General features: G+C 44.1%; 1 protein-coding gene across 1 annotated transcript; it reads left to right on the top strand.

Moving 5' to 3' along the window:
- The first annotated feature begins 58,441 nt into the window (after positions 1 to 58,441).
- On the top strand, positions 58,442 to 61,568 carry NPBWR2 (neuropeptides B and W receptor 2). The gene is made up of 2 exons (XM_073308915.2): positions 58,442 to 58,585; positions 59,102 to 61,568. The coding sequence occupies exon 2, from the start codon at positions 59,746 to 59,748 to the stop codon at positions 60,781 to 60,783; it is 1,038 nt and encodes a 345-aa protein (XP_073165016.1). The 5' UTR covers positions 58,442 to 58,585; positions 59,102 to 59,745; the 3' UTR covers positions 60,784 to 61,568.
- Positions 61,569 to 72,089: the final 10,521 nt, after the last annotated feature.

The raw sequence follows: 72,089 nt of genomic DNA, 5'->3' as shown, positions 1-72,089 counted from the left end.
GCAGAAGGATACAATCTGCAAATTGCACCTTCTTGCACCAATGGGTCTTAAGACTGGTGGCTCTTATTTACTGGGGCTATTTGCACAGGCAAGAGAGGCTGGTAGAGTTCTGTTTAAGTCAAGAAGCTCTTTAATTGACATTGGTCAATGTGTTAAATGTGATTTTATTATTTTACATTGGTATTTAAATTGTGCTCTCAGTAAAAGACTTCGCCTAAGTCCCACCTGCTTTTCCATTCCTTTCAATATTAGCCTGTTAGTTGAGTCTCAAACCTGCCAAGGCGGAAAAGGGTGAGAAGCATGTTCTTTGTGCCAGACATTCCTTGACATGCTACTACGTTCCAGCCTCACCATAAACTCACACAGATGGTCCCCTGGAGACTTTCAGAGCAGTTGCTTGGAATTCACTGCATAATCCAACAGAACATGATTGCTTGTACATTAATCATAGCAAGGATCTCAACTCGTGCTTGGCTGTGCACTTACAAGACAAATTTCTTAATTATTACTCTTCCCTTTTTTGTTTTTATCTTGTCCATGAGGAAGGGAGACAAATCTTCCATTAAGGTGAATACATTTTTCTACTCACTGTGTTGGATAATGGTGTATAATAGACTTGTCACTTATCAGCCTGTTCCCTGCCTGCCTCACACTCAAAAATTCTACAGTCACTTACAAACTGAACTAACTGATTCCCAGGCCTTCCTGAGAGAACTCCTCCTCTTGTCAGACTTATGAATTCATCCCAAAACTCCATTTCGCATCTCATCCATGAAATGCAAAGAATACGCCGGCTTGTTTATCTTCCCTACGCAGGAGCCAATGGAGTGTGCGGAAGATCCTTGAAGGTAATGGAGTCAGTCCGCAAGCCAAGGGGGTAAGTGATTCCATCAGCGCAGTCTATACCTCATTTACAGAGAAGAGAATATCTGGAAACTATGGGATTTACAGGTCACTAGTATATTTTACAGGAGACTCTAGAAAGGGTTAGAGATGGATGCATGGCCACAAAGCTCCGATCCAGCAGCCCTGAGCTCTCACAAACCTCAGAGCTATTCAAATGGAATGTTCTGGTTGGAACCCACCTCTATAAAGCACCTGTTCTTTTGGTTCCTGTTTGAAGAGGACTACATTAATGTGAACTAGGAACCTTTTAGTAGGTGCTCACAGCATCCACATGGGGGAGTTACACCGCAGCACTTTGATGCGCACTGCTATTCACACCTCCATAGTGTGAACTGCGGGGCAGTGTAGACAAGCCCTTCATCGAGCACTGTATTAAGGGTCACATGAGTTGGGGAGCACTATCTAACATGCTGGAATTATTGGAAAGGGTGCTCCAATCAAGACACTCAACTATTGTTTCAAAATATTATCTGATTTAATCAGAATAAAAATGACCAGAAATCCATACTGGCCCACTTCACCGGTCCATTCACTAATGGTCCCAGTTCAGTAATGAAGAGGAGTGCTGTGTAAATTCTGGTGTACATGAAGGAATAAATTATTAAAAGGGTTTTGACCAGGACTTCTATTTTGTGTGCAAAATTTGCACCTGCACTAGGGTTTCTGGGGTCATGAAAGATCTCTGAGTTTTTAAAAAAAAATTAACAATTTTTTCCCCACATTTCATTTACTGACAGAGAAAGATTGCACATACACATATTCTAAGTAGAATTAATCCTGCTCTAGGTATACTTACTCCTGTCTCAGTGCAGGGGGATAGACTAGATGACCCCATAAGGTCCCTTCCAACCATACATTTTGATGATTCTATGATTATCTCATGTTCAAGACATTCAAAATTTCTTTCTAAACTACATGACGCTACATTAGCTAAAGATAGTCAAAACCTTCATTGTAATTCATTTTGAAGAGACATTTGTATTTCCTTTTCCTAATAAGAAGCACTAGAACAATTAAACTCAGCCCATCAGACCTTTTATGTTCATTTCCAGTGGTGCATATGGTGAGAGTTTCCCCATCCCTGTCCTATGCCATCTACATTCTGCTTTCGCGGCTTTTCTGAATCATTCATGAAAACTAGAATGTGACCCTTGCTCTCCCTTGTCTTCATCTGCAGGTGTCTGGAGCTGAGTCAAGGTCAGCCAGATGAAACCAAAGCACAAAAGGACAATTAGTTGTTTATTAGAAAGGCGGGAGGAGGGAAGTCTTTGCTGTGCCTACCTCGTTAAATCATCAGCAATATTGCAGAGATAATGGAAGGACAAGGTGATGACTCTTCTCCAAACTGGCTTTGCAATGTCATCATTACTGTCATTAAGACAAAGAATATCACAGTTGAGTCACAATGGCCTCTCCTCTCTGTCTGTTGCCCAGCATCTGCCATGATGAAAATGGTACCTCAGCCTGTCAGAAAGAGGTGTGTTTGTTTGTTTTTTGCTGGAGCATTGAGTCTGGTTTTCCAGCTTTCTCCTGAACAAGGAGTATTTTGTAGGTGGTGAAAATGAGGGTGATATTTGACCCAAAATGAGTTTTTTTATCTGAGGCTTGGTTTTTCAAGTTTTGTAGACTTTCTACTTTTCTTGGGCTTCTTTGCTAGCCACATCTCCATGGATTTCCTAGGATTCACCTTATAGTTTTATGCCTGGGGGATCACCTCTCCCCCCATGAGATACTGCCACACCAGCAGTCAACAGAGGTGCATGAGCTGGATTCTCTTCACTATAAAAGAGAGGAAAGGAGCTGGCAGGGAATACTTTGTGAGGAGCCCTAGAACTTGCTCTTCCACCTTGGTCTGAAACAGCCTGAATTTGCTGACTTTCTGTGTGTCCTGCAAAGACATTGTTCTCTCTGCATCATAAGCACCATGGAAGAAAGAGGTGGAATGGACAAACAGCCAACGTACACATCACCATCACCACTTGCTGTTGATATCAGTCATTCCATGTCAACTGCACTGTCCCTAGGACAGTGATGATTATGAGAGTAGAAAATGGGCACAGTTGAATCCTAGGATCTTCTTTTATTTGTTACCCTTTTTCTGCCTGAGGTTATCACAAAATAGCCTTTTTCTACTCGCCTAGACAATAGCTATTGTTATCTTCAAAGGCTCTGGTCACTGGCTCTCAATGGGTGAGATTTGCCCCTGTGCAGAGATCACACACAAGGCCTTTGCATTTTATTGATAGAATCTTAAAAGATGCTCATGGCTTGTTCACAGGGCAAATTTCACACTACTTGAAATAGTTGCCAGGAAAGGACTGGAGATACCTGTGTTGGCAGTGGAATAACTGATATGGTCCTTACAATACATTCCCTCAATTCAACCTCCCTGAAATGAAGTGGCTAATGTAACTTTGAAGAGTTGGCTAGACAATGACAGAAGCGTTACTGCTATAAGAAAAAGCCCTCATTTCATGACCATGTCCTCAACACCAAAACTTCATCCCTACAGAGCTGTGCAATGAAGCAGACATGTCCAGGGAATGGGGTTCTGAAGTTAGGTTAGATGGACCTAGTCCATTCTGAAGCTTCATTGAGAATAACTGCTGACAACTATGTACGTGGTCCAGCAGCAGTGAGGGAGTTAGTATGAATATATCTAAGAAGTGACAGTCAGGTAACAAATAGAAAATTGCCTTGGAGAATTAAGGGAGAAAAGAAAGAGAATACATTAAGTAATAAAACACAATAAAAATGCATTGTTCCAAATGGCTGGGAAGAATGCAGATAAAAAAACCAAGAGAAACAAATTCACATCATAGCAAAACTAGCCGATAGAGACTGTGGCAATCAATGCAGAGACAAGCCTTTCAGAAGAAAGGCATCAGAAAGTGTGCGCTCCATACAATGTGTCAAATTGAAGAGAGCTCATGCTAAATAGAAACAAAGTGAGCTCCTGACAAATCAGTCCACCTTTCCATTATAGAAGAGACATTGATACTTGGGATGATTTTTGATATCTCCAGGGGTATGGATGGGGTATAGATAGGAATCTCTCCTTCTTCGAAGTGCCTGAACCAGAATGCCTGTGTTTGCTCTTTATGTTTTTTGTAACTTGCGGTTTCCTATATTATAACTAAGAGAATTGTACCTCGGTGATTCATTGAGGTTCAGTACAAACACAGTGGATAAAAAAAAACATATTCTTCAAATGTGTGATATGTACTAACAGTATTGCCCAATATTCATGTTCCTCCTTTCATCCTAATGCATCCTAAAATATTTCACAAAATGTATTAACAACTCAGTCAACTGTTAACATGCAGCCACCTCTGGAGTGGAGCGTAACCACTAGGCGCACAACTAGATCACAGCACAACCAAGAAGGAAGTGAAATTTCTGCCAAAGACACTGCTACACATATGAAGAGTGCTCTGTGGTACCTTTAGCCTTAACATCAGTCCCCCAACCAGGGCACCTCCTTCCCTCTGGCCTCTGGTTGATTCTCACATGTGCTACAAACGCACAGTAGCCACAGAACCAGGCTGATCCCTGGGCCTGGCCCCCACCCTGAGAACAAACCCTCAACTTGCCCAGCTGTGCGCCCACAGCTGGGGCAACAGCAGCGCCGCATGCCCCGTCCAGTCCCTTCTCAGATGGCAGTCCCATGCTCCAGTCAGATGAGAGCTGGCCTGGGAAGTAGTGGGGGGGATTTTCTGCTAGCTCTGTAGTCAAATAGGGTTCTGGCCAATCCCCTAACCACTCAGGGCTCTGAGACAGGGTCAGCCTTAAACAGTTGCCAAGTTTCTACTCGCACAGAGCCAAACACACTTGCCCCACCCCCTGCCCTGCCCCTCCTCATAGGCCCACCCATGCCCCGCCCCTTCTTTGAGGCCCCGCCCCTGCTCACTCCATCCCCCCTCCCTCTGTCACTCACTCTCCCCACCCTCACTCACTCGCTCATTTTCGCCAGGCTGGCTCGGGGACTGGAGTGCAGGAGGGGGTGAGGGCTCCGGCTGGGGGGTGGGGGCTTCAGGGCGGGGCCAGAAATGAGGAGTTCAGAGTGCAGGAGGGAGCTCCAGGCTGAGGCAGGGAGTTGGGATGCAAGAGGGGATGAGGGCTTCCACTGGGGGTGCAGGCTCTGGGGTGGGGCCAAGGAAGAGGGGTTTAAGGTGCAGGAGGGGGCTCTAGGCTGGGGAGTTCAGAGTATGGGAGGGGGCTCTGGGATGAGGCAGGGGGTTGGGGTGTGGGAGGAGGTATAGGCTCTGGGCTGGGGGTGTGGGTTCTGGGGTGGGGTCAGAAATGAGGGGTTCAGAGTGCGGAAGGGGACTCTGGGCTTGGGCAGGGAGTTGGGGTGAGGGCTCTGGCTGGGGGTGAGGGCTCTGGGGTGGGGCTGAGGATGAAAGGTTTGGGATGCACGAGGATGCTTCAGGCTGGGATCGAGGGGTTCAGAGGCTGGGAGGGGGGATCAGGGCTGGGGCAGGGGGTTGGGGCCTGGGAGGGGGTCAGTTGTGCAGGCTTTGGGCAGTGCTTACCTCAAGCAGCTCCTGGAAGCAACGGCATGTCCCCGCTCGCGCTCCTATGCGGAGGCGCGGCCAGGCGTCTCTGCGCCCTGCCCCGTCCGCAGGTACTGCCCCCGCAGCTCCCATTGGCCATGGTTCCCAGCCAGTGGGAGCTGCAGGGGGTGGCACGTGGAACGGGAGCAGTGTGCAGAGCCCCCTGGCTTCCCCTACACATCGGAGCCGGAGCAGGGACATGCTGGCTGCTTCCCAGGAGCTGCGTGGCGCGGAGGCTAGCAGGGTGTCTGCCAGACCCATTGCACGGTGCCACCAACCAGATAATCAATAGCCTAGTCAGCAGTACTGACCGGAGCCGCCTGGTCACCTTAAGCCTTCACAGCACTGCTGCAGATATGGAGACACCACATCGGTAGCAGTCTTGCCGTAGAATGTGGTGCTCTCTCGGTTTTATTGGCACATAAGCTTGAGATGACAGCATTATTCATGAGTGGCGAAGGCAGGACCGAATTATGCAGATGATTCCAAATGGCCGTGCTGTTCTGGTTAGACAATTGTTGGAATTGGTATTTTTTTCATCCATTCTGCACGGGAAGCCAGGTTGCCTGTGTTACTCCAGGCCACATTTTAAAAGGACAGTCTCTATTTTGCAGCCTCTTCCTGTATATTATAATGTGCATTGCACAGGTGTCGAAGAAGGGGACTAGGTTTCATTTATCACTAACTATCCTAATTAGTTTCCACAGTGATGAAGTCCAAGAGCTTTCTAGTGGACCAGCGAGCATACAGGAAAAGTCCTGCTGAATCAAACCCAGAGACAGAGAGGTGGATGGAGACATTTCGCATCTTCTTAACACATAAACGGACACATGGCACTTTCCTTGGTTCATCTGAATATCCTATAATGTACAGCTAATCCAATTCACCTAAGATCTCAGGCTGGAAAGGATTCTATTTATGTCTGTATCTAACAGCAAAATTGCATCTATAGTCAAGAACTCTGTCTTGAGGAGGTATACGCCTGGGGATTAAACCATCTCTTTTTCTCACTTTCAGTAGTGCTAAAATCATATCATATCAACTCAGCAGCAGGCCTATAATATGTTTATAGATATATCTACATTTTTCAAGGAAGGAAGATACAGAACCCTCTTGTTGATAACCATCTAATCAAAATTTTCACATGCTTTTCAGAAAGAGTTGCCATCAAGTTTTCTTATTTATCCCCTTGTGGTAGATTATTTCCTTTTTGTTTTTATTATCTATACCAGTTTAATTCGAGAGCCTACTGGGGCCATTTAAAATTGCTTGGCTATATATATTAGGGTGGCGAGAATTTTAAAATCTGTGCTTGCCGGGGTAGATCCAAGTGTTTCTGTCACTAAAGGCCTGGAGTGCCCGTCCTCTACTGAAATGTCATAGATGTTCCTAAACCCTGATGATTCTTAAGATATCAGACATTCAGACTGATAGTTGTCTAGGATGGAATAGAACAAATGTAGTTTCATAGCTCTGGTTTATCTGTTCAACAACTGGAAGGAGAAAGAAAGAAGGAAAATTCCAATATTTATTACAAAATAGCTTTTCTATATATCAGGGTATCACAGATGTAAGCCGCATACCTACAAATGCACACATGCATAACTTTACTCACTTGAGTGGTCCCATCAACTTAAATGGGACTACTCATATGGGTAACATTAGCCACATTTGTCTCTCACCATTGGTTCATCAATAAACAACAATAGCAGCTGCATTCCCTTCCCCCTCATGAAATGCAGAAACAGGGTTCAGTTTGGTTTACATTTTTCTTACTGTTCTAAAAGGATAAATTTCAATCCAAAAAGTTAAGTCAGTTGAAAATCATACTTCAGCTAGTCCACTTAAATAATTACCATTCCATTCTTCATACTTGGTCCGTTGCTCATTGGGGTTCCTAATTCTGTCCTCTATTATTCATCCCAGTCTGAATTACTGAGAAAACATGCCTACCATGTGTTGTTTCTTTTGGCGCTACACATTCTGTGTTTGTCTTTTTAATGAAAGACTTTAACTGGCAGCCAGATACACAGTGGATATAAAACTAGAAATCATTCAAGACTGGAGGATAATTCTTTAATTCCTGTTCTTGTTTGCTTTCATTTTAAATGTGTGTTATAAGGGGGAAAAATAATGAAACAATGAGACTGCATTAGATTTGCCAGCGCAATTAGAGAGATTCTTTATGGGCCCAGTTCTGATCAAATTGAAGTCTACAGCAAAACTCCCACTGACCAGAGTGGCTTTATAAGCAGGAAAAGAATCAAATTAGTTCTAATTAGGCAAAAAGTCAATTGCCCGTGTGCAATTAGCAGACTTCATGACAGCAGATGTTTATGGAGGAAACTTAAGCGAGTCTGCTTGTGATCTATGGATGTACAATACAGGGCACAGTTTTTTGTAAAGCAGAGTCTAGTCCTGCTGTATTGACATTGTGCCGTGAAAATAATTGCCTGACCATATGGGAGAATGACGTTAGAGGAGAGAGAACTGTGTTGTGTCCGACAGCTTCACATTCTGCTGCTGCCAGTAATGGCCAGCTGCATTGGAATGCTATGTTATATAGGCAGGTATTTTAGTGAATGACAACTGGGAGACAGTTTTCCCAATGTGCAGCTCTGCATAAGTTCCTGTTGACCTCTACAACCATCTGGAGTGGGATTCATCCCTGGTATCACAGAAGGAGAGAGCAAGTGTTAACTAAACAACCAGCATTTGCAAGCCAGAAGAGAAGATGAAGCAAGATAGATAGTCTGGGCATGCAGCCACAAATCTGAACTCAGGTGCATGGTCCTAAAGAGGACTTAAGTCCCAGCAAGGGTCATGAGAGTGCCTGATAACAGTGATCTACCAGATTGCATTCCACAGATAATGAGCAACAGATACCCATCACAGTGAAATTTCCATGATGGGAGACTGAACCAGTTCAGGATGATTTGCCTCTGTGCAGACTTTATGTATCATCAGAATGGTAAGTTGTCTGCTTAAGAAGAAAATCCTTGTCATAAATATAAAGGGAAGGGTAACCACCTTTCTGTATACAGTGCTATAAAATCCCTCCTGGCCAGAGGCAAAACCCTTTCACCTGTAAAGGGTTAAGAAGCTAAGGTAACCTCGCTGACACCTGACCCAAAGTGACCAATGACGGGACAAGATATTTTCAAATCTGGAGGGGGAGTGGACAAAGGGTTTTGTCTGTCTGTGTGATGCTTTTGGAAGGAACAGATCAGGAATGCAAGCCTTACAACTCCTGTAAAGTTAGTAAGTAATCTAGCTAGAAAATGCGTTAGATTTTCTTTTGTTTAATGGCTTGTAAAATAAGCTGTGCTGGAGGGAATGTGTATTCCTGATTTTGTGTCTTTTTTGTAACTTAAGGTTTTGCCTAGAGGGATTCTCTATGTTTTCAATCTGATTACCCTGTAAAGTATTTACCATTCTGATTTTACAGAGGTGATTCTTTTACCTTTTCTTTAATTAAAATTCTTCTTTTAAGAACCTGATTGATTTTTCATTGTTCTTAAGATCCAAGGGTTTGCGTCTGTGTTCACCTGTACCAATTGGTGAGGATTATTATCAGCCTTACCCAAGAAAGGGGGTGTAGGGCTTGGGGGGGGATATTTTGAGGGAAAGATGTCTCAAAGTGGTCTCTTTCCCTGTACTTTGTTTAAAACGCTTGGAGATGGCAGCATACTGTTCAAGGACAAGGCAAAGTTTGTACCTCAGGGAAGTTTTTAACCTAAGCTGGTAAGAATAAGCTTAGGGGGTCTTTCATGCAGGTCCCCACATCTGTACTCTAGAGTTCAGAGTGGGGAAGGAATCTTGACAATCCTGTTTTAAAGTAGACTGCTCCTGAATATAGTTTAGAGACAAAGAGCAAGATTTGCAAGACTGGGCAGGTGTCAAACTCGCATGAGCAAATACAGAGTGTGCATGCAAAAATCAAGTATTTACGTGCATAAAGTAAGAGCCTCAGCTAGCATAGATCAGCATAGCCCAACTGAAGTCAATGCAGCTGGGCTGATTTCAATTAGTTGAGGATCTGACCCACATCAATGTCCAACCAGGATCATACTGTATCTGCCCCCATGTGTAATAAACAGATACCTGGTCTGTATGAGCACACTGGGTCTTTGTGCACAGGGGTTTAAGGAGGTTGAAATAGCATGGGGAGCTCCCCTTGGCACTAGCCAAGGAGGAGAGGAAATGTGAGGGAGCCCAACTTACCCACACCAAGGCAGATACGTGAGAGCACTTACTCCACTTTTTAGCAGAGGCAGGGAAGCTATGTTCCTTCCCTGCCAAGCCCTGTTTCCTCTTACTCCAACACTTGCTTGTGCATATAGATTAGGTATGTGAACCTATACTGACAGATGTAATCTTAAAAATCTGCCCCCCCAAATGACTCAGCAATGGTATGTGGGGCATTAAGTGGTCCGCCGAGACCCTCGGCAATTTTCTAGTGGTCCGCGAAAAAAAATGTTTGAGAACCACTGTTCTAGCAGAATCGTGTAGTGTACACCCCCTTTTCATATTTAAGTCACGATGCATGTACGAGTAGTACAATGACTCTACAGACCCAGGGAGTAGTTATACTCCCCAGCAAAACCTCACACAATGATGCTGTTTTTATGAAGGGTGGTGTTGTACCAAGATCCAAGGCCCTGGGCAGTTGTACAAAAAGATCCATGGGGTCTTTAACAGCCCTCTAACCCCCCTGAGAGTAGCAGCGAGATGTTGGTGGTTTCACATATCATCCCCCAGGATGGCAACTCTCACGGTGCCACCCTATAATAGACCACAAAGGTTGTAGGCCTAACTCCTGAAATATGTGAACCCAACATTTCCATTTCCCAAGGTGAGAGTGGGACTAGCTGAACCCCAGGGCCACTACTTCTGCACTGATGAACACTACTTAAATGGGGTAACATTTACCAGCTGTCTCACTTTATCTAAAGCCAAATAAAGGCGGGAATGGGAATGGGTTTAATCAAGAGATTAAACCACAGGTGACTGTCCATGGTACATGATGTAGGGTGACTGCGAATGCACCTGTAGGCCCAACTAAAAGAAATAACAACTCAGCCTGTTGCGCTGCCAGAAAATGGGGAGGAATTTTTAATTTCCAAGCTTCGTTTCCTGGGCCAGATTCTCCACTGTCATAAATCTTCAAAGCTCCATTGAAGTCATTACACCAGCTGAGGCTCTGACCTTATGTTCAGACAAGACACAAACAGATTAAGGAAATTGCTTTGGGGATGTTTACATAATCTGGTTTTCTTCTTTTGCTAAGGGGAAAGGAATTTGCCCAGCTTTGTGCCTTCAATTCCCTGTTGGTTATCAGCAAGGACACCTAACTAAAGTTGTGCTCTAGGGGCATTGTTAAGCAAAGATAGCATCTGCCATTTTTTCTTCAATTAGCACTGGTGCCAATATATACTGACTTGTTGCAGATGGGTTTCTTCTGTTTAGTTCTATGGTTTCTGGGAGACAGCAGTCTGGTTACAAAGAAAGTGGCAGGCATAATGGCTGAGTGCCACGTAATAAGCTGGAAGGATAATGCAGAAGAGGGGACACCTGTGTGAAATGTGCTTTCTCAGTGCTGTCTGCAAAAGGACTTAGGAGAAATAAATCAAAGGCAAAGCTTGAGCTGTTCATCCAGTCCCAACAGTTTGGGGGTGATTAGAATGGGGGCCAAGAGCAGGATGCACCCATGGCAAATGCCTGCAGGCTAAAGTAAGATAAAATTGACTGATGAACTATGCAACAAAGTGTTTTTGGGGGCGGGTTAAATCTCTGTTGTCTTTGTTCCAAATCTCTTTCCTGTTAATGAGGTTTGTCGATCACTAGGAATTAGCTAATGGGGGATAAATACAGTGGGATTTGCTTTCTCGCCATACTGCTTGCAAGAGCACAGCACAGATCAAATTTGGCTCCCCAAAATCCAATTTTCACTCCTACTGATGAATTTGCCCTTGTTCCCATTGAGTGGTGCAGCCGCATTGTGTGCTGACTCAGTTACCCAATGTGCTGGAAAGTGGAGACAGACACGAAGGGGACACAACATTTGGGGAAGGGTGGATCTGTTTGTAGGGCTGAACAGCTAAACAGCTGGCTGTAGCCCATCTCTACTACAAAGGGAAAAGAAAGGAAAATGAACGAACCTAAGAGATGAGCTTGTCGCAGCCTTTGCTCAGTCATGCAGGGGCATAAGAAGAAGCAGAGCGCCCTTTGATCCTCCCGTAGCAACCCGCATGGAACCTGGAGGGTTCAGCATGTGAGCACATGGCTAGAATACTAGCTCCATTTGCAGGAGCTCTGCATGGGCCTCTTAATAAAAAGCCAGTTTAGTTTTACAAGCATTGAGTCCTTTCATGTTATTCCCTTGCGCAGGATACACAGAACACAGCTTAGCCTTCTCAGATTGGGAATGCAACCATGAGGGGCAGAGCAGCCACTATTCACCCCATACTTCCCCTTCCCAGGCAAGTAGTTGGGGTGGGAGTAGAGAGGAAAGAGGAGCAGAAGATACTAACAGTATTAAAATGTCCCCTCTTCCTTGGCACTTAAGTTCATGTCGTAACTGGTTGTCAAAAGTATCATCTTGGACTGGAAAAAATATTCTCACTTGAGCCCATGAAATGGCTCCAGTCTTAACTCCCTAGTTTGTCTAATGACTTCTATAGTAGCACCTGGAATGCCATTAAATCCAGAAGAATGGTATTCTCTGCTGGGTTAGAGGAAAAAGTAGCAAGTTGAACGTTGTGGGTGGGTGCCCACAAATAACCATGTTAGCAAAGAGGTTATTATAAAGAAGATGGTGATCAATTGTCCTCTGAGGGTAGAACAAGAAGAAATCAGTTTAGTTTTCAACAAGGGAGATTTAGATTAGATATTAGGAAAAACATTCTAACTATAAGGATAGTTAAGCTCTGGAACTGCTCATCTAGAGAGGTTGTGGAGTCCCTGTCACTGGAAGTTTTTAAGAACAGGTTAGACAACCACCTGTCAGGGATGGTCTAGGTACACGTTATCCTGCCTCAGCCCAGGGGGATGGACTGGATGACCTCTTGAAGTCCCTTCTAGTCCTACATTTCAATGACTCTATGTTACCAGAGATTTTAGAGAGTGGGTTTGCATTTTGGTCAGAAATGGATAAATGAAGAAAAACTATGTGCCATTGTGATGCTGTATGATTGAAATATGACCACGTATGTCATTGATGTGACTGGCTCATGTGACCTTGGACTCCATCTTCTTCCTGTACGTTTCCACAAACTGTACTGGGGACTTTGTTTGGGACGGTAAAATTCCATCCACATGGAAGAGGATATAAAAGACCCTGCTGGAAACATCTCCATTTTGTCTTCATTTCCGGCTTCATTTCTCTGGACAAGATTTCGAACAAGGAAGCTCTAAACAAGGACTAATGACCCCCAGGCTGTTTGGGTAATTTCCAGAGGGACTTTTTGCAGATTAGCAGTTTATTCCATCACTGCTTCAAACCTGACACAAGAACTTTGCAATGTTTCTATGTGTATGAGTGCTTTAGCCTTTTTAACTCTCTATTTCTTTTCTCTTATATTGTAGCTATCAAAGGATTGGCAACAGCATGACCATGGGGTAAGATCTGAGTTATATATTGACCTGGCTATGTGGCTGATCTCTTGAGATCAGAAGAACCCTTTTTTGATTAAATATTTTTCAATAACCGCTCATCATAAAATCTAGTGTCTGGGTGGTAAAATAAGTGCTGGAATGCCCAAGGCAACTGCATTCTTGACTTCTTGTTAACCAGTGTGGTGAGACAGCAGTTTACTTTTGTTACTGGCTTGGTATATCTAATGGTAGAATAACCACCAGTTTAGGGTGAGTCTGCCCTATTTCGCAGCAGTTTGTCCTGAATCTGGTATTCTCAGCTGTGACCCACTGAAGCACAGTGACAACCATGATTCTATAATAATCATTCAGACATTTCTAAATCATGAAAATAAATAAATAACAGGCAGCCTAAAATATGTATTGATTTTTTTAAATTGGTGTGTGCCAGTTCATCTGATTTTCTAACCATTTCTCCCCCTCCACAACCTGACAAAAGAAATAGTTCATGTCACTCAGGAAATCAACCAAATCAATTTCAATTATCAGCCCCCACTAGACACATCTATCACTCCTGAGAAGAGAAGGCAGCTGGAATATAACTTCAGGACTGACCAGCAGGCTGCACTTGAGTGACAGTTAAAGTTTGAGGATGACAGTCCTTGTCTGTGTTTGCGATATTCTGTCCAGATTCTAATAACTGAACCCTTCAATGCACAAAATAATTAGAAAACCTCTCTCCTTGTGCAGATGGATTTAGCAGCCCAACTGGGATTTGCATTAGTGCTGGACTAGAAGCGACGATCAAGGAGCGCTTCTATCATTGAACTTCTCCATAGTGATGATAAAGCTTAAATTAGGAAATGAGTTCTGAGTTTGGCTTTAGTTTCCACTTGGAATTCAGTACTTCTGAGTTTGCCACAACCACTTTTCTCCCTTCAGAGGCCTAGTGAGCCGCTCATGAACAACTCATAGGAGGAAACTTGTTTGCAGATGCTGTGTTCATTCATTGAATAACTATCACTGGTGATTAGACTCATAGAAACTAGTCTCTTTTGTGAATGAACTGTGAGCTGATAAATGGGACTAAAAATGCAATGATATTTTTCGCTTGCCCAACTGTAGCTGCCAGACTGTCATTCATACGAGCCCCAAACATGCCCACAATTGTTAAGAGATCCCTTAAAATCACAGCCAAATGTCTGCAAGCTTGAGTATGGTTTACTCTCCAAGTATGGAATCAGTCTCTTTTTGGATGTGAAGTTGTCTGGATCTGAAATCTTGCCATTGGAAATAATGTTGGATTAGATTCCTGCCAAGCTGACACAGCACAGTGCTACAGAGACTCTTGAAGGCCAGGTACATCCATCAGAGTTGGCCCTTATCATGCTAACTTTCAGCAGAAGACAGCGGCTTTGAACAGCAGTGACTGAATGGGGGTTATAATGGTATGCAATTAGGAGAACCATGGAGTGTATTATCCCAAAAAGCCCAGGTATATCTAATGGTTGGCTAATTGTGCCAATTAACAGTGGCTAATTCTGTGAAATGGCAAATCAGGGTCAAGTGATATTTCACTTGATAATGGGAAAGCAAAGACCTGATTGCAAAATTGTGGGTTTTAAAGGAATTTCAGAGGTTATCTGGGGATTTTAAATCGCCTTTATTCTCCATTCTTCTGAGGTGAGGATCAGCCACTGCAATAAACTCCACGGTCTACTGGTCCCTCTCCTCTTGGAACTCTGTGGCAAAGGATGAAAGGGTGGAACCAGGGCATTCTGGGGGAAAGTCGCAAAATTGCATTGGCAGAAATGACAATGCTTGTTGAGTTAAAATGGTGAAAAGACTATAATAAAAAGTGAGTGGTCTCTGAAAAGTATGAATGAGCTAGATAAGATCCATGACAATCTTGCTTAACCCTCTCCCAAAAGACAAGAATCAGAAGGCTCAGAAAAATATTAAAAGGCAATGTATTTAGGATGGAATATATATATATATTTACTGTGTGGAATACGCTTCCTGAGGTACTAGGTCAATTGGCTTAGGGTGTTCTACCCTTACAAAATCGTATCACAATAACTAACTTGGTGTAAAACACTTTAAATCAAATGACACTAAATCAAAATAGGACACTTTCATTTTGCAAGAAGGTTCACACCCAGACTTGCACTGAAAGAACACAAAGTGTGGATTCAAACCAATTCAGTTATTTCCAATGCAAGTTTGTGTGTAGAGTAGCCCTTAGTATTTTCCAGAAAGCGAATAGATATTTATATAAACAAGGATATTGTCTGAAACTATACTATCGAGAAAATAAGAGGATTATTAATCTTCATGCTTCAGGACATTAACTGGAATCAAGGGAGAAATGTCACTGCAAGGTATAATGTTGCGCAATTCGACTCATATGGGAGTTTTACTCCTTTCTGAGATACAGTCTTGGAAGTGTCTAGCATCGATCCCTATCAAAGGTAAGACACTAGACAAAATGGACTATTTGTCTGTTTCAATAAGCCAGTTCTTATGCCCCCTTCAACAAAATTCACTGGTTTTGCCTCATGTGTAGGGCCCTACCAAATTCACAGTCCATTCTGGTCAATTTCACGGTCATAGGATTTTTTAAATAGTAAATTTCATTATTTCAGCTATTTAAATCTGAAATGTCACGGTGTTGTAATTGTAGGGGCCTGACCCAAAAAGGAGCTGTGGGGGAGAGGTCGCAAGGTTATTGTGGGGAGGGGTTGCAGTACTGGATGTCATTTTAAAGACACACTACAGCTCAGATAGAAGTTACTGGGCTTGATGCAGAAATTATTGAATGAGGTTCTCTGGCCTGTTTATGCAGGCGATCAGACTAGATGATCATAATGGTCCCTTCTGGCCTTAAAATCGATGAATTTATTAATAAAACTCCTCACAGTCCTGGCCTATGTGCTGCAGGACATAATTCTTTCCCAACTTCAATTTGGCAATCAATAAGACAGCAAGAGCAGCCAAGGTTAAGTGTTTTCTCCAGTGGATACCCACCTTGAGAAGCCATTTGTTGAATGAATACAATGATAACTGGAGGTATTAAGTTGTACTAGTCTGCATGACCTCTACCCTGTTATCGTCCAGCAATTGCACACCCAGCTGTGGTGGCAAAGGCTATTTGGGAATCTACGTACCAATGAAAAGATAAAGGGCTAAGATGCCTTTTGTGTTCCCCCAGCTCTGGGGCTGTCCGGAAGTTGACCCAGCCCACAGAGTAATTAAAACCTCATTGGGTCTGCCCTAAATTCCCCACCACCACCAACCACCTCAGGCCATTCTAGCAGTTGGAGGTCACCGAACTGCAGGGATACCCTGCCACATCTCTTATGATGAGAGCAAGGAGAGTGGTTAGTATAGTACCACTGTGCTGGGTCTAGCCCCTTAACACACCAAGACTCCTCGGGGAGCTGTTGAAGATGGATTTCCAGTTGTTTTGCACTACAGGAGCAGTCTAAAGCAGCTGGAACGGACCCAGGAATTGGGCCCATCACTCAGATGATCAAAAAACACAGAATAAAGAGATTTTCTCCCCTTCCATCTACTTCAGCTTTCAGACTAATAATATATTCCTCATCCAAACTTCTTAATACCATGATAAATTATTATCAGCTGCCCTTCTGTCATTCGGGGACTGCTTGACATCTGCAAGTTATTCTAGAGGCTGTGTTGGGGTTTTAAAGATTTCCCCCCAATAGTTTTTTGAAAGATGTCATTTCCTGGTAAAAGACGGTCTCTCTCCAGACTAGGCAAAGAACTTCCTCCATCTCTCCACTGCTTTGCATTGAAAACAAACTGCCTGATCCACCCCCCAGCTGCTTCCGTGCATATGCACAGCCTCTGAACAGCCTGTTTGGTAAAGGTGCGAGCTGATTGTGTTTCATTTGGGTTTTGTAATTTTAAAGAATTGGTCAGGTGCTCAAAGCCTGTGAATGGGACCTTCTATTGATTCCAAATCAAAGTAAAACAATAAATCATCTGGGATGGATTTGACCAGAAACCAAGAATTAAAATACTCGGTATCCCAATTCCTAATCCAATCCTCATGGCTGTCTAAATCACCATTCCCACTCTTCACAATGTTTCATCCAGGTGCTATGAATGACAGATACTGAATGCTCACCTCGTCAGTAATCAGTCTGATTCTTCTGCTCTGGCTCTGGCTGGTTACTTGGATTGATGGCTCTTTTTTGCCGTTCATTTAGGAGGAAGGCTGAGAGTGGTAAAAGGCATCACTCTTTGTTCTGTGAATTCATTCCCTGTCCCATTCTTCTGACTGGTACGGCAAACCATGTGACGCCCGGTGTTCCACTAATTCATTGCATGCTCTAACTTTAGGCAGAGGAGGAGGAAAAGTGGGAGGCAGCGTGCTGCTATGACAGACAAAAATCTACAGGATTTTAAGCAATTGCATTTGCTGGGGGCTGATCCTCAAAAACAAGGGCTGGAGGTTCGAGCTGGTTGGGATTTTTTATTTTATTTTTTATTTTTATCTCATGAACATTTCCATTGAAAACACACCCATTTTTGACCAGCTCTACTGGAGGTCCATGCATCTTGCCTCCAATGAATGCTTGAGAAATGCTAATGAAGTTCTGCCACCTCTATGGAAACATACCTCACAGAGAGACACCACAGAGTTAAGCAGAGCTGTTGCTAGGTGTAGCACAAAGGGGATGAGGAAAGGGTTGCTATGACCCAGAAGCAGATCTCCGTCCCAGTATCGATAATAGCCGTATCACACAGGGAATGTTCCCATGCTGCCAGGCTATGGAAGCTTGGGAGTGAGACTGGGGAAAACGTATTTATTGCCATGCCAACTCAGATCATGGTCAAATTAATCCAATAGCCAGTCTCAACAGCCCAGCTGCTTCAAAGGAAACCTGCAGAAGGCAATTATGGAATAACCTGCCTATAGGGAAAGTTTCTTCCCAACCTTTATTAGTTAGACATCAGCTTATGGCTTCATTAGTGGATATAAATTATCGCCTACCATGAGGGAACTTTCCAAGGTGTAGTGGAATGACCTCTGTCAGGCAATGTATAAAGGAAAAAAAAGGACCTTGAGATGCATTGTAACCTTTCCATGATAATAAATAATGTATCAGTACATTCTGTGAATGTTAATTATATTCATATCTGGAACAGCTTGCATGCAAAGCACTTAATTCCCTTTCAATTATTAGGCAAAGGAGCCAAACAGAAAAGGTCAATTAACTGGGTGTGGCCAAGAATCATTAGGGATCTCTCAAACCTAAGGAAGATCTGAGCCTGGCTGGACATAGACCCATTGACAGTTAGAGTCCCTATTACATAGGACACAGGACTGCCAATGACGTCCTGGGTCATCAAGTCCAGTGCACTGCTATCATAGGCAACCCCGTCATATAATCCTGTTAAAAAATTCATTGAGCTCCATCTTAAAACTAGTATGAAATTGTTTGCCCTTCCTACTCCTACTGGGAGGCTGTTCCAGAACCTCACTCCTCTGATTTCCAGGCTAAATTTATTCATGGCCAGTTTATACCCATGTGTTCTTGTGCCAACATTGTTCTCTAGCTTAAATAGTTCTTCTCCTTCCCTAGTATTTACCCCCCTGGTCAATCATATCCCCTCTCAGCCTGCCCTTTGCTAGGCTAAACAAGCCAACCTCTTTGAGTCTCCTCATGTCAGATAGGTTCTCCATTTCCCTGATCATCCTAGTTGCCATTCTCTGCACCTGTTCCCATTTGAATTCACCTTTCTTGAACATGGGTGACCAGAATTGTGCACCGTATTCCATATAACATACAGGAATGTTTTCTAATAGGTGTTGTCACCACAACAGATGTCTGTTGGTATTGCTCCTGCCTCCAAGAATTTGGCTTGTGTTAATGCTGAGGCTAGAGTGCAGGTCTAGGCTTTGTGGACTGCTGAACTGCTGGACAGAGCTCCACAAGGACAGGGTCCCTTCCACAAGGACCCCTTCTCGAAATGTCCCATATTCCAGGGGTCTGGAGCTGAAAATGTCCCCAAAACTGTGCCCTGGTTTCCAGCACTCCTTTTGCTAGCCCCAGCCAGACTCAGGAAGCTCAGAGGCATAAAAAATAAGCAAAACAATAACAATTGGGGTGGGGGGGAAGTAATCTGAACATTTGCGGTCCTCAGTGGATTTTATTCAGCGTTTTGAGGGAAGGTTCTCGTGCTGAGGCTGGTTTTCATTTCAGTTGCATTAACTTCCCCATTCACGGTGATGAGCACTAAAATTATGTCGCAAACACAGGACATTACTCTCTTAGGTGACAGTGATGGGATTGTTGTGGGAGAAACAGAACCCTGAATCTGGATCTTGTCTCACCAGAAACTTCTTGCTTCACCTTTAACAAAGCTGACCCTATTGTCCCAACATGCAGGGGAGCTAAGGAGCATGAGATAATGGCCAGATTTCTCTACATGGTCTCTGCACAACTGGTATCCACTACATTGCACCGTAATGCAAGTTGAGATGCTCTGCATACAAGACACTGACATTAACTGAGCCAGTCTGGCACATCCTCCTGGATCACTGACTCTATGGTTCAGGAATGCTCTCTTGCATTGTACCGGAAATCCTTTCGTCTGTGAACATTTGAAGTAACTGACAGTGCTTCTCACAGGAATCTGAGGAATACAAAAGTTATTCCACCCACCCACAATGAAAAAGGCAATTCACAAACATGTGTATTTACTGGATAAGAAAGTGATTGGAAAACAGAAGCATTCTTGCATGGACAGGATGAGTCTTCTAACTATGTACCACCCACTCCTATAATCAACAGTGCATCAAAAGCAGGGAGTCTTCAATGCAAGGCAAAAATAGCTCCTATTTATCAACACAGTGTTGTCGATAGCTGCACTAGTCATGTATCTTTGGGGGAGGTGGACATGGGGATAAGAGCAGCTTTGCGCTCCATGCAACTGCTTAACGGTAATTGCCGAGGTTTCACTTAGTATCTTTGCAGCTCTATCCTCTAACCCTAATTAAAGTTTAAATTCAGATTCCAGGCTGAATTCATCATCTCCTTATGATTCCATTCCATAGAAATGGGCAGTTAGATAGAACAGTTGAATGGCCAGAACCTCCGGACTGGCCCTTTTGTGCCCAGAGCTCACTGGAAACGGCTTGGCTGTGAGGTGGCTTTAAACTACCTCAATGTCCCACACAACTTGCGGGCACTAACTGGGTCCTGAGACACAACTAAGAGCAACCTCAGAGCTACTACAATTTGGGTCAGCTAGCAATGGCTGCTGGGATTGACTGGGTGTAGCAGCTTCTGGCCATTCTCACTTTCCCCCCTCACACATCCCCCAAACGAGGGGGAATCCTCAGGCAGTTAGTTAACCCAGCTTTCAGATAACCCACTGCAAAATTTGTCAGGTTCTCCAATTCAGACCTTCTGGGATGACGAAAAGTGGTTGAGACCTTTGCTTCTCTAGCACAATGGAGCTTCCCATTCTAAGGAGAAATCTTGTCTGTGCAGGAGACAGAAATTTCTTGGGGGCCAGCCTAAGACTGGGGAATGAACTCCTAGAGGAACTAAGGACTATCACAGTCCTCACCATCTTCCACTCTGAGTGCAAGGTGCATTTCTTTGAACTTGCCTTCTAACATAAGTATCTAGCAATGTGTGCATGTCTCTGTGTGTATGTTTATACATGTATATTATTTGAAAAAATCCCAAACAAAACATTCCCCATCACACATTGCTCCCCCTTTAAGAGAGGAGGAGAGAACAAACATGGGACAAATGTTAGTGAGTGTTTCTTAATGCGCAGTGGAAAGCACTCAGATACTGCACTGACAAGCGTGCTATTAGAACCTGTCTAAAACAGAACCAAATTAAATACAGATCTGGTTCCAAAACCAGATTTTATAAATCACCGCTTACTTTACAGGGACTCAGTTGAAGCCCTGGTCTAAGCACTCTCAAACAACAGGTGTCTGAAATGCAGATTTGGTTATAACATTTGAACCATTCTCTGGTTCTATATTTTCTACCAATCAACGTTAGAAAAGCCTGTCTGGTATATTAAAAACTCTCTCTTTCTACTATTCACAGAAAAATTTGTGACTAAGAGCAGCTATGTCTCTGAAAGAGGCATGCAGATTCATAGAGATCTTTGGCTTGTCCAAGGCAGTGGTTCTCAACCAGTGGTCCAGGGCCCACTGGGGGGCTGCGAGCAGGTTTCAGGGGGTCCACCAAGCAAGGCTGGCATTAGACCTGCTGGGGCCCAGGGCAGAAAGCCAAAACCTCAACACCTGGGGCTGAAGCCTGAGCACCTTAGCTTTGCAGGGCCCCCTGTGGTTGCTACCCCCTAACACTGGCCCTGGTTTTATATACAGAAAAACAGTTGTTATGGCACAGGTGGGCCATGGAGTTTATATAGCATGTTGGCGGCGTGGAGGGGGCTCAGAATGAAAAAGTTTGAGAATCCCTGGTCTAAGGTGTTAGTCTAGAGGTAATGCACCGTATCATGTATGTTATAATTCATGCACTAGCATGTTGAACATTGCCTGCAACGTACATTTATTAGGATTTATACAAATTCTAAATAGATTCTACACAAATGATTGGGGCACCCGAGAAATATATCACAGATAATGCCTCAATATAACTGAAGTTGCAGCAGTACAAATCGATACAACCCACCACCTGCAAGCTATTTTAAAAGCTCCAGCCCCAGTAATTTAATTCAGATACACCCTAAATCTTTGGCTTGTTTGCTTTGTGGGAATCTGATGCACATTGTCAAGGAGCCTTCCCTTGATCTCTGAAAAAAGCAGCACTTTGGCATTAGTGACGGGTGAGTGTGCATCAACACTAATGGCTGGCAGTGCATCTGTTTCCCTCCACTTCTGATCCTCTCTGAATGGCAACTAAGAGATTTCAGGGTCCCAAAGAGCAGACACCGTTTCATTTCTCCCAATATGTGATCAGAATTCTCCACCTCTGCAGCCAATTTCTTTTTTGCTGCTGTTGTTCTCCTCCTTATTCTTTGGGAAAAGACACAATAAATCTCAGGCCCTGGTCTCGAAAGCAAGTGCACTTTTAAATCTCACATGTTTATTCTTCTCAAATGTTTCCTTGTTCAGACCGCCTCGGCATCCGTGCCCATTTCAACCCATGACCTGCTAACTCCAATACGCAGCTGGATTTTCTAAGGTTTCTAATTGGTTAATTTAGAGCAGGATGTCTCCCACTCCCCTCCTACAGCTGCCCTGTACCTCTCTGGGGTCAGTGATCTGAGCTAGACTGTAGAGAAATGGATAGTCAAACCCACAGTGCATGGCACTTGTGTAACTCTGGGGACATACACTGGTTCCAAGGGCTGTAATTGCTTGGTGGCAGAGGGAAATGGAGCTGAGTGCAAAGGAAGATTCACTTTTCTTTCTTTGGGGAAAAGAAACTTTGCTATTTTTCCTATTTATCCTGAGGCTTGTTTGGCCATGGAGACAACTACAATGGTTGGAGGTACTGCTCATGCAGAGGGACCTAGACAAATTGGAGGATTGGGCCAAAAGAAATCTGATGAAGTTCAACAAGGACAAGTGCAGAGTCCTGCATTTAGTACGGAAGAATCCAATGCAAGCTACAGACTAGGGACCGAATGGCTCGACAGCAGTTCGGCAGAAAAGGACCCAGGGGTTACAATGGACGAGAAGTTGGATATGAGTCAACAGTGTGCCCTTGTTGCCAAGAAGGCCAATGTCATTTTGGGATGTATAAGTAGGGGCATTGCCAGCAGATCGAGGGACATGATCGTTCCCCTCTATTCGACACTGGTGAGGCCTCATTTGGAGTACTGTGTCCAGTTTTGGGCCCCACACTACAAGAAGGATGTGGAAAAATTGGAAAGAGTCCAGCGGAGGGCAACAAAAATGATTAGGGGACTGGAACACATGAGTTATGAGGAGAGGCTGAGGGAACTGGGGATGTTTAGTCTATGGAAGAGAAAATGAGGAGGGATGTGATAGCTGCTTTCAACTACCTGAAAGGGGGTTCCAAAGAGGATGGCTCTAGACTGTTCTCAGTGGTGGAAGAGGACAGGACAAGGAGTAATGGTCTCAAGTTGCAGTGGGGGAGATTTAGGTTGGATATTAGGAAAAACTTTTTCACTAGGAGGGTGGTGAAACACTGGAATGCGTTACCTAGGGAGGTAGTGGAATCTCCTTCCTTAGAAGTTTTTAAGGTCAGGCTTGACAAAGCCCTGGCTGGGATGATTTAATTGGGGATCAGTCCTGCTTTGAGCAGTGGGTTGGACTAGATGACCTCCTGAGGTCCCTTCCAACCTTGATATTCTATGATTCTATGATCTTCAGAAGCACCTGCTCCTTCAACAACTCCTCCTTTGTTTTGAGACCCGACATAACGTACCAAAGAGGGATGTCTCGGCTGGAGGAGAAGCACCCTCAATGTTTTAGACCTTTTGTGGGGAAGAGGAATGCTAAAGGAGATGATGATATATGATATCACACCACTCATGGAAGAATATGAATGGTGGTGCATTTCCCACCGTCCATTTTGGATGGTATAACAACTTTCTGGCAATGGTATAAGTAACACCAGTATCAGAAGCTGACATTTTAAACAGGGAGGCTTGGTTACCCAAAGCAACTCGAAGGTGGATCAGTGTAGCACACCCATCTGCAGCATTATGCAGCTCTTAGGGGGCTTTCATATTATGAGACGATTCGAGGTGGAACAATGGATCTTTATGCTCCCACTTACAATTGCCCCCTGGTGGTTTATACCTTTGGCATTTCCCTTCCTATCAGGCCTCTGTATGCTTCAGCTATTTCTAAAAAGAGATTGGGCAGAGTCATGAAGATTGGATTCAGATTTGCACTCCTCCAGCTTTTAATGTTAAGACAAACACTACTCCTAAGGCACCATATTTATATTTGGAGCCATTTATTCCTTGTTGCCTTCATTTTTTCTCTTTTAAAGTCTCAGTTGTCTTTAATTAATCTCTTTCTGGGCTCCCACGCTGATGAGATGTGGCCTGGGGAGAGCACTGTGTGTACAAGTGTCTATCCCAAGTCCTTATTGCTCTCCTCAGAAGTCTCTTCGCTTGGGGCTGAGCTTTCATTTCGACTTCTTTTCAGGTGAGAACAAGAATGGAAACAAAAGGTGGTAATCAAGTATGAGTGCAACGGGGAAAGTTGCCAGGCTTCTGCTGTGTGGAATAAGATTATCAATGCACTGAGCACTAAGAGTCCTGGGCTTACAGTATTTTGAAAATGACCCGTTACAAATCTGGTGTTAATTTTTTCTCTCTGGTTCTGAAATACGTTCAACCGCCAGTGCAGAGCTGAAGATTAAAAGCAAAATGGCAGTTGGTTGAAGAGTTGACCTGAACCAAGGTCACCAAACAGTGTCAGAGCCAGGAACACAATTTAGAGCCCCTGGCTCCCAGTCCAATGCCCTAGCTGCCAGGCCACGCTACTTCCCATTCCTTTAACAGTCAAGTTTAATTCATAAAAAGACACTGATGTTCAAAGAAAAATTGAATATTCAGATCCTTTGTAGCCAAACACCAATAGAAGCCCTGGTCATTAAGACACTGTGATCCTTGTGATAATATCAGAGCTTTTTTCAAAATAATTCTGGAGCTTTGACCTCTTTATCTTTTTCCCCTAAGTAACTGCACAATGAATCAAATTACTCTCACTCCTACTAAACAAACTGCCTTTTTAGCCTGGTGTGTAGTTTTATGAAAAGGACAAAGAACAAATTTCAATTTAGCATATGAAAGATCTGAACATTGCACGGACATGACAAAAAGCTTTGGGGAACTGAAATCCTTTGTTTCTTTGTCTCTGACATGTTGTCATTGTGATAGTCAGTGCAATTATTGCCTTTTCTTGCCATTGATGAGTGGCCAGGAGACGTTCTTAATTGGATATTTTGCTCCTTTTTTTTTAATTTCAAAAGCTTGATTAAACTTTTGAAAACTTTTCTTCTTAAAGCAAAATATTTGTATGTTTTCTAAGCCCTACCTAAGGGACTGTCTTTTTGGTTTGTGTTTATACAGCATCTGGCACAATAGAGATGTAGGCACTACCCAATACAAACAACACTAATCTAATAAAGTATCTGAGATATTTTCTCTCTCATCCAGGAGTCAAAATGACCAGAAAGTCTTTATCAGACCTAGGCAAAAAATATAAATAAGCGTTCTGCACTTAGGGCCTGCTCCAAAAGCCATTCAAGTCAATGACACTGATCAGACCCATAAAGTAAAAACAACCAGGTGTGACTGGTGGGCTGATTTTCACAAAAGAAGAGCATACAGATGTAAATTATTTCTGGCTGGGGCAAGTTCATCAAGGTTTCCAACCATTGCTGTTTCTATTCGCCAGCAGAAAAGGGAAATGTTGCAAAACACATCCCTGCAAAATGAGGATGAACGGATTTAATTTTACATTGGACCTTTTTGCACCTGATGCTAAAAAGATTCTCACCAAGCCAAAACAAGATAATTTTTCAGCTCCTCCACTGCATAGCAGGCCATCATCATAAGACCAGAACAGTTAGCAGTAGAAAAGACCTATTAGTTCATCTTGTATCTTCTTTCTAGTGCATCATTGTTCCCTATAGCATATGTGGCTGATTGCTTCATTTTGCATACTGCGCACACCCAAAACTAACATTAACATGAGTAACAGTTGAAGTGAGCTGTAGCTCACGAAAGCTTATGCTCTAATGAATTTGTTAGTCTCTACGGTGCCACAAGTCCTCCTTTTCTTTTTAGTTCTCAGTGTGTATGGATATAGGGTGAGATTGCACTGGTGTGCTTGTAAACTTAGATCTGAAGCTGACAGGTTACTCAGTGGGTAACTTGATGAAGATTTCCAAATACGAGCATGAAGAGAATTTGCAGCAATCAAGAACTGTCTCATTCTCTACCTTCTACTGTTTCTGCCCTGTTCTACTTCAGCTAAATGTTTCTAACCCTCTGCTCCTGCAACTAAGCAGACTTCAGCTGCTCTGATGAAGCTCTAGGTTAGCATGCCTGCTGCAGGTTTTGAGGCACAGGGGGGCGGTGTTACTTTTCAGAGTTTATGGCCAACTCAATGGTATTTGTATTTTCCTCCTAAAGAGCAATTAAAAGCGGTTTGTTGAAAACAGGATCAATTAGGATTAAAATATATAGGCTATAAAATATACCTTAAAAAACTACCTTGCTTGTGGAAAGCTGCTTTGCAGATATAAAAGCCTAGCTTCTCTGAGCCTCTTCATCTAATACAAGGATCAGAGAGCTAAGTGGGTGCAGCTGTGTTAATTGCCAGTTTCCACTGGAGTCAGTTATAGTGATTAGATCTATTAACCTTTACAGTATTTGTGGCCCAGGCTCTTTTGGGAGACCCAGGGCCAGCGGTCAGCACAGGACCAGAAGAGCGGAAGGAGGCAAACTGGCTTTATGACAAATTTGCAGTGTCCTAATCTTGGGGACAGTGCAATTTGGAGCAGCTGTCCCAGCACTTCTGTACACCGTCCCTATTGGCTAATGGCCCCAAGTGCGTGTTCTGGTGATCCCAGTTAGCTGTAGCTTACCCTTTTTCCAGCACAGCTGTCTACATCAGGATCCGGGGAGGGGTGGCTTAGTGCTATGTCAAATTTGCACTACCCAGAGAGTCTCCTAATGCAAGGGAAATCCCCCAGTAGTTGGTTAAACTGGCTTCACAGATGCCTTCCATCACTGATTTGTAGGAGGGAATAAAGGGCCTATATTTTTAGAAGAATAATCGTATTGTATCTCCTTTAGCATCTCCCTTCAAAGCACGTCGATGAATCAAACCTTACAATCTCCCTCAGATGTATCATGATCCCCTTTTATAACTGGAGAAACTGAGGCACGGAGCAGTCAGTGACTTGCTCAAGGTCATATAGGAAGTATCTGGTGAATCAGAATTAGGCTGTGCTTTAACCACTATGCCATTCTTCCTCGCCCCTTTGCATCACATAATGTGTATTCCCTGCAAAGGCATGACAGTGAAGCACTGAGAAGTTAGGAAGTGACACAGTTAAGGCTGCCTCTGGAACCTTAACTCTGCTGTGTGCGTAACATGATCACGTACTGGTTTTGCCACAGAACCCTGCCTCGCATACGGGCTGTGAATGGAGCTGAGCGGACAGGGCAGCTGTTCCATGTTTCTTTGCATCTTCATCGCTCGCTATCTGGCCCTCTGCCTCATTGTACTATGCACAATCCAAACACACTGCAAATAAGGATTTATTTTTCTGTTCCTTTGTAAACCATCCCCGCAGCGAATGGATGTGTGTCCACGGGAGGTCAAAAGGATTACCAACCTCATCTGGTGATGAGGATACTGAGATACAGAAAAATTAGGGGACTTGCCCAGTGGCTGAATAGGAAGGCGGTGGCCCAGGCATGACAAGTGCTGAAGCCACACCATCATCCTTCCTCTTCCACGTACCCCAGCCTCATTGACTAGAGGCCATAGAGTTCCTGTAGTGCAGGGGAAAGTAGTGCTCACCTAATCTGACCTCCTGCACGTTCCAGGCCACCGAGCCTCGCCCACCCACTCCTGTATGATGTGCCTCAACTTCCCCATCTGTCATCTTTCCTTTCTCCCACGCTTTGTCTGTCTGATCTGTTCAGATGGTCAGCTGTTTGAGGCAGAGACCACCTCTTACTATGTCTGTCTGTACAGCGCCTAGCAGATGGGGGCCCTGATAGCAGCTGGAGCTTCTAGGCAGTGCTGCAACACACATAATTAATAATAATAGAATTATCTATTCCCCCTATTTCTGCCCCCCGCACCCCATCCATTTCTGCTTGGATCTTCTTCAAAGTGCTCCTAGCTTTACTCATGTCCGAAGTCGTGTGTGATTTCAAGAGGGAACAGAAGTGTGACAGGTGAAAAAACACCACCAGTGTAAAGGAGCAGAGGTTACATCAATTTGTGGATCCTCATTTGTGTTCCTATATTATTAATTTCTCTCTCGAGTGCCCTGTCCTTGCCTCACAGGCAAACGGGCAGTTCAGTTTATTGGGGGCCCATTTATTTAAGCTATTATTGCCTTCATTTCCCTGCGGTGCCCTCTTAGCTATATTTTGGGACCTTGGTTTCCTTGACGAATCATAGAATCATAGAATATCAGGGTTGGAAGGGACCCCAGAAGGTCATCTAGTCCAACCCCCTGCTCAAAGCAGGACCAACCCCCAACTAAATCATCCCAGCCAGGGCTTTGTCAAGCCTGACCTTAAAAATATCTAAGGAAGGAGTGTCCACCACCTCCCTAGGTAACGCATTCCAGTGTTTCACCACCCTCCTAGTGAAAAAGTTTTTCCTAATATCCAACCTAAACCTCCCCCACTGCAACTTGAGACCATTACTCCTTGTTCTGTCATCAGCTACCACTGAGAACAGTCTAGATCCATCCTCTCTGGAAGCCCCTTTCAGGTAGTTGAAAGCAGCTGTCAAATCCCCCCTCATTCTTCTCTTCTGCAGACTAAACAATCCCAGTTCCCTCAGTGGAGGCAGAAAGTGTACTCGGTATTATTAAGGTTAACAACCCACTCATGTACAAGATGAGATACATTATTAAGGCTCATCCTTTGTATGGTTTACTTTTGCTGAGCATCAGCTGCGTGGATTAGGCTTTTCTTTGCTCTCCCAAGTGGTGTGACTGGCTGCAACCAGCTCTGTTGTCTTTTGGTAATCGGCACTTTGAGAGTTATTTCCTGTACTCGGGCCTGATTGTAAAGGCAGTTTGTTGATTTAAAATGAAAAACATTTTTAATGAGACAGGCAGGCGAGGTGAAGTGAAATCTCTTATTGGACCAACTTCTGCTGAGGAAGGAGACCGAGTGTTCTAGCTACTCAGAGCTCTTCTTCAGGTCTAGGAAAGGTGCTCCAAGCAACCAAGCATTTTTAATAGCACTGAGGAGAGCCTGGTGGACAAAGCAATACACACAGAAGACAAAGGAAGGAATTAAGTCTTCTTTCTTTTTTTCCTGGAGACACTGAGAGAAAGAATCCAGGGAAGGAAAGAGAAAAAGGGCCAGACTTAATTTAAGGCCAGAAGGGATGGCCAGCTCATAGTTTGACCTCCTGTGTGTATCACAGGCCACCAGCATCCCCCAGCACCTGCATGCTAACCCCAACAACCAAAATGTTACAGCCCACAGGAGACTAGATATGTGCCACAGGCAGAGAACAGGAGGGACCGAGGTGCACCACTGCCCCAGGCTGCTGCAAGGACAAGGAACTGATTAAGTGAGATATACCCAGCCGATCCAGGCAAGCAGCTCATGCCCCAAACTGCAGAAGAAGGCCAAAAAAAAAAAAAAAACAACCAAGGTCACTGCCAGACTGATCTGGGGCTACCCAGTGGAGCTATGCAGATTTACAGCAGCTAAGGTGGGGGAGGTTTAGATTGGATATTAGGAAAAACTTTTTCACTAAGAGGGTGGTGAAACACTGGAATGTGTTATCTAGGGAGGTAGTAGAATCTCCTTCCTTAGAGGTTTTTAAGGTCAGGCTTGATAAAGCCCTGGCTGGGATGATTTAACTGGGAATTGGTCCTGCTTCGAGCAGGGGGTTGGACTAGATGACCTTCTGGGGTCCCTTCCAACCCTGATATTCTATGATTCTATGATTCTATGATCTGGCCTAAAAGGTTTAATAGGAGTAGAGGCCACAGACCATATTTATCCCCACCACTCTGGCAGTGATTCAGCAAAGTTCCACAAGGGATGTATTTGACCCCATCACTTTAAATGCAAGAGATTTTAAATGCAGCTCTCCAATACTGGCCCAGATCTCTGTCTGCAGAGGGGTTTCAGGCTGTAGCTATTTTGTGCTTTGTTGATTGGAGAGACTGCATTTAAAGCGTTTTAAGCAGCTTCACAAGTTCATTCTGATCATCTTGACTAGAATTGGGGAAACTATTTGCAGTGAACGATTAATCCAATAAATTCAGCCCTTTTTCTGTGTGTGAGTTGGCCTGGAGTCAGCTGTGATTTTTGGTGTATTTCTGTGTGTTTCCCAATCGATTGAATACTTTGTGCTGCCATGTTTCAGCCTGTGGCCTATTTGCTTTGACTATGCTTTCAGCTCTCTTCTAGTTGGTATCTGTGATGAGTGCTTAGTCTCATATTGCTTTTCCTCTCGGACTTGCTGAAAATTTATAACCAGGAAAGGATCACTTCTGGCCTGATCCTCAATAGTCAACCCTTATGTTTGCACGAGAATGCTCTTGCTCATACGTGAATATAAGAACAGGCATTCCCCTACGTTCAGGTAACCACAAACTCATTCACAGGAATGTGCCTGGAAAAGTATCTGTACTAGGGCATTACTCCAGGGCTCAGGAACAGTGCTGGTTGGGAATTTTTTTCACTAAATGGCCTTTCATTGGAAAATGCTGATATGTCAAAACGGAAACTTTTTGCCGGAACATATCAGTTTAGACAAAACTTTTGAACTCACCTTCAAGTCCCTGCTGTGCATGAGGCAGGTTTTCAGAACAGAGACTTTAAGCTGAGTGTCCTCCATGCCAGGTGAGTGCTCTACCCAGTGGGTTATTGGATATTCTAGGCAGGTGTCTCTCAATCTCTCCTTTCGGAGGTGTTCCACTTTGTATCAATAATCAAGTATGCGTTGGGCCAAAGAGAGAGAGGAATGGTTCTATAGCCTAGTTAAGGCACTCATCTGGGACATAGGAGTCCTTGAACCTGGGTCTCGCACTTCCATGTGAGTGCTCTAAGCATTAGTCTATTGACTATTTGGGGGCGGGTATCTCTTTCTGGTATTTTGTGAAAACTTTCTAGAGGTTTCATCCCAGTGTGGAATGGGAAAAAAACTATTGAAAGCTCAACCGTTTTCCCAGGACAGGATAGCCATTTCCCACCCAGCAGCACTCAGGGGACCTGGATTCAAGTCCCTGCTCCACTGAAGACTTCCCAGGTGGCCTTGGGCAAGTTACTTAGTCTCTCTGCCCCTCAATTCTCTGTCCATAAAATAGAAATCATAGCACTGGCCTCCCTCACAGGGGTGTTGTGAGGATAAATACCGTAAAGATTGTGAAGTGCTCAGGCCCAGTTCCTCAAAGGTATTTAGGCACTTACCTCCCCTTGAAATCAATAGGACCTGAAAAATCAATGGGAGTTAAGTGTCTTCATACTTTGAGGAGCTGGGCCTTAGAAACTACAGTAGTGGGGCCCATAAAAGTACCTAAGAGCGAGGGATAGAAAAGGGGTGTGTACGAAGAGGAATTCCTCCTAAAAATATTCCACACGTCTCTTCTTTAATGAAGTTGTTTTTTAAGAGTACATGATTTTCAGCCGCACCCGAGTATATTGGGAACCCAACTGCTGAGTTGGGCTTCATGAAAGATATTGATAGTACAAGAGATTCCTCAAATCCCTTTTAATAACCTCTCTGCGTGAAAAGAAATCAAGAGACGGGTCTAAACAGCTGCTGCCAAGGGAGCATGCTTCTTCTGCTGTGCAGGCAATGGTGCAATGATATACATGATGGAATGTTACAATCCAGCCCCCAGAGAAGTGAAGCTTTTTCAGAGGAACTGTGTGCAAAGCACTCCCCTGGAGTTCCCCAGCACTGGATTTTGTCTGCAGTATTTTCCTGACATATGTGTTTTAGCTACCTAAATGTCTACTTGTTTTCATCAGTGAAAAACAAACGAACAATCAAAACCCTGTAGCCACAATCCCAGCAGACTTCATTAGATCCAGAATTCATCAGAAGTGTATCGTGCCCCATTAGAGCTCATTCCCAAAGGTCGGGGTGTTACATGGCCCCTGGTGAGGGGTGTAGAATGACACCAGTAAATCTCAGTTAAGACTGGTCAGACCTTCATCAAGACAACGGATGAGAAAAAGTGTGTTTAGTCAATTTCTCTGCCTAGAAATATACTACAAAATATTATTTATTCATGTTTATATTACAGAATCACCTAAAGGACCCAACTGAGATCAAGATCTCATCGCACTAGGCACTGTACAAATGTAGAGACAATCCCTGCTCAAAACAGCTTAAAATCTGAAAGAGAAGGGAGACAAAGAGTAGAAGGGGAAACCGAGGCACAGAGAGGTGAAGTGATTTACCAAGGTCGCACAATGGCCACTCAACCAGGCTTCCTTTCCATGTAGTCTCACAACTGTTGACTCTTAGGTGCCCCTGTGATCTCAGAAGGGGTGACTTGCAGATGATAGGCATTGCTGTGATTGTTAGCTTTTGATTATCCTAAACCAGGATTTCTCAGACTTCCCCATAGTACAGGAATGTACTTAGTATGTGGGAGCAGACTACTGGTCTATCAAGTCCAGTATTCAACCTGTATTGGCAATACATACAAGCTTCAGACAGAGATGAAAATCCCCATAATGCATCTGGCCAATTGTACAATTCTCTTCAAGAAACCATCCTACTTGAGCCCTACCTTTGTCAGCTGATGCCCTGGATGATGGATAGGGACTGCCCTTACCTTAGCTTGCATCCAGTGGGATTTTACAATCCAGACCCTGAAGTACAAAATATTACACAATGGTGTTGTGGGAGGATGTCATCCAGGAAATGAATGACAAAGAAGAATGGTGTAACAGTATCATCATGACAGCTGGGTAAGTCTTCTTCTCTGCTGAGTCATTTCTGCTGGTGATTCAGTATCATCAAATACTGCAGAATGGGTAAATATGGGCCCACGGTCACACTCCTGCAACTCCAGTAAACTAAACTGCAAACTCATTCAGATCCATCCCACCTACTGAAGTCAATGTTCTTATACAGATGCAACTTAGGTCAAAATCTGGCTGAGTATATTCAATATTTGGGAGACAGATTTTCAACACAGCTCAGCACCCGGTGTGCTCCAGGCGAGGATTCTCCATTGTTCTCAATGGAAGCTGTCCGCATTGAGTGTTTTTAAAAACATAGCTAGTATATTTAGGTGCATAAATGGGAGCTGAGCTCTTTTGAAAGCTGACCATTTAGTCACAATTCAGTAGGCTACTGTGCTCTTATGGGCTTGCTATTACTGGATGAATTTCTTGGGCCGGTGTTATGCAGGAGGTCAAATTAGAGCATAATAATTCTGTCCGGGCTTAAAACCTGTGAATCTAAGCATTTTGCAGGGTTTAGGATAAAAGGATCGAGCAAGAAGGAAAGAAAAATTCCACCCCAGAGGTTTTCCTATGGGATTGCTTGAAACTCTTGAAAAGCTGAGTTTCTCCCTTGGAAAGCCAGCCACAGAGCTTTTCAATATACTTTGTTTTTACCTGCCAGGGTGAGAACAGAAAAGGTTTGCTTCTCTATAATATAAAGTGCTGCAGAGCCACTGGAGTGTTGACAAAACCTCTCCCTTTTCTTTGTATTTGAGGCACCATATTTTAACACTGTTAAAAATGTGAATGTTTTTAATTCCTCTCTCTGCCCAGCTCTGGCTGCTGTTCACATTGCTGGATGTGCTGTGCCCACCAAACATCCATCACTAAAAATTAGCTCTTCTGCTTGCCGTCTGGGCCAGGTTTTAAGGAGAGCAACACAAGTTTCTGGTGACTTCTAACTACAGGGCACAAATAGAATATCAGCCCATGATAGTAAAAGAGTACCTGTTGCTATACGTACACTTTCTGCTTAGGATTAGTACAATTGTCTCTGAACTGGGACTCAAAATGCATCAGTCTGTCAGCCCTACTGTATATTTAGAAATTTTGTTCAGTGTTTTTACAGCGCCTAACAAAGTGCAGTCCTGGTCCATAATTAGGGCTCCTGTAATACAAATAATAAATACAAATAATAATAGAGAATTTTTGAACACATTCAGCTCTCTTATAGGGTCTCATTTCTAGGAGCTACCAGTTGTCTCATCGGCATGACAGATGGCTTTCTCCACGCAGATATTTTGCAGACCAAAACCATGTTACTCATATTGTCAAACAACCTTTAGGTTATGCCTGCATCTGTAATTTTCACTCCACACATCTGAAGTGGGTTTTTTACTCACAAAAGCTTATGCTCAAATAAATCTGTTAGTCTTTAAAGTGCCACCAGACTCCTCATTGTTATTGTGGATACAGACTAACACGGCTACCCCTCTGATACTTGACAACCTTTAGGAGTAGCAGTCAATGATGATCCTGGAAGTATTTCATAGACGAGTTAGAGTTATCAGAATTCAACACTTCTTCTTGCAGATTGTCACATGTCCCCAAGGAAACAGGTATGTCAACAGGATAAAAAGCGCAAAAGTTACTGAGTTAGAGAGACAGTTTAAAACAATGAATTAGAGACAGAATAAATGACCATTGACTCTTAACCTCAGATCTACAAATGATCTTGTTCGGGAGTATTGATTAATACAAAGGATGAGGGTTGTTCTAAAGTCTACCAGAGAAAATGTGTAAGTCACAGTTGCCATCAATTAATAGTGACACAATTGCCTGCATTAAAATCTTTACAGCATGGATTTAACACGGATTTAATGTTTATTTCCATGACCCTTGGTTGTGTCTCTTGCAGACCCATTTCTGTACGTCTAAAACTTTACCCCACATTTTGACTCAAGAGAAAAGATAGTTTGCCAAATGCATCTCATGGAAGTTTGGGCATAATTTTTTTAATGCATTCTTTAGTTCCAATCTGTAGAGCCCTGCAAATCTGAGGCTATATAGGCAAGATGCAGATGTGGTTATCCGCAGACCGTGTCTGCAGATCGTGGATGAATGCAGATCCAAATTTTGTATCTAGAGCCCTGCAAATCTGCAGATATCCACTTATATCCGCAAATATCTGTGGACCATGTTTGCAGATTGTGGATCGGATGCAGATACAAATTTTGTACCCATGCAAGGTTCTACCAATCTGTAACAGGAGGATGTCTTAACTTCAAATTCATCCTCACACGTCTTTGATGCTAGCACTGCTCACTTCACCAGTGCACATCTCTCACACAGAGCCTAATTCTGATCTTTGAGCAGTTTAAGCCAAGAGTAATCTACTGAGATCAGTGGAGTTACACCATTGTGAAACCAGTCTACTGGATATCAGAATCGGGCCACAGATGCCACTTGCACTTTCAGCACCACAGACAGAGGCTAATAGTAGCATATAAGAGCCCGCTAGTTTGTAAGGCCTCAGCCCAGTCTCCAGTTGTTAATATACTGCACATGCATTAGCACGGCTCACAGCAGAAAGTTTCTAGCACTTGTGTGTGCAAGTGACAGAATTTTCAGGCACAAAATCTATTTATCCAAATGTATTGGCACACATAAACAATCTGTCACTTGCACGAACGAGTGAGAGGGCACAAAAGAGCAGACGCACAAGTATGTTCATTTGTAAAGCTGTCGGCACAGGAGTAATGGCCCAAGTTTGAAAATCAGCCTTTTTAAAACTAAAGGATGGATGTTTAGAAAGATGTGCAGTGTGCCCCAAACTTCACATGCAAAAATGCCCAGCTGTCTAGGCATGCTCAAAATTACAGCATGATTATATGTGCAATTCTAAGCATGTCACTTAGGACAGTTTGCAGTAATCAAAAAGACCCTGGTTGAACACTTTCACACACACACACACACCCCTTGTAAGTGTGTTTCAAAGGACGATTATACTTAAATTAAATAGTTTTAAAAATTAGACCTTTTTGCCTTATTCAGGTAGGGTGGATAGAATTGCATTTTGTTATTGGTAACACAGCTTGCTTTATATTGTCTCAGGGACATGCTAAGCAAGCCTGTCTGACCATCAATTAATGAAAAAGGCATCTTAACCACCTATAATTATACCCTCTTTGTGCATGTGTTCAGATTGCAAGGGATGACAGAGGGAAGGCTGAAACAGCTGGCTTCAAGTGATTTCAACTACTGCCAAACCATGTCTAAGCAAACACTTTACTACCTATTTACACTGTGGTTTAACAGAACTTAGAAATGGGAGCGATGCAAACAACTTCAGCGAGCTGTGCACAGGGCCAGTGATTCAGCATGCCCCCCCACAAAAAACTCAGCCCTAAAGTCACCAGCTCCCATCTGTGGCCTTGACCATCAGACTAACTTGGCATGCCTCATGGGTGACCACCTGTCTTCCACCACTAGGTCTCCGTGTCTCATGTCTTCCACATCTTGCACATCTATCTGACTGGTGATCTTGATGATCACAAGTTCAAGACCAGATTTTGCAACAAATTAGGTGCTCAGTTGCACCTGATGGCATTGTTTTAGCAGGGGTTGGTTAAAGCCCTTCTCCCAGTAGTATTTAACCATGGATCTAGCCTTAGCATTCTTATTCACTTATTTTTTCCTCCTCTCATTTCCTTTCAGTTGTTCTTTCCACTCAGGAACGACTTGATGTCAAATGTGGGTACAATGGATGCATCTGCAAAAGACATATACACCCTCTGGGCCTGCAAAAAAATCTTCAACAGTGTGTCCAAATCAGGTAAACGAATGTGCAGACAGAGAGTTAGCCACACAGCTACCTGATTTGCACATGCAAAAGCTATTTTCCAAGTGCAAATAGAAGGAACTATCACAACCAATCTATTTCCACCTCTTGAGATTTCTCCAATTGATGCTCCCTAGACTTCATGTTTCAATCACTGCTTTTCTTGAGGAACAAGCTTGACCCCTTTCCCCCAAGCTTTCAAGGTAAATATGTTTGGAACTATAAAAAGTCAATTTTCCTACCTACAGAAAGAGGCAAGTTGAATCACCAATTTATTTTCACATTCTGCCTTGTTTCAGAGCATGAAGAAGAACAGCTAGAAAGTGACTGATTAATAAATCTTCTCCGAATGAAGCCAGTGTGTAGATGAGCCAACTGTGTTCATTTACAATTATCCCTGGCACAGTCATATTTAAAGCAGATCAGATGGAGAAGACACAGCAGGAGCCTAGCTGGCATGATCGGGGTGCCTGGTTTATTAATTGCAGTAAACTGCTTGGAAAATCAGCAAGTGTTAAACCTGGCCACAGGGCATCTTGGCGAACTGATGGAGAGTTCAAAAAAGACATAAGCAGAGGCTAAGTGAGTAGGCCTTCTCCAGCCAAGCTGACTGTAACATCTAATGCACTGCATGGAGCTAAGCCATGGATGACAAACAAGTGTTCCTAAGAGCAGTGAGAGTAAACATTCTCTGACTTGGGTATTAACCTTTGGAAACGATCCACGTGGTTTGGAGCAAAGGAAGGGAATTAGATGGGTTGGGAAGCTGTGTACAGAATTTCATGTTAATGGTCTAGAATTCCACAAGAACTAACAGGCCAGATCCTCAGCTGGCGTGCATTTGCGGCGCTCCATTGATGTCAACGAAGCAGTAGCTGGTGATCTAGCCCAATATTTTAAGCTCTTTTTCCCTCAGGAGCACCAAGTTATTTCTTCTATAACCAACTTTCATACATGGAAACAGGTTGTTCACCCCTACCCAGTTACATATATTTGCATACATCCTTGTATTACCTGCAGGAGTTAAATCATCCACCGAGCAACATGCTAATGTCTGTTGATTTCTTCCACGCACTCTCTGTAGCAGCGAAGGAGAGTTCATATACTGCACAGGGGGTTGTGAGCTCAAAGGCTATACACTCCCCCCCTCCCCAGAGGATTGAGATGTCATTTACATATCACTCCATTTACTCAAGCACGCTGTACCATCAATAGCAAACCTAAAGGCCAAACACCCTTTCAGGAAACATCCCTTCACGTGTTTGTCCCCTTATGAAAGCTCCTATATTCTTTCCTGGACTAACTTTTCTAATATGCCTACCTATCTAATATGATACCTCCCATCCCACAGATTTTTCTATCTTGTTGATTGGGCTGCAAGCTCTTTGGGGCCGGGGCTCTCTCACACTGTGTGTATGCACAGCTCCTAGCACAATAGGGCCTCTAGGCCATGCTGTTATAAAAATAACCAATAACTTCCGTACATCATACTTATGTTCCTTACTGTCACTAGAGGCTAGCACATAAGTGACAAATGTCTCCCAGCACGGGACAGTGTGCCCATTTATTGATCAGCTCTCCAAGATCTGTGACACAAACAAACTTAACGGCCATGGGTTATAGTCTCCAAAGCACTGTGGGTCCTGTCCTATAGTCTATCACAAACTGACAGAGAGAGTCCATGCCTGCCAATCCCCCTGCTGTATTTAGCTATACAGCCCCCACTCTCCCTTCTCAATCACATATAGCATCTTAATGAAAACCCACTTCTTCCTTCTTCTGTGCACTGCCTGGAACAAAGGCAGGATTTGCTCATTCTCTATTTGGAAGGCTGGATTTCTAGGCAGTCTGATCGTAAATGTGTTTGGAAGGCAGCTCTCTCCAATCCATTAGGTGTGAATCAGCATTTATTTTCTTCCTCTCAAGAACATCTAAATTAATCTCTCCATCAGGGTAGCACATGTATATTCATATAACTGTTCACTGGAAGCTTTCTTATTTAACTCCCTCCCTCTGTACATTTGAAACCCGTTAGTGATGGGGAAGGTACAGCTGACATGGCTCAGACTTAGCACTGCAGATGATGTGTACAGTTACGATGGAGCGGAGAGGGATCTATCCCTGAGCTTGAAAGATTCAAAATGCTAGAAAACTGCTTGCAGGGAGAGGAAGGGGAAAAAGCAACAGGACACATTTTGAGGTGCTTTCTAAAGTATTATTTTCTTTCTGTGCATCGCATGAGTTAGTTCAGACAATCCTCCCGAGTTACTGAGGCAGCCATAAAAATGAAAATGCTCAGCTTTTCATCCATTCTCTTACCCCATTAGGTCCATCCCATGTTCCTCTAGCTGGATGAGTTACTGGCTAGGTGGGCCTGCTAATATTCTGTCTCTACTGTGTTTGTGTTATTCTTGCTTGAAGCAGGTCAATTGCTTGGACACAAAAATCCTTCTCTCCATAAAGCGCTGAAGGAACAGAGTATGGACACCGTGTAGAATCACGGATGTGGGTTTATTACACACAGCGCTGGTGGAGTGTCACCTTGCTTATTAGGTTCAGAGACACTGCCAAACAATTGATTACAATGGATTATATGGATTTTCCATGGGAGGAGGCAAATGATGGGACAGGCAGTCCCAAACCCCTGGATAGGTCTAGCAGCAAGACAAGATAAGCACAGTAGCCAATAGTCAAAGATTACATAATGTCTTCACCCACAGTTTCAGGTTAACAAGTAACATACACAGGTGTTTTCCTTTAAACAATGTATAAACTGTGTTAGTATAAAATATATATGTTGAATTCTGATTTGGGGTCCATAGGAATGAAGTAGCTCCTCTGATTGTCCACAGGTACATACCTAGGGGTTAAAGCAAAGAGACAAATGAAAAGTACATGGCAATAAAGATTGCTTTTTAGTTGCTCATCTGTGTTTCTAAGGCAGGCACTGGTAATGGCTTGGAGGATGGGTGTACATCTGTGAGAGGGAGAATGTCATCTCTCATACTGACATGTTTGAACCTCTTCCATAAACTCAAGGTTGGTGTATAGGAAGGCACCTCTTGTACAAAAGAAACAGGGCCCCTTTCATTTTTTAGGTCTGTTTGCAACTTTTAGATAAAGCTACCAATTATAATTCTCCATCTGGCATCTTGCTAACCAAGCTTATCTCAGCAATAAGCAAGGTTGTCTTTTGTTTGTTCTGCTTCTTAGCTAATATTGTTCACTATTTGCCTTAGGTCTCTGGCCTCTTGAGCAAACTCTGGACTTTGGGCCTGTAAAAAGAGCTGCCGTGGTCTATGTATCAGGTTGTAACATAAACAGCATATGGATTTTGGCCCTTCAGCGCCCCCAAAAATGTAGAATGCGTATGCCAGATAGAAGCCGCTTCACAATGTGGAGAAAGTCAAGTGGGAAATTACAATCCATAAATACAAGGGGTGACCCTGGGGCTCACTGAAATCAATGGCAAAACTCCCATTGACTTCAGAGGGGCCAGGACTGCCCCCAGATGTCTGGGATATTTTAAACATCCCTTATTCCCCATTTTTCTGTAGTTGAGTGAATTCCTGAGTACACCTGGAAATTGGCAATCACAGTTGTCCAACTAATAAGTATGCAAAAGGTCTCTTGATCTTTTGTGCATGAGACTTCCAAATCATCCGTGCTGGGAGTAGAAATATGCAATGTAGCAGAACCTCATCTTCTAGAAGTTTAAGCCACTAGTATCTTCACTGCAGAGCTAGCCCAGGTGCTCAGCATCCCTGCTAGCCTAGCCCCAATGTGAGCAGCCACACTGCAAAGCACTACTTAAGTAACTGTGTCCTCACTGGTACTTCACTCCCATGTGTGTGTCACTAGGACTTCTGGAGGCACACCCCCTGCTTCTTAGTCCTGCAGTAAGCTGGGCTGCTTTATGACTGCAGGGAATTGTAGGAGAATTTGTCTGTCCTGCTGGGCACACAGGAGGAATTGCAGGAAGACACTGGAGAACTACCAGCACTTGAGAGATTTGGCCTGACGCCTCACTGTGAGATAGAGCTGGCTGGAATACTTTCAATGAAATTGAGAATGGTTTTTCGGGGCTGGGGTGGGGGAGAGAGATGTGGGAGTCCCAGGTTCGACTCCCTTCTCTGCCTGAATCCGAGTGAACTGGGGCTTGAACCTGGTCTCCCATATTGCAGGCTCGTGGCCTAATCACCACGATGCAAGACATTCTCTTTCACTGACATTTTGACGACTCTTCCCGAAATGAAAATGGACATTGCCACACAATTCTGTTTTGGTGACAGGTTCTGGTTTTGTTCCCGTGCAGACTGAAACATTTTGAACCTTCAAAAGCTATCGCAAAAGGGAATTGTCATCGTGCGGTCAGCCCAACTGCAAAGTGTGTGTGTGTGGGAGGGAAGGGGGTAACCAGCCCAAGTGAAAATGGAACCCGAGCTCTCATCCACCCACGCTCCCAGCCATGCCAGCTAGCCTAGGCTACAAGCACCACTTAACTCCGGGGAGAGGGGTTTAGGGCAGCCCCTGAGTAAGAGCTTGGGCTAACTCTGCAATGGAGATGTACCTGTGGGGTCTGTCTACACATCAAGCTGCAGGTGTAAACTGAAGCCTGAGGAGACATGCCTTCACTAGCTCTGAGCAAGCTAGTGCCCCCAAATACAGTGTAGCTGCAGCAAAGCAAACAGTGGGAGGGGCTAGCCAACCCAAATCCATACACGATGTCCATGACTCTTGGTAGAGTTGAGGGTAGGGAGATATATGCTAGTTACCACAGACCAGAAGGTCTCATCTCATCTTGTGTTTTGCCCAAACGTCAGGTGACATTTAAGCTCTGAAATACAGCGTCAAGTACCTTGTGTTTCTGCTAGTGCTATGCAAGCTCAGTCCTATGGCTTGCATGTGTTCTGACTGTTCATGTTTAATAATTTGGTTCACTCCTGTCTGCCTGTTATCACGCAGTAATGCCTAACTGCAGGGTAAGTAGTTGATTACATCTATCCTTTACATTACACTGTGATTATTTGTGGATCTATGCGTAATTAATTGCCAAGTAACTTGCAGGGACACGTAACAACACTGCATTTACTTGGTAATTTACAGAGAAAAACTAAAGGGTTATCAACACAGGTAGAGAGTGTTTCTGTGCCATTTATGCTCCTGTAATGTGTGGCATCCAAGGAAGAGAAACTGGTTGCTTAGCACTTACAAGGAGAAAGAAATCATTCCGGTTATAAAAATCAACGTCTTAGCGAGGAGCCTCCAGCAGGCTTTGCAGAGCTCTGTAGAAACAGGCCATTTACAAGAAATGTATTTTCAACCCCCTTCAGGTGAAATTAAAAAGCACGTAGAAATGTAGTCTTCTCAGAGACTCCAAGTGTGTTTCCTACTGATAAAATGGCATTCCATTATATTACTTAGAATCACTGGCAGTAGAGATGGAAAGGAATATTTGATTATAATCCGACCCTTAGAGACAAGTGCAGGCTTTCTCCATGAACTACATTTTCTCTGGCTTTGTCTGTTCCTGTTATAAATTAGGCACCTGATTGGAGCCGCTTGCACAGGTGATTAGTCTCAAGCTTGGGAAATCATTTCCAATATGCCGCCTACAATTTTCTTTTCCTTGGTTCTATACCATTATTTCTACTCTTTTAGACCTTCTCTCCATCCTGATTGATTACACCCTTCAGATATTTACACACAGTGGCTGGGATTTCCAAACAAGTTTACGGTAGTCAGGGACCCAACTCAGTTGACTCCTTTGAAAACAGCAGCCCATGACCCCAACTCCATTAGTTAGTTTCCCGTCAGTTCAGTTCCTCTAGGGTTTGACTGGGCTCCACTGAATGGGAGTTTTGCTACTGACTTCAGTGGAAACAGAATCAGCCTTTCCCAATAAGTCAAGTTCTCCTATCCCTCAATCATTTTAGTTGCTCACGTTGAATTCCTTGCATTTTATATATGCCCAGAGCTGAGTATTCCAGCTGTCTCCATTGCCGTATAAAGAGAGATCTGATGACTCAGAGTATGCAGCCTAATGTGCAATAATGATTTTTTGCCACATTGCATTGTATTTAATATTTAAATTTACTTCCATTGCCATGCATTGGTTTGCCCCATCGCTCTATACTGAGAATTTCAACAAGGATTATATGGCTCTATGAGGATTCACTTAACAGAGGTTCTTTGGTCAGGTGAAATAGAGAGCAATGTAAAATAGCTTTGGCAGGCATGGGTTGCAAACATGAGCTGTAATAAATTATTCTGTTGGAAAGCTACACGGTCAACCTTGGTTAATGCAATATTTGACCTATTCCATTTCTTTTCTTCTGAACAGTACAATTGTCTTAATTTAGCAGTCCCTGTTGGCGTGAAGACCATGCCAAGAAGTTGACGATCCCGCTTACTGGTCCTGGAACACATTGTGGCAGGAGACAGATTTTGTGAGTTTCTTTAACAATGAACATTGTAAACATACATAATATAGTTGCGGAAAAGGCTAATATCAATCTGTGGCATATTAACAAAAGAGTCATATGTCAGACACTGGAGGTAATTGTCTCTCTCTACTCAGCACTGACAAGGCCTCAGCGGCAGTCCTGTGTTCAGTCCTGGGCGCCGCACTTTAGGAAAGAAGTGGGCAAACTGGGGAGAGGAGAGCAACAAAAATGATAAGTCAGGTTTAGAGAAACCTGGCCTATAGGGAAAGGTTAAAAAATCTGGACATGCTGAGTCTTGAGACAAGAAGGTTGAGGAGGGACCTGATAACACATTTGAAGACTGTTAAGGGCTGTTCTCTAGATCTGCTGAAAGTAGGACAAGAAGTCATGGGCTTACTTGGCAGCAAGGGAGATTTAGGTTCAAATCCCCATCATGGGAGGTTTTTAAGAAAGAGGTTGGACGAACATCTGTTGGGGCTGGTCTAGATTTCCTTGGTCCTGCCTCAGCACAGGGGGCTTGTAGCGGGCTGACGACTCCCTGGCATGGCACCTCCTGCTGGTCATCTTGGGAATTAGCTCTTCCAGCTTGGCACGTCCTCTGCAGGCTGGTGGTTTGCCTGCCGCTGGCCCCATGTCCCTCTCGGACCCCCGTGCCTCCTCCCCCTGGCAGTGTCCCCACACTCTGGGTCTTCCCTCCCTGGGGAACCCCCAACCCTCTAAACCCACCTTACCTCAGTGGCTACTGCCAGTCATCATCCAGCCCCTGCTCACTGGGGCAGACTGCAGTGTAATGGCCACTCATCATTGGCAAGGGGTTAGGACCTGCTGCCTTTGCCTATCCCCAGGCTGCCCCTCTGCAGCCCCAGTACCTTTCTGTGCCTTTACCAAGGCCTGAAGCCTGGGGGTTTACCAGGCTAGAGCTCCCCAGCTCTCTTTGCCCTTCCCCAGCACTGCTCCACTTAAGGTATCTCACTCCCAGGCAGCTAGCTCTTCCCACTGCAGGGCTATAGTGAGACTCCTTCAGCTCCTGGCCCTCAGCCCTCTTATAAGAGCCAGCTGGGCCCTAATTAAGATGGCCACAGCTGTGGCTGCTATTCCAATCAGCCTAGCTTGGCTGTTTTAATTCCTTTTCCCCACCTGCAGCCCTCTCCAGGGCTGCTTTAACCCCTTCAGGGCTGGAGCGTGGTAACCACCCCGCTACAGGGCTGCACTTGGTGACCACTCGAGGTCCCCTCCCACCCTACATTTCTATAATTTTAAGTATTAAGACATTTTCTAAAACATAGTATTAAGGCAAATGTGAGTCATCTGTCTGTCATAACAGAGCCGGGAAGACTCTGGAGTGAACAAAATGTATCAAAATGGCAAATTCATTAAGCAATTCACACTTACTTTACCCTACCATGATTATTAGGCTTATATACCATTCCGGTTGTGCCACTTAAACAGGTTAGGTGATCCATTTATCTGTTGCTTAGAGACATTAAAGTATATTGCGTTGAATCTGTTCCCTGGCAGTCATCCCAGGAAGTGTGTGTGCTGTTTATCAGGGGGCCTATTTAGTCTATTCCAATGTAGTTGCTTGCAAAGTCTCTATATTTTTCAAAGCAAGTCAGTCAATGCTATAAAAAATGCTTCCTCATGAAAAAAATCCTATTGTACATAACCAGCATGAAAAACCCAGTACTCATTAGCAACAATAGTATAGCCATGGTGGGCAACCCACCAGCCATGGACAGCCCTTTAATGACAGGTAACATGTGTGCATCCTTGGGGTTATAAGGAAAAATTCAATAAGAAGTTGGTGTGTGAGTGTGTGGATGGATAGGGGAAGGCAGAATAGAGAGGAATCCTATTTGTGTTCCATTGATCAAACCTCTCCCCCTCCCATGACAACTCATCCCATTTCACTGTCCTCTCTCTGATATCCCTTCCTGGTGACTACTGAATTCCTTTCGCTCCCCTGTTCCATTTCACTTTCTTCTGTTGGATGTGTCCCTTCTGCCTCTTCCTCTGTTTCATCTGTAACTTCATCCAACCACAATGAAGAGGCAGTGAACCAGTTGATATTTGAATTAACATTAGGTTAACACACCACTGAGTTAACACACCACTGAGCTGTTGCTTGAAGCTGATTACAACCTTGAGCAGTAGGTCATCCAGTGAAGAATGTCCAGTGTTGCCAATTTGTGTGATTTTATCTCAAGTCTCACAATATCTGGGGGGGTTCTTATAATCCCAGCTCCTGGATTCATGTGATTATATGAGAATCTCAACTTTCATTCTTTAAAGTTGCCCTTCTAGCCCTAGTGGTTGCAGGAAAAGGCTTGAAAATGTGAACCATAAAAGTTCAAAAACCAGAAGCCAAATACAAAGAGCCACAAATACATTCATTTATAAAATCTCAAGATTTTGAAGCCAGTCTCAGGATATTCGGAAGCCTGACACATGATTTTTGAATGCTTGGGACTGGCAATATGGTTAGTCATGTCTCATTTATGTCGTGTGTACATCAACCTATTCCATGGGTGAGTAATCCAGGCCAAGACTTAAGCAGACCCTGTGTGGCCACACTGTCCAGCACACACTATGTTCCACAGTCTGTGAGCTACAGAACCTGGGTAACTGAGGGGCTGGTGTGTGTGTGTGTGTGTGCCCAGCATGCTAAGTAAAATACCCCGGTTGGGTTCACTGTGCCTGAGTCCTGCCTTTTGTCCGTCACAAGGGGCACGGTCATGTGGAAGATTCATTTCAAAACCGTAAGGGCTAGAAATACAAATTGAGAATGGCTTCATGGTATCACCTAGAATAAGCCTCAATGATTAGGCCCCTGTTGTGTTAGATGCTGTACAGACAGTGAGAGACAGTCCCTGCAATCTAGTCAGACCTGACAGACTAAGGTGAGAAGGGAAACAGAGGCACAGGGTGGTGAAGTGACTTGCTTAAGGTCAGTGCCAGGAACAGAAACCAGATCTCCAGACGTCCAGCCCAGTGCCTTATCCATTACACTATACTGCCTTCCTTCTGGTCCATTTCTATTTATGGAGAGCCCTGACTGCAGGGGAGAAAAAACATTGCAGAAAAGAAATGGGGTTTGATTTAACTCTTCGAGGAGGTTGTCTGAAGAACTACGAAAAGTGCATTTCTGACTGCATCCTTTTAATCATAAGCATATTTTTAAACTGTAGCTAGATTGGCAACTCTTTGCAGTAAAGACCATGTCTTTTTATGTAAATTACTGGGTACATTTACAGAGCTCTATTAATTAGCAACAACATTTTCTGCTTAAAGTGAAATATCTCCGACAACACTCCCTCACTGTTCAGTTGCAGATGGCTGCGTACAGCAACTGAATAAGTTGAAATACCTAGCATTATCTGGAGCCCAGGTTGCTTCTTGACAAATGTTTGAATCAGAGATTAGAAAAATGGCGCAGGATCCCTGGGATTAGCTGGTCATCTTTAGCCACAGAGGTGACCTATAGAATTAAAGGCCCGCCTCTTCGCTGCACATGTTGTCAGCAACCCATTCCAGGTCTTGGACTGATCATGCTGCAGCTCAGTGAAATAGAATGAGTAAATGAATCACTTTCTGACGATATTAATAAGCACTTAGCTTTCTCAGAAGAGTTACATGGAGGATACTGCCCTGTAGACTGCAAATGGATAGGAGTCTGTCCAGGCTCATACAGGTCATAATATTGGATGCAGACATATTCTCATACCTTATTTGTGTAAAAAGAATAAACAGATCTAGCCAGCCACGTATCTATACTTGTATATATCATTTATTTTCAGGCACTGCTGGTCTGAAATACAGACCTGAAAGAAAGACAGAATTGCTTTTAATTGTTTGTTTGCAGCAGGAAAGATGGGGTCAGCTCTGGCAGAATCAGTTGTCTGGCACATGCAAGGCCATGAGTTGAGCTGCGTGACTCACAAATTTTTCAGTTCAGTGGCTGAAGTGTAAGATCAAATCAAATTCTGAGTCAACCAGAAACAAAATAGTTTTAAATATTTTGGCAAACCAAACAAGTTTAAAACGATAGTTTTGGGGCAAACAAAATCTTTTGTTCCACCCGAAACAACAGGTTGCATTTCATTTTTGAGGTCTTTTTACCTTTTTCATTGTATTAAATTCAACCAAAACAAAGTTCAAAATGAAAATTCATTTCAAATTGAAACGTCAAATCATTTTGTTTTGAAAATGAAACCTTTCCACTTTACTGATTTTATTTTTAACCAAAACAATTCTGCAAATTTGACACAAATTCATGAAATGTTTCAGTCTACCCGAATCTGCATTTTGGGGGCAAAAAAAGAAGTGTTGTCTGAAAACTTTCACCCAGCTGTAGCCATGACCAAATGGGTATGGCTCCATGACTCTGCTTTTCTTTAAAGTGCCTTCAAACCCAGGCCTTGTCCACTTGGGCTGGTGATTTCAACATAGGATGATTGATTGTGTTACAGGCTGCTGGGTCTATTACAAAATACCTTTTTCATCTGGAAGCATTATTTTACCCATAGGGGATTGTTCATCAATTTCTGGATTAAGCATGAAGCCCAAATCCTCTACTGAAGCAATGTGTGATCTAATGGCATTTCGTCCTTGCTTGTGCTTCATTCCCAGTGAGCTACAGTGTGGTATTTTATAGCCATCACCCTGTTAGGGGGGTGTAGAAACAGACAGCCCCATGGGAAGCTCTGGGAGGCACCATGCCCCAGGAACACCTATGACTTCCAAGAGCCGCTAGGAAAAGCAACAGCCTTAATGAGGAGCAGCATGCCTCCCCTTGCACCTAGCCATCTTCTTTGGTCAGTAACGGTGGATGGGGTCATGGCCCCACCTCTTTTGGGTAACAACAGCAGCATGGAGCTGGGCATTCACTCTCAAACCACAAGCAGTGTAACTGGGACCAGGCAATGCATGGGGGCAGAGACATGCACAGGAATAAAAATTTCGCTGTTTTTGGAAGGGCATTTTCTGTGCCCCTCGCAGCTGGGGGGGCTGGCTCTCCCCTGCCCTCACAGCCCCATGGCTGGGGGAACTGGCTGTCCCCTACCCCACCCCCCTCCAATGGTCAGAGGAGCTGGCTCTTCCCACCACGGCCGTGGGGCCAGTGAAGCTCACTCTCCCACCCCAGCTCCAGAGGAGTTCTCTGCCTCCACTGCTGGGGGGGGGGGCATGCCCCTGCTTGCCCCCCCCCCGTCACACTCCCCTGCGTGGGAGCAGAACAGGGAGGACACGGGCCCACCTAGGGAACAAATCGGGCCCAAAGAAGGTGGTATAAAATCTGCAGAGCATGGTATAAAATCTGTTTCGATCAAACCCATGTATGACAAGCCCCCTCTTGCCCTCCATCTCATCTCTATTCTCCTCACCTGGTGTTAATTCTATAGGACAGATCTGTGACTAAATCTGAACAGCTAATCCCTAACCATTTTAAGATATGTCTACACTGTAGAGTGAGTCCTGGTCTGTGAGACCCAGACTTGTGGAGTTGGGTGTTTCCAAGGCCGTGCTGGAGCATCCACACTGTGTTGTAAACCGGACCTTACGGTTGCTCGACCCAGGTCTCACAGTTCTTCTAACATGTTGATAAGTTCACTGTTCCAACCTTCTGACTCAGGTCTGCAGCTTGAGTGGTGTCCACACTGCAGAATGTGAAGCGGTGTCGACACTACTTGGACCTGAGTCCCAGTGGGACTGGGGCCTGACTCACCCCTTGGCAGGGTCCTAGCACCAGGTCTTGAGTGCTTGCTGACCCAAGGCAGATTGCTATGTGTGTGGACAGAAGGGGGCTTGGGCTCAAACCGGAGACAGAGCCCAGGCTTAGTATGCAGGGTAGACATATACTTCAGTATTTATATGGCCCCCGTGACTATAGTATCTGAGCATCTCTCAAACTTTTAATAGATTTATCCTGCTGGAGACAAGGAAGTGCTTTTATTCTCATTATACAGATGAGGAATTGGGGCCCAGCAAGACTAAGTAACTTGTCTAAGTTCCCACAATAAGGCTTTGCCAAAGCAGGGAACCTCCACCCTCCCAAATCCAACTGGATCATCTTTGTCATCTGCACCCAGCATTGTAGGTAAGGCAGAGTTCTCCCAGACCCTGGTGAATTGTGGGCACCGAAGCCCAGCCTGACCTGCCCAGGTAACCCACTGCACAACCTAAAGTCTGACTGCCAAATATTCCAATTACAAAACAAACCAACAGGCTGAAAATTTTGGGGTGAAACTTCTGGCCAATGCTTATAAATACACTAGCAGGAATCAGTGCTGGGCTAGGAATAAATCCCTCACTAAGGCAGGGGCTGCATTTCTAATGAATAGTGAATGGCTTGACCAGCCACACTTGGTCCTTTTGTTCTGTTTTTCAGGATGTAACATTTTCAATCCGTTTGCTAGATCAGTTCTAGATATTAAGCACTGCATGTAAAGATGGCTATTGACAAGCCTGGACATCTCCTAGAAATAAATTACCGTGATGGTCTGTGATTGCAAAGTAGCCCTTAGGGTACATTATGTTCAGTGAGAATAGCGTATTGATTGCATGTCTTGAAATGAGCTTGGCTCTTTAATGTCAACAACAGCCAAATAAACTAGGATTCTCCCACCTAGTTCATTACCTGCAGGATGTTTTTGTCTACACTGCACTCGTCAAAGAGCAGCCAGTTACTAATCTCCTTTTCTGATTACCACTTGGACTTCCAAATCGTGGATTGCATCAGTGACATAGACTTATTTTGGGCTGGTGCTGGTTAGATGGGCTGATAGAGTGACATTGACTCCCTTGTCTAGGGAAGCTGCATATACCTTCCTCCAAGACTGGGGAAACAAAGCAGTGGGGACCAGCAGCGGGGGGGCGGGGGGGGAATCCCATAATGAATCAGGTGGACAAGGAGCATAATCCAGGAAAGCAGGAAACAGTCATAGAGTGAAGGGCATTGGGAGGTCTCTGACATACGGAGTATGTGCGATTGCACAGGACATTACCACAAGCCATGCCTTACTGTCATGCACACCTGATTAGTGGCTGCTTTCCTGTCAAGCTGGCCCTCCTACTAGGTTGTTTTTTTCAGACCTTTTCATAAACAGAAGCACTGCTCTGATGAAGAGCTGAGCAGTGCTAACACACATGGACTGAGGAGCGAAACCTAATGTGGAAAAGTGGGGAGGGAGACAAATTATGATCGATGAATCCTTTGGCTGAAAGCCAGTCTGCTCATCTCTCCATAGCCAGAACCAAAGTGAGACAGGTGCTCTGGTTCCGACCCCTTAAACAGAGAGGGAGCAACATCCATTTTGCTTTATTTGAGGCTCTTCTTGGCATCTCGTTGGTCCCTGGAGGAAGGCAAAAAGACACAAATCTCTTTCAAATGGGGAGAAAACTCCCTGATGAGCAGAGTCTGTCTGCACTGTCTAGCCTGCAAGTCATTATTTTCCCTGTCAGAGAATGGCCTTCAAATGCTAAATTATTTCATTGATATAGAAAACGGTGATGAGCTCTGTAATGATGAGCCACTTAGGGGGAACCAGAGGACAGCCTGTTACTACTTGAAAGGGGAATTATGGGGAGGAGCTATAAATTTCCCACTCGCCTCCTGGAGCTCAGTGCTGGTACTTCCTTGGTACATTTCCGAGTAGAGTGGAGCTATTTTATTACTTATTCATTTATTTTTCTGTTTTCTTTTAATGACCTGATTTATTGTAATTGGTGAGCTTCTCACAGCATCTGGCGGCTTTTGCTTACTAGCAGCTTCGTCAAAGTAAAGTGCCCCCCCCCTTTATGGTAAATGCACATTGTGGCAGGATCTACGTCCTGTGAGCCATTCTATTGTCTGTAGATACTCCGCATTAGAGAAAGATGCCACACACACTGCATGCTTTTGGTGTCAGAGGTGTCAGGTGTCAGCACCTATTTACTATCCTGCATCACTGGGCATGGCCTCTCCAGGTGAAAGTGACAAGTAATGCTGGCAGTAGATGGTAAACCCTGGGATACAGCACATCATGCCAACCCCAAAATCACACCAGGCATTGCCACGGATGTAGGTTTGTTTTGCCTTTAGGTCCTGGTGAACGGTGTGAAACTGATACTTCTTGTCAATCACAGGACAGGTACAGACCAGTCAGCAGCACCCATGCAAGCTTCCCCAATCCACCTTGCCAATGGTCCCTAGACCCTTGATTTGGCAGAACCACGACAGTTTGGTCTCCATGTCCCATTCAATTCTTGGCCTCTCTTCTGAGCTTGCCAATAAGGGTACAGATTAGTGCCGATGGTTCCGGGAGCCGTCATCCAAGTGCATTTGTATCAAGGAAGACTTTGGTTCCTTTGCTAACAATTGATGTCTCATCACAGAAGATAGTTTCATGGAATGAAGCCAATCATCTCACAGACTTAAAAAAGCCACACACCTGGAATTTCTCTCAAGCGGTCTTCAACCCTTTGACACCACTCAGTGCATCACATCCCCCTTCACATCTTTAGAGAGAAAAGGGAGTGAAAATAGACATGAAAGAGGAAAAAAGGTTGCTTAGAGTGAAGAGAGTGGAGATGAAGAGAGAAAACAAGGAATGAAAAATGCATGAATACAGAATTCAATGGGTGATTTAATGAGCTATCAATTGAGGAAGCAGATGGCAAGATGACCCTCTGGCCCAAAGGTCAAATTTCTGAAATAGATGTTGGGTTTTCTCTGGCTCACCAGCAGTGAAGCTTCAGAAATGAATAGGATCCATCGATCTGCTTACTCCTGCCTCCAGTGAACATCCAAGAGGATTGGAATAAATTGGGTAATCTGGACGTTTAACACAATGATTCTTTCAAAATCTCATTAAGACGATTGAAAGGTCCTTCATGAGACAGCCCCACAGCTAGCACAATGGCACGTTATGGTCTGGATTCTCTTAGCACCGGTCACAACATGCAAAAAGGGTGAAGGAACTGGACACCATCACTGGCATGAGAGAACATTCTGGTTTAGATGTGCTGCTTGCATGCAGGCGGAGTATCAGGGTAGACAGAGAGTGAGGAGCTGACATGCTAAGGGTCTGCTCAGTTACACCTTCCCTCCAGTGTCATAGGCCCATTAAAGACCTGAAGCCAGCATTGGAATTTAAAGCTGCCTGTCGTGTTGTGTCTTACTTTGAAAATTTGGCTTTGAACGTTCAACTAAAAGCAACAAAATGCCAGTTTCCCTCCTTCTCTCGCTGCATAGGCCCTCCCCTATTGTGTCAAGGTATTGCAAGGCTCTCGGAACACGGCTGATACCACACTGTTTACCCAACATGGGGTCAGACACGGTCACGGTGGGCTGAGCAGAAGTAGCACTTTCCGCCTTCCATTTGACAGCCTGAATTTCAGAAACTGAACTCCACTTTTGCCTGCACTGTTGTGTGCACCCATCTGAGGCACCTGCATGCTCCATTGACAGGCAACCCATCTGCTGAAAGAAAGAGAGAGAGAAAAAGCAAAGATTGAAAGGAAAGGAAAATGGAGAGTGGGAGAGAGAGAGTAAAAGGAGGGTAAAAAAGGAGAAGTGAACTGAGTTCCAATTTTCAACTGGCACATTCTGCCTGTTTTGAATGCAATTTTAAATGCAGGCACACAGCTTAAATGCAGCTTAAATGCAGGCACCAATCAGATGAATTATGCCTCTGCCAACTTAACTGCAAGCACAAGTCAGAGAATTATTTTTATTCACAATCAATTTTGCAAGAATAAAACCCTTCCATCATTTTGCAGGTGCGGATTGTTCCCAACTGGAGTCTTTGGAAATTGTAGCCCTTGAAAATCCATCCCTTCATGAGCTGTTGGCTGGAGGGCTAGAGGGGAAGCTGGCAGACGCTTGTGGTTTCAGTTCACAGGGGGGCTTGCAAACTTTTTCTTTGTTTTTGACCTGTGCTAAATTTGCACCTCCTAATATGGCACTGAGTTTTGGCTTTGAAAGAACCTGAAATTTACAGCACACCACCATCAGAACTGGTCAGTTTTTCACCCCTTCAGTGGGAAGGATAAATCAGTTAATTAGTTCCCTCAAAACTGGGCGGAAGTCCGCTGGGAAAGTTTGCAACTCTCAGCTGACCTTTCAGTGATGTTGAACTATGGTTTACATTTGTAATGAAACCCTAACCCTCCCTGTGCACATTTCACAATGGTCTCCAAATCTAAGCTGTCCCAAGGCAGCTATTGTCACCACCATCTTAACCCTTGTCTCTGCTCTGACGATGTCTGTCCTATTGCTGTGGAACTTGAGTCTGGCCATCTGTCTTGGTTTCAGACTGTCTCCCCGTCAGCCAGCACTGCAAGCAGAACATTTTGTGTTTGTCTGTCTGGACAAGAGAGCTAGATGGGAGTTGATAGCACATGCCAGGCTTATGAAGGTGATAAAATGCAATTGATTTGGGCATCACAACAGCTTTCCCCTTCCTTAAACAAATGAATTTTGTTTCTTAATCTGAATAAAGCTGAGCTGTACTAGTGTGGGTTGCAGGAAGCAAAACCTGGCTCTGACAAAGGATGTGCCAGGGATAAAACGTGTGTCAAACCTTTATTTTAACTTGTATCATAATAATAACATAGGGTATTCAAAAGAATGGGTCAGAACAGTTTTAAATAGTTTTAAATCAAAAAGAGTCTGTAGGTTTTGTCGTATCCAAGTATCAGACCATCCTTTCTCCTCCTTCAGTCCCTTCCGTCACTCACTACACACCTTCCAGCTTCTGCAACAAATGAGGCCAGGGTCTTACAGACAAAGTCTCCTTCGCTAGGCACCGCTGATTCATCTCTGGAGCAGCTCCACCTTCTACACTGAATGAAATCTGTGCTCTGTGGGAAAAATAATCTGTAGTCGGATAATCAATGGCCGTGTCATAATGCGTACACACAAGAGGGCCAAATTAAAGTTGCACAGGATTTAGTCTAGACCTAGTCATTCAATTTCAGTGACATCCAATCTGCCTGTATGTCAGTCTCAGCAGAAGGGTAGCTAGAGGGCAATAGAAAACAGGTGCATTAAGTTTATATACCTGGTATCAGCTTGGCCACGCATACAGGATAGGTTGGAGTGTTTTTCAGTGCACACCTGTAGAGACCATTTTGCCTCGGGAGCATTGCCACTCCGGGGGCAAGGAGCAGGGGCAATGAGCAGCATCTGTTGTCCCTATACCTCTCCATGTCACTACAAAGCAAATGCCTCATTAGGAAAGAGAGGTTTTCTTTCAATGCAGAGGTCTTTAGTGATGGGGGAGGAGAAGTGCAGAAGGCAAACGGTATAAGCATCTGCCTCTAAAGTTCTTCTGCACGCTGCCTGCCTGCCTGCCTTTACAGAAATGCAATGAGAAAGAACAACTAACCAGATCACACAGAAAGACTTAGACAGTCCTTATTTGGTAAAACAGCAGGGCTTAGAACATTCAGGTGTCTCTTCATCATGTTCTTTTCCTCTATGATGAACACACCAACACCACAGGACACCAATTCAAAATGACCATGCACGGCTCACACTGTAGATAAGCTCCCACAGGGATAGCTCAGTGGTTTGAGCATTGGCCTGCTAAACCCAGGGATGTGAGTTCAAACCTTGAAGGGGCCATTTAGGGGATCTGGGGCTAAAATTGGGGATTGGTCCTGCTATGAGCAGTGGGCTGGATTACATGGCCTCCTGAGGTACCTTCCAGCCCTGATATTCTATGACCCAGTGAACTGGCTACCTGTCAGCCTACAAACTCTCCTCTGACTTTCAGCAACAGCTAATTGGGCTCTCTTCTGCCTCCACTGACAGGCCAAATATGTTCAGAGAGCAGACAGTGATGTGAGCAAAAGCCAGGCTGGAGACACTTGAAGTATTTTCAGACTTTCACTTTTGTGCATAGCACACAGAAAATAAAATAACCCCTTTGTATAAACCAAGTCAGAGAACTAATTCCAAGGGCACAAAGTAAACTCTTATGATGAGATAGAGAGTTATGTAATTTCTATGGACATGGATGCAAATTCATCCTTTGTGTATTTCTATTCCTGCTGATGAAGTGAGACTAAGGATAAATACAGTCAAATTGATTAATTTTCTAAGTGTGTGAGTCTAAATTGCTGCTGATAAGTTGGTGTGCAAATCTGTTCCCCCTGCATGCACAAGTACTGGTGGGCACTACTGTTGTCCATTTGCATTAACAGTTGTCTATTTGCATGTGCAAAATTGGGATTTGGAGGTTTATCTTGACTAGTCACATTTCATCCCTCCTTAGATATGTTTTCCATCTGTGACTGACCCTTTGAACAGTAAATTCAGTGGTACGTATCTCTGAAATACGCCTTATACTCCATTTCTGTTTCTCTGCGCCAGATCTAGAAAGTAGTTTCCAAACACTGCATTTTCACTGAGCAGTTTAAATCGCATAATACATTGCCTGAATCCAAGCCCATGCCTCTAACTGGATCTTGGATTTAAGGTCTGTTGCCTAAAATGAACACTATTGCAGACAGTGAATGCTATAGCTAATAGAAATTATTATAATTGTTTAGCTAGTAACTGTTATACATTTTTGTCTGGACTTTAATTGGGGAAGGGGGAAAGAAAGCATATAAATGGAAGAAGAGGAGACAGAAGAGGAGGAGCATTGTGACACCTGATTCTGATCTCTCATCTTGTAAATAAGGAGTGACTCCACTGAGGTGAATGGAATCACACCAGTGTGAAAAGAGTGTGAGTGAGGTCTTGTCTACACAGGAACATCCAGGAAAGTTAATCGAAATGAACCAAATGAAGTGGATCAGTTAAACTATATTAAACCCATGTGTGAATACCCTCATTCAGAATTAAAGTGGCATTAATTCAGTTCACTTTAATTCAATTCCAAAGTGAATTAAGCTAAACCTAATAAGGCAACTTTAATTCTGAATAACAGCTGTCCACAGAGGGATTTAATGTGATCTAACTAATATACTACAAATTTGCATCTTTGGTTAATTCATATTATCTTTCCTAGATATCCCTGTGTAGACAAGGCCCCAAGGCTCCCTTTCTCTTCCTTTTTCTACCACTTGAAAACCCCAAGATGGTTCAGTTCCTTGTAGGATTGCCAACCCTCCAGGACTGGTCTGGAGTCTCCAAGAATTAAAGATTAATCTTTAATTAAAGATTATGTCATGTGATGAAATCTCAAGGAATACATCCAACCAAAATTGGCAACCCTAGTTCCTTGAGGGCAGGGATCAATATTTTATTCTATGTTTGTACCATGCGTAGCACAATAGGGTCCTGGTCCATGATGTGCTATCCTAAAACAAAAAAATAATCAATCATCTTCTTCTTGCCCACTTTTCATCTCTTCTCCTCTTCCTCAGGACTGGGATGGTCAAGTTCTTATGATGTTTTTTCAGGGAATTCTGATGATCTTCCTAACCCTAGGAAATTTTTCCAGGAAGTTTAATTGCCCACTGAATACTCAACCTTGTGACTTAGACCGGGCACTCGTTTGCATGTAAACATTTTATGTGGCACCTCCATGCTTGTCTATGCTAAGCACTTTTGCACCACAGTAGATAAATCAGTTTATCCCCATTGGCGTAAGCCCCAAATTTCCAAATTAAAGTAACATTGTAAATCTTTGTAGCAGGCTAACGCATCTATATTAGGGGGCTGCAGAGGTGTAACTACAGCAAGCAATAGTTATACCAGAGTATATTTTTTAACATAGGCAAAGCCCTTGCTAGTTTTCATAGATTACATAGTTTATAAAGCCAGAAGCAAGTATTGTGAGCTTCTAGTCTAAGCTCCTGCATAACACAGGCCAAAAGACTTCCCCAAATTAATTCCTGTTGACTAGAGCAAATTCTTTAGGAAAAAAAATCCAATTGTCATTCAAAAATTGTGAGTAATGGAGAATCTATTATAGCTCTTGATGAATTCTTCCAATGATTAATTACACTCACTATTCAACATTTGTGCTTTTTTTTCTAGTCTAAAATTATCTAGCTTCAACTGCCAGCCATTGGATCTTTCTAAACTTTTGTTTCCAAGACTGAAGAGCTCGCTGTTATCAAATTTCTCTTCCCCAAGAAGGCTCTTATAGACTGTGATCCAGTCATCCTTTAGACTTCTCTTCAAGAAGCTAAATAGATTGAGTTCCTTAAGTCTTCTACTAGAAGGCATGTTTTCCAGTCTGTTAATCATTCTCACGACTCTTCTCTGAACCCTCTCCAATTTAAGTTCAGTTTAGTTCAGTCTCAATGGCTGCCTAGATTGCTGCCAGGAAATGAATCTTCTTTTCCCCAAGTGTACTCTTTATTTGTTTCTTCATGACCTTGAGCTTCTGTGTTCAGCAGAGAAATAAAAAGTTACCTTCAGGATTTCTACATGGTGCATCGAACTTCAATATCTGCCACAAAGACAATTACCCCAGATGGCTTTAAGGCGTTACCTTCATGTCTACAATATAACATTGCAGTGCACATTCATGATGCCATTCGTGCTCAGTTACTGGAATGCACTCGAACTTTGTCACGTCAGGAAAGTGCAAATATAAGAAACATGCACAAAAACAGGTGCCCGACTGGAGTTAAACCTGCTCTCTGATATGTGGGGGCAATTCCTGGCTCATGTAAACATGCACGACATTTGTCTGAGCCCAAGTCTGCAAGAAATGGTGGCATCATCCCACTGCCCACAGGTGTTAGCAGACACCTTGCCTCAGAGATTCAAATGATTAAAACACTTTTTGAACTGGCATCAGAAAAAAGGGCAGGCAATTTGGGTCTGGCTGGTCCATTTTTATTACATTAAAGGCCTTTTTCATTCACAGGGGTGTAAATCAGCGGCAACACCATGCACATCAATGGTGTTACACCAGAATAAAATCAATTGAAGAAGAATGAGTTATTGCTTTTACACAGACATGCAAGTAAAGGGAATTAATATTTTTACATTGAGGGGCAGTTATGATGTGTTCTACCCTCCAGAAGGGACCCTCCTTCATGTTGCATGGGCTTCTCTCTCTGATGAAGGCTTTTGCTGTGTTTCCATGCCAGGGCCAGATCACTAGGTGGTGTAAATCAGCTGAGATTCACTGTAGTCAATTTATAGCAGCTGAACATCGGGCAGAGCGTCTCACTGAGAGAGCTGTAATGTGTCTATTGCCCTCACATCTGGACACCTTAAACCAGAGAGAACTGCCAAGTGACTGCTTCCGAGTGAGACATAGTTAAAATCTCCCACATTAGAACAGTCGCAGCCTGACAGCTCTGGTGCTGCTTGTGCATTTCAACATCCCTTTCATTCCTAAAAAGAAGTGCCCTGTTGTATCGTCTGGGGTTTTGGGGGGGGGTGGATTTTTGGTTGGGTTTTTTTTGTCTTTTTCCCCAGCATCAAGGTTGTTTGTTATTTAACTAGCCCAGTGCAGATATAATCATTTTTTTTCCAATGTGATAAATGTTATTGATCAAACACCACCACAACCAAATAGATCTGATTGCAAGGACCGGTAACGTCAGCATAGCTTAGAAACCCTCCTCCAACTCAGCTTAAAGAGAGAAAAGACTCAACGGTGGAAGGCAGCAGGTGCTGGAGGATCCCCTGTCTTATGCAGGTAAGAGGAGCATACAGCTTTAGCTTTGTATGTTAAAGATTCTAGCTTGGGCATGTCTTTTATTATTGTTGTGTACTGGCAAAATGCAGCTGGCATCTGGCACTTGTTTTGGCAAAGCCTGCAGGCTAGCTGGTGAACCTTTGCTCTTAGTGGATTTGTTTCTCTGCAGAGGAATTTTTGAAAGTGCCTAGGACAAATCATAGCAACAGAGACAGCGCCGGATAGAAACATGTAAATAGAAGGAACTGTTCCTGCTGTGACTATAAGCTGTTCATTTGTTTGCAGGTGCTTCTTTTTCTTTCTTCTGTATAAATATTGAACTTTGGGGACCAGAAGTTTCAGGCATCTCTCTGTGTGCTGAGTCTCACATATTATAATATTGCTATTTTTCATAGGGATGTTCTTGCAATTGAATAAGGTCCTAAATGACTCTGGGGCTAAAATTAGCCACACTTGAGGTCTTTTCGTTTTCAAAAATGCCCATTCAATCACACTGGTCTTTTTTTCTTTTTTCAGGGGCTTTAGGAAGTGACAGGGATGCATGCAGTGGCCAGACTCCAGCTGGACTGGGCTAGAAAGCAGACTTCTCATTATCGGTGAATTCACTGGTGGTGAAAAGATTCTGGAAGCCCCTTGACCTGGAGGAACATACTAACTAAAAACTAAAATGCTCCTGCTCTCTGGTGTGGAAAAGCAAGCGGCTGCCAGTGTGAGTAAAGACAGCAGAACTTCCCATGAATCCTCAGCCTGTTGTAAATAGTTTGCTGGGCACAGAGCTCACCCCACCTGCAGTGTTTTGCTCCCGTCTAACCGAAGAGGGATCTTTGCTCCAGCCAATTCATCTGGAGCTGCCCTGACTTTTCTAGCACCGCAAAGCTACTACTCAGACTGATGTGCATAAGATTGCAGAGCTCTTGTGTGTTTTATTTCCCTCTCTCATTTGGTCTGAGGAACCCCAGATTTCACCAGCGGGGGGGTGGTTTAATGGCATCTTTTTGCCACTGCTGAGCGAAAAATTTGAACTTTTACAAGGGAACTAGACATCCAATTCCAGCCACGGTTCCTACCTTCCTTCAGAAAATAATGAGTGTCCAACTGAAATGTGAGCCTCTTTTCACCATCAATGTGGTGCTCTCCCTGTCAAGCTGTAAAGATCTGCAATGAAATCTGAATACAGTTCATTATCCCTGAAAGCAGGCATGGAAAATAATTTCAGGGTAAGCAATCTGAACACCACCTGCAATGATACAAGTGATGGCAGGTACTTGGACAATGGCACAAGGTCCAACTTCACCTTCCATGAACAGTCTCCTGACTTCTACGTGGTCCTCCCAGTGATTTACTCTGCGATCTGTGCAGTGGGGCTCACAGGCAATACCGCTGTCATCTATGTGATCCTCAAGGCCCCCAAGATGAAGACAGTGACCAACATGTTCATCCTGAACCTAGCAATAGCTGATGACTTGTTCACTTTGGTCCTACCCATTAACATTGCTGAGCATCTCTTGCACTACTGGCCCTTTGGAGAAATCCTCTGCAAGATCATCCTGTCCATAGACCACTACAACATCTTCTCTAGCATCTATTTCCTCACAGTGATGAGTATAGACAGGTACCTGGTTGTCCTGGCCACTGTCCGGTCCAAGAGGATGCCCCATCGTACCTATCGAGCAGCCAGAATTGTCAGTCTGTGCATCTGGGCCCTGGTCACCATCATAGTTCTCCCTTTCATCATCTTTGCCAACGTCTATGTAGATGGCCTGGAGATCAAGAGCTGTGGTCTCAATTTCCCCAAACCTGAGAGGTTTTGGTTCAAGGCCAGCAGGATCTATACCCTAATCCTTGGCTTTGCCATTCCTGTATCCACCATCTGCATTCTCTATACCATGATGCTGTATAAACTGAGGAACATGCACTTGAATTCAAATGCTAAAGCCCTGGACAAAGCCAAGAAGAAGGTTACCATTATGGTCTTCATCGTCCTGGCTGTGTGCCTCTTCTGCTGGACCCCCTTCCACCTGGCCACCATCGTGGCTTTGACCACTGACTTAGCGCAGACCTCTGTAGTCATAGGTATCTCCTATTTCATCACCAGTTTGAGCTATGCCAATTCATGCTTGAATCCTTTCTTGTATGCTTTCTTGGATGACAGTTTTCGGAAAAGTTTCAGAAAGATGCTGGAATGCAGAGCTGCTTAAAAGATGGACCATGCCTCTCTGTTCCCTTCCCTCTCATGGCTTTGCAGGGGCAGCCTTACAAACTTTTCAGTGTATGACTGAGGAATAGACAAGCTTTATGCTATTTAACTAAGCTTTTAGTTTGTTTAATTATGTGTGTGTGTGTGTGTGTGTTTGTTTGTTTCTTTCGCATTTTTCACAATTCTAATAATAAATCTTCCACGTTCCTTGTACGAATCTCACAATCACTCAAAGTTGTGGGGTTGGTTTGTTGTTTTTTGCTTGATTGTATCTTGTTTAGGGGGGAAAGCCTGAAATATTAAAGAATGACAACCTTCTTATAGGTTTCAGAGTAGCAGCTGTGTTAGTCTGTATTCTTGTCATCTCATTGCCTTGCACTGCCACCTGCTGTACAATTACAGAAGAACGGGGTCTCTTCAAGGGGTGAAGCTATAATGCTCCTGGAAAAGAGAAGCCTTTTAAAGATTAATGTAACTTTGAGTTATTAATCTCTATGTCGTGTTGCCAGATACGGTTGTACATTCTGAAAATGGATTTTAGTGATGAGATAAAACGGTGCATTTGAGAAAAAAAATGCATCCCTGCCTGTGTGCTTACGTGTCTTGCAGATCATTTGATTTCCGAGGGGAGTCTGTTTTCCCCAAGATTTCTCCTTTCCTGAATTGCTAACGTGATTCACATTGAAACCAAAAATTTAACAAGCATCTGCAAGTTACAATATCCAAACAAGACAATATACAAATATTGTGATGACTGCAGAAAAAATAATGTCTGTATTATCAGTGCCAAGAATTTTCTTTTCATTTTTTAATGTTTAAAAAGACATATACTTTAAAGTGTTTGATGAAATAAATCAAATTGAACAGTGTCTGGCATTTCTACTAGAAGCAACTTTTATAAGAAACTCTGTGTTATCCTCCTTGTCCCAATATCACTGCCCTGTAAATTTCTTGTCACCTGATGTATAACCCTACAGCAAAGATGTGCTGCAAACCACAAGGAAAGCCCTAGAAAAGATGGCACATAGAGACCTTCATTCAGCCAAGCAAATGCTTAACTTGAAACAGGTGAGTAGTCCTATTAATGGATGATGCTCAAGTGAAGTACATGTCTATGGGCATATGTACACTGCCTTACTCATGGCTGGCCCATGTAAGCTGACTTGGGCTCGCAGCGCTCGGGCTGTGGGCTGTAAAACTGCAGTGTAGATGGGACCCGGCGAGGGTCCCAGAGCTCGGGGTCCAGCCTGAGCCCGAACATCTGTACTGCAATTTTATAGTCCCGCAGCTCAAGGTGGCCAACACAGGCCAACTGCAGGGGTTTAATTGCATTGTAGACACACCCTGTGTGTTTTCCTGAATCAGGACCAGAGAGAGAAAGAGAGATTCAAAAGATCTGGAATCTCATGCTGTGTTGAAGAACTCCAGAAACTATGGGTAATTGTGCTGACAAGCTGACAAGCTGTCCAAGCTGAAAACAATACAGCCCTGAGCCGGGAGTGCTTTATTGTTAGCCCTGGAGAAACTCAAAAGATTCAGAGGTCAAGCTAGGAGCAACATTAAAGAGTCTGCATGCTTTTCAGAACTTCAGTTGCTTTGGGCTGTGCCCAGGGGACAACTCTTGATGTGACAAGGACTCCTCTTCTCTCCGTCCTCCCCCTGCATTTCTGACAGGTGGGAACAAGGAGCACAAGTCCCATTGACTTTCATGGCTTTGGAAAATCTCACCTGGATCAGATAATGTTATTGCAGTACCGTGGACGGTACTCCCCCCCGCCCATTCCAGCCTTAATGCAAAGTTCCAAAGAAGATTTAAAACCCAGAGAGAAAGTGAACGATAACTCCACTGTCAAAGGGTCTTTCTCGGGCTTCAGATAAATTGCTGGACAATTCTCTTTACTCTAACCCGTGAGTATTTTTATACCAGTTCAGTGCACATGAGCATTGTATGTGTGCCTAATTTGTCCACCCAAGAACCAATATAGCACATGCAAATCAGGTACATTCGCACAAAAATGGGTAATCAAGTTCATTTTCATACCCAGTTCCTGGATTTGTGCACACATTCATGGTGATTATGTGGACAAATTAATAATAGTAATTCCTAGCTCTTACCTAGGACTGATTGGGGCTGGGGTGGCAGGAGCTGACTGAGGCTTCCCCAGCAGCGCTCTGCCACACACCTCCCCACTTAAGCAACTGCCCAGGGCAGGGGGGCCTGCTCCGGCCCCTTCTCTCCCTTCTTCACTCTGGCTTTTTTGTCTAGGGATTTTCTCTGTTGTCCCCTGGAGACCTGGGTCCTCCCCCTCACTAGGGTCGAGTGGTGTAGGGGCTTCCCCTCCCTACAAGGGGGTCTCCACCCTTTTTCTGCAGGCACGTCCCCTGCTATGGCCTCCTTTCCCAACCCCCTCTATCACCCCTACCCGTTGCCAAGCAAACTGGCCTCTGACCTCCAGGGGCACCTGGGCCACAGGGTAGGGCCTCCAATCCCTCTGGATGCACTTAAGCATCATTCTTGCTCCAGGGATCAACCACTGGGGTTTCGCTAGCCCCCTTTGAATGATGGAGTGGGCCAAGGCCCTGTCCACTAAGCCCTTCCGGGGCTTCCTCCCCACTTGCACAGGGATGGTGGCCAGTCCTCGCCCCTGCTTCCTCCCTCACCATTCGTCCAGCCACAGAATTTGGCTAGCCCACACTCCATTTCTGGGCAAACTAACTGCTCATTTGCCTAGGCTTTTGTGTCCCAGCCGCCCACATCGCCAGCAGATCAACTGGCCCGGGTGACTAGGGGCTCCCTTAGCCTCCTCCTTTTTCTCTGGGTTCCTCCTGGGGGTGAGGGGAGGTCTTGGAATTTCTTTCCCGAGTTCAGGTCCCGGCCTGTCTGCCCGTCCCTTCAAGGCAAGTCCACCATGGCATATTCCTTGGTCAGTCTAACCACGGCCTCCACTGAACTCAGCTGGTGCTGCCGGACCCAGACTCAAATGTTTTCCGGGAGGCCCTTCACAAATTGCTCCGGAATCACCCAGTCCATTATCTCCCACACCCTCTGGGTGTCTGGCCTTAACCACCGCATGGCCCAGTCCATAAGTTTTAGGGCAAAAGCTCAGGGCTGCAAACTCCGAGTCCACCGGGCTGCCCAAAACTTTTGCCTGTACTTCTCCGCAGACAGTCCCATGCGGTCCAGGACTGCCGCCTTCACCGCATTGTAATCTTCAGCCTGCTCATTACTTAGGGCCATGTAGGCCGCCTGCGCCTCTCTGGCCAAATAGGGGGGCCAGTCACAGGGCCCAAGTCGCCTTGTCCCATCCGGCGCCCATGGCTACCCATTCAAAAGTACAGAGGAAGGCGTTGGGGTTGTTGTCAGGGCCCATTTGACAGAGTCCCAGCCCTGCGTGTGTTGGGGTATGTAAGGGTTAAAGTAAAGACCTGGGAGACCACTGGTCTGCTGGCATGGTATTAGGGAGTAGGCACAGACACGCACTATTCCTTCGCTTGATAGATACAGTGTCATCCTGCCATAAAGTTCCCTTCTGCTCATTAAGGATTGATAAGCATTGCAGCTGCAGAAGGAATGTGGGGATCTAAGGGATACTCTTTGGGTAAAGGAGTATTATCTCCCCCTCGCTTCCTTTCCCAGCTACATAAACGAGCTCGGGGTCATGGCCCCTTCCTCCCTTCCCTGTGAACTGCTGATCAAGGGAACTTGTAGCTGTAATTATTGCAAAGAAATGTATCTTATCTTCAAGGTAAAAATGTCTGTACAATATGTTTAATGCTGTAAACAATAAACAGGGACAGGGAATAAATCATATTCAGCTTATAGCTATTAATATTCATTGTATGGGCGTTCATATTACTCAATAAGAGGTTTGGGGGTGTTGTAGTAAATGTGGGTATTTACATCCTAACTTAAATAAAAGAGTGTCGAGGGGAACAAGTACCACAATAAAGCAACCCGTCTACTCAATCTGCCTCTGTGTCCTCCTGTTCTTCTTCTAACAGCGCCTGATTGCCATCCCCTTCCACGGGACTCACCACCCAGTGCAGGAGCTGCTGTTGTACACTGGCCTGCTCCCGGATGAATTCCTGGAGGGTCTTTTGTTGCTCAGCCTGCCAAGTGAGTAAGGCCTGTCTCTCTGCCTGGTGGGACTGCTGGAAAGCTCTTCTGCAGCTCCTCCTGCTGCTTAGCAGGTGGCCTCCATTCTCGGATTGCCACTCCCTGGCAGTGGCTTCAGATCCTGGACAAGCCCCCACGTGTAACGGGGTTCACAGCGTGGCCCTGTATATTCAGCCCATTGGCCCCGCTCCTCACAGACTCAGGGACACTCCCAGCTGGTGCAATATCCATGCTCTTTGTGTCCATTTCCCACGACCAGTTTCCCACTATATACAGGCTATTTACAGTGGCTTGGCCTAACACAGGCCTGGTCAGCAACAGAGCAGCAGGCTCCTACCTCTCTCTGAGCTCCACCCCCACCCCCAGCTTTTAGCTCCTACCTAATGAGGCTGCCTGGTGCAGTCAGTGATTAGGCAAACCTAGGCTATTGACCCAGCCCCAATCCATTTTCCCTGATTGGGGCTGGAGTGCCAGGACCTGATGGAGGCTTCCCCAGCAGCGTCCTGCCACAGTAGGCCTATACTTACATTGGCGTGTAGAATGCATGAACTGCATGCCCAGCTAACGCGGGTATAAGCAGCACTGTGGATGGTGAGGCATTGCTCAGGCAAGCAGAGTAGAGTGCCCAACAGATGCCTGTCCCTGGTGTGTATGCTTTACACATGTCCAAGCAGTGCCTCCCAGCTACACTGCTGTTTTTAGAAGCGGTGTCCTGCTGCCTCCCTGCTGCAGTGTAAGCATAGATATAGCTTAAGAAAGCCTGAAGAGAAAAATCTGTTGCCATTCAGTTTCACTGAGTTTTCCTTTGTGCTAATATCACATTGGCTCAATCAGGATACCTGTCCATTCTCTATACCTTCCCTTATACATCTGTATCATACCTCCCATGGATGGAAGGCACTATTTAAGCGCAGAGTACAGGGGTTACTGTTTGGTGCATGGAAATGCTGAAGTGAACAGCATTGTTTACAAAAAGAAAAGGAGGACTTGTGGCACCTTAGAGACTAACCAATTTATTTGAGCATGAGCTTTCGTGAGCTACAGCTCACTTCATCGGTTAGTCTCTAAGGTGCCACAAGTCCTCCTTTTCTCCTTACAATGTATATGGTAAACATCCATTTTTGCATGGTCTGTGTGTATATAAATCTCCTCACTGTATTTTCCACTTAATGTATCCGATGAAGTGAGCTGTAGCTCACGAAAGCTTACGCTCAAATAAATTGGTTAGTCTCTAAGGTGCCACAAGTCCTCCTTTTCTTTTTGTGAATACAGACTAACACGGCTGTTACTCTGGAGCATTGTTTACAATCACTCTCTGCCCCGGCTCTGTCATCAGCAGAGGTGGTCGAAAAATGGAATTTTCCTTTTGTGGGAAATTTCCACATTCCCCAAAATTACGTTCCATTTTGAATGGGAACGAAAAGTCGAAATGCCATTTTTTATTTTTTTTATTTTTGCATACTGAAAAATTCCAAAAAGTTTTAAGTCAGAGATATTAAAACAGAAAATGTAGAGATTTCCAATCGAAACAAAACTTTAAATCAGCTTCTGTACCAAATGACTGGATGATAGGTAATGTGACACCAATATTTAAAAAGGGCTCCAGAAGTGACCCTGGCAACTACTGGCCAGTAAACCTCACTTCAGAACCGGGCAAATCGGTTGAAACTATCAGACACATAGATGAACGTAATTTGTTGGGGAATAGTCAACATGGTTTTTGTAAAGGGAAATCATGCCTCACCAATCTACTAGAATTCTTTGAGGGGGTCAAAAAGCATGCGAACAAAGGAGATCCAGTGGATATAGCGTATTAAGATTTTCAGAAAGCCTTTGACAATATGCTTTGACAAGGTCCCTCACCAAAGGCTCTTAAGCAAAGTAAGCTATCATGGGATAAGAAGGAAGAAGGTTCTCTCATGGATTGGTAACTGGTTAAAAGATAGGAAACAAAGGGTAGGAATAAATGGTCAGTTTTCAGAATGGAGAGAGATAAATAATGGTGTCCCTCAGGGGTCTGTACTGGGCCCAGTCCTATTTAACATATTCATAAATGATCCTGAAAAAGGGGTAACCAGTGAGGAGGCAAAATTTGCAGATGATACAAAACTACTCAAGATAGTTAAGTCCCAGGCAGACTGTGGAGAGCTACAAAAGGATCTCACAAAACTGGGTGACTGGGCAACAAAATGGCAGATGAAATTTAATGTTGATAAATGCAAAAGTAATGCACATCGGAAACCATAATCGTAATAATACATATACAATGATGGGGTCTAAATTAGCTGTTACCACTCAAGAAAGAGCTCTTGGAGTCATTGCGGATAGTTCTCTGAAATCATCCACTCAATGTGCAGCGGCCGTCAAAAACGTGAACAGAATGTTGGGAATCATCAAGAAAGGGATAGATAATAAGACAGAAAATATCATATTGCCTCTCTATAAATCCATGGTACTCCCACACCTTGAATACTGCATGCATATGTGGTCGCCCCCATCTTAAAAAAGATATATTGAAGTTGGAAAAGGTTCAGAAAAGGGCAACAAAAATTATTAGGGGTATAGAACAGCTTCCGTATGAGGAGAGATTAATAAGACTGGGACTTTTTAGCTTGGAAAAGAGACGACTAAGGGGGGATATGATAGAGGTCTATAAAATCATGAGTGGTATAGAGAAAGCAAATAAGGAAGTGTTATTTACTCCTTCTCATAATACAAGAACAAGGGGCCACCAAATGAAATTAATAGGTAGCAGGTTTAAAACAAGCACAAGAAAGTATTTTTTCACACAACACACTGTCAACCTCTGGAACTCCTTGCCAGAGAGTATTGTGAAGGCCAATACTATAACGGGGTTCAAAAGGGAGCTAGATATATTCATGGAAGATAGGTCCATCAATGGCTATTAGCCAGGATGGACAGGAATGGTGTCCCTAGCCTCTGTTTGCCAGAAGCTGGGAATGGGCAACAGGAGATGAATCCCTTGATGATAACCTGTCTGTTCATTCCCTTTGGGGCACCTGCCATTGGCCACTGTCAGCGGACAGGATACTGGGCTTGATGGACCTCTGGTCTGACCCACTATGGCCGTTCTTATGTTCTTATGTTCTAAAATGATGAGATGAGTCACAATGACAATTATCATTTCAGTTCTCCCAGGCAGGCAACTGAAAAACTGTGTCAAAACCAACATTTTTCTGGGCAAAATGTCAGTTCCAACACTTTTCCAGAGGGAAAATTTTGACCAGCTCTCATTATTAACCTGTCACAAAATAGGTGCTGAATCCTCATGCAGAGCTAATTGTAGAAATGGACCTGAACTTTAATCCCAGATGATTAACTCCCTGAACTTTAGTGTGTGAAATTCAGACCCAGTTTTCATGGCTTGGTTCCATTCCTAGTTAGCTGTGATGTGCAACTGGACAAGGAGCTGTCTTGTGTTTCATTTGGACAGAATGCTCTTTATTAGAAACCTAAGAAATCTGTCAAAGCAGAGTTTGCTGAGGTCTTGAGTTAGGTAATTTGTGCAAGGATCCCACATTAACTTCAGTGACCCTCAAAGCTCCTGCAGGCGCGTGGGAAGATTTGGCAGATGAGTGAGTACGAGTTGCTTTTTGGGAAGTGAATGCCAGAAGTGTTATGCTAGGAACAAAGAATTAGATAGATAGATAGATAGATAGATAGATAGATAGATAGATAGATAGATAGATAGATAGATAGATAGATAGATAGATAGATAGATAGATAGATGATGAGCATTTGCTAGGGAAGTGAGGAGAGGCTGAGGGAACTGGGCTTATTTAGTCTGCAGAAAAGAAGAGCAAGGGGGAATTTGATAGCAGCCTTCAACTATCTGAAGGGGGGGTTCCAAAGAGGATGGAGCTAGGCTGTTCTCAGTGGTGGCAGATGACAGAACAAGGAGCAATGGTCTCAAGTTGCAGTGTGGGAGGTTTAGGTTGGATATTAGGAAACACTGGAATGGCTTACCTAGGGAGGTGGTGGAATCTCCATCCTTGGAGGTTTTTATGGCCCGGCTTCACAAAGCCCTGGCTGAGATGATTTAGTTGGGGTTGGTCCTGCTTTGAGCAGGGGGTTGGACTAGATGACCTCCTGAGGTCTCTTCCAACCCTAATCTTCTATGATTCTATGATAACATTGCTTACCTTAGAGGCTGAAAAGGGAGTTTGTCACTGGAAATTTGGGGTCTGTTGACCCCTGGGTTAATCTTCCAAGGCAGCAGACATGGGAGCGTAAGAGTGTTAGCAGCAGTTTGAGGAAGATGCAGGAGCCTTGTGCAAGGGAAGTGCAGGCCCTTAGGTGACTACGGTCTTTTAGGCCCAGATCTACAAGCAGATTTATTTAACAAATGTCTCAGCCTGAAGGGACATAGCATTTTGGAGGGTTTCCTATTCTTTAGCAAGTATGCCCCCTGGTGGGAAATATATATCTATACTCTGTATATTCCCATATAAAAAGGATCTTCAGGAAGGGAAATAAACCTAAACAAAATGAAGCTTCAGAGATCAAGGTGGAGAAAATTAGCTTGACCCAACCAATGTGTCACAAAGAGAATGCAAGTGCCGTCACTTCAAAAGCTGCCCTTTTACCTGCTTTAGCCAAATGTACAAGCACTATGGTATTACTGGTCCTAGAAGGAGATCAGAGTCAAGAAGCTTGAGCCAAAGTCCATTACAGGCAGCGGGCCTAGCCCAAGGTGTTATCTTTACACAGTTGGTAACATACTGTGGTTTAGCTATTATTGTTGAAAAAAACCCAATATCGACCAGCATTTTAAATGTGTTTGTGTGCCACACCGTTTCCAGTGGCTTTTCAAAGAGATATAAGAGAAAAAAGAATGCCGCTGAGAGCTTTCCCAGCATAACAATGTCCATTGAGAGGAGAGTGATCAGAATCCCTTTAGACGAAGCAAGAAGCTCCAATCTGGGATTCTTGGGCCTGACACAGCGAGAAAATGTTTGCTTGGGAAGCCTGACTTCATGTCAGATGGGGAAAGGACTCCTACCTGCTCTTCATCCCCTTTGAGTAATTCATTAGCAACAAGAGCAGGAGGACTTGTGACACCTTAGAGACAAACCAATTTATTTGAGCATAAGCTTTTGTGAGCTGCAGCTTATTGCATTAGCTACAGTACTTCGCCTGAGACCGTCACAGCTAAATCTCATTCTGGGCTTTCTTGAGATATCTAAGAGGATTCTCCTTAATTATGTCCTTTAAACATAACTAGAAAGAGCCTGCTCCAGCCGTGATCCTGCATCATGCCCGCAACTTCTGCTTGAGCTACAGCATGTAGAAATTGCTTGCATTTCACTTTTCATTCCACTAAGGGGCACTCTCCTTTCAGGTTTTTGAGCCTTTAAGGCAGTGGCTCTCAACCTTTCCAGACTCCTGTCCCCCTTTCAGGAGTCTGATTTGTCTTGCGTACCCCCACGTTTCACTTCACTTCAAAACGACTTGCTTACAAACCCAGACATAAAAATACGAGTTCCAGCACACTCGTACTGAACAATTGCTGACTTTCTCATTTTTACCATATACTGTAATTGTAAAATAAATCAATTTCAGAGCCAGAGGGTTTTAAAATCGGTCAATTTCACATTTTCAGTTGTCTACCTCTGAAATTACCTTTGTCCCAACCCAAAAGGTACCCAGAAGTGGGTCTGATTTCCCCCTACCTCCCCCACCCCCCCCAGCTACCCCCTCAGAGCTGCCATGCAAGGGAAAGACAAGTCCTGTCACTCCCCAGCACAGCAGGGACTCACAGCTAGGAGCTCCCTGGCTGGGGCACTTCCAGGAGCAGGAGGATATTGGACCCACCTCTACAAGTCTCCTCCAGCTGCAGGAACCTCCAGGGCTGGAGCTTCCTGCAGCAGGGGGAGGAACTCCAAGGTGGATCTGATCTCCCCCTGAGAGCAAGAGTGGCCTTGCAGGGGAAGGACAAGTCCTCTCCCTCCCCAGCCCAGCTGGGACTTGCAGCTCACTCCCAGCAGCAAAGGGGAGATCAGATTTCACGGGGAAGGATTTATTTCACCATCCGAGAAATTGGTAGGGCTGGGCCCTAGTAATACTGATCTGCAATCATTTCCTGTATGACCTGGGGCTCAGTGACTAGGATGCACAATGAGATAGTCATTATACAGTTATATTGTATATAGTTCTATTGGGTTACTGAGCTATGAATCTATTGATCTACTTAATAGGGAGGCTATTGGAAAAACAATCAGGAAGGCAACACAGTGAATCTACAGAAGCAACCTCCCAAAAAAACATGTGGGGGAAAGTATGAGACAATGGCTGAGATATAAGTGGTGAAGAGGCAACTTCCATAGCTGTTTCACCAAGGCTAGCAACCTGGAGATTAAAAGGACACTAAATGATTCCAGAGCCTCTCTAGAGAGAGGGAGGTGGGAATTGTCAATTGTCACACTTCTTGGTGTGAATGAACAGGTAAAATGGGACTGTCTGAAGGAGTTAGGGCCTTTCCCAGCTTCCAGAGAATGGAAAGCCGTAAGGAAAGACAGGTATGTGAAGAGGCTGTTTATTGTTTTAAAACCATTTTTTCTTAAACGATTCTAGATCAATAATGATGATGATGGGCGATCACTCGTTACCGAGTATGACCATCTTCCATGGGAGTTATGGATCCTCAGATGGCTAATAAGGCCAATCCTTGAACTACAAGTTCTATTGCAATGAGGGCAGATGTTTTCAGGCTCAGCAGGAGGCTGTTGACCATGACTGGAAGTCAGTCTCTCCTTCCTTCTGCGCCTCTTGACCTCTTCAGCTTGTTGGCAAACAAGTTCAAAATGCAGGGGACCATCACGTAGGACTTCACTCCATTTTAAGTGATCCTGGGCAAATGTTCCCCAAGTGTCAATGTCAATATTACACTTTTTTAGGTTGTCCTTCAGTAAGTCCTTATATTGCTTCTGTTGTCCACCCATGTAACCGTACCCTTCTTTCAGCTGAGAGAACAGGACCTGTTTTGGGAGGCAGTGGTCTGGCATCCGGACAATGTGACCAGTCCAGCGGAACTGTTAATGGATTTTCATTGCCTCGATACTGGTGGTCTTTGCCTTTTCCAGGACACTGATATTGGTGCGCCTGTCTTCCCATTTGATCTTCAGAATCTTACGAAGGCAGCGTTGATGGTGCCTCTCAAAGACTTTCAA

This window comes from Lepidochelys kempii, chromosome 13 (genome assembly GCF_965140285.1).
Source record: "Lepidochelys kempii isolate rLepKem1 chromosome 13, rLepKem1.hap1, whole genome shotgun sequence".
NCBI lineage: Eukaryota > Metazoa > Chordata > Testudines > Cheloniidae > Lepidochelys > Lepidochelys kempii.
This window is presented reverse-complemented; position numbering and strand designations above follow the sequence as displayed.

Excerpts from the sequence above, each read along its gene's own strand:
- NPBWR2 (XM_073308915.2), top strand. The coding sequence starts at position 59,746 with ATGAAATCTGAATACAGTTCATTATCCCTGAAAGCAGGCATGGAAAAT.